We start from the raw sequence: 72089 nt of genomic DNA, 5'->3' as shown, positions 1-72089 counted from the left end.
AGGTAACCCATAACCCTAACCCTAACACTAAACCTAACCCTAACTTTAACCATAAACCTAACACAACCCCTAACCCTAACTTCTAATCCCAACCATAAATCTAAACCTAACCAAACCCTAACCATAAACATAACACTATACATAACATTAATTCCTAACCTTATCCCTAACCCTAACCTTACCCCTTAAACTAACCCTAAAACTGACTGTAATACCTAAGCATAACCCTAACACTAACCCTAACCTCAGCATTACCTTAACCCTACCCAAACCTAACCATAACCATAACCCTAACCCATACCTCTAACACAAACCCTAACACTAACGTTAAAACTGACCCTAAAGCTAACCCTAACCCTAATGGTAACTGTAACCTTAACCTGAAACCTAACCTGAACCCTAAATCGTAATCCTAACCCTAACCTTAACCCTAACCCTAACGCTAAACCTAACACTAAACCTAAACTCTAACCCTAAACCAAACCCTAAACTTAACCCTAACCCTAAACCCTAACATAAACCCTAACCCTAACTACAAACTTATCCCTAACATCTAACTCCTAAACATAACCCTAACCCTAACCCTAACCCTAAAACTAACCATAAATCTAACGCAAATGGTAACCCTAACCCTAACACTTACCTTATCTTAATGCTAACCCTAATCGTAACCTTAACACTAATCGTAACCCAAAGCCTCACCCTAACACTATCCCTACACGTGACCACTAAACCTAACCCTAACCCTAATCCTAATCCAAACCCTATCCCTAACCCTAACCGTAACCCTAAACCTGACCCTAAATATAGCCATAACCTCTAAGCCTAACCCTAACCCTAAAACTAACACTAACCATAACCATAACACTAACCTAAGCTCTAATCCTAACCCTAATACTACACGTAACTCTAACCCTAACCGTACACAGAACCCTAACCCTAACCATAACCATAACACTATCACTAACACCTAAACCCCAACCCTAACCCTATCCCTAACCGTAACTCTAACTCTAACCCTAACCCTAAACCAAACACTAAATCATCTTCTAAACATAACAGCAACCCTAAACCTAAACCTAAACCTAAACCTAACCCTAACCCTAAAACTAACCCTAACACTAACCCTAACCCTAACCTAAACCTCAGTTTTAACCCTAACACTAACCTTAAGCTTAACCATAACCTCTAAGCCTAACCCAAACCCTAACCCTAAACTCAAACTCTAACACTAAACCTAATGCAAACCTCTAACAATAATCCTAAACCCAACCTTAACCCTGACTCTAACCCTAACACTATCCCTAAACTCTAACCGTAACACTAACCCTAACCCTAACCCAAACCCTAACATCTAACCTTAACCCTAACCCAAACCCTAAGCCTAACCAACTTCTAAACCTTACACTAATCCTAAACCTAAATCTAAACCTAACACTATTCTTAACCCTAACCCTAACTGCAAAACCTAACTCTTACCCTAAACCTAACCCTAATCCTAACCCTAACACTATGCCTAACACCTAACCCCAACCCTAGCCCTAAAAGAGACAATGTTGATAACCATTGTTGATGACCTTGTACTCTGTTCTACATCATGTGCTATGTCTATCCTTGGTTTTGACTTACAGCTTTGTTTTGCCATATTTGACTTTATTCTCTCCCCCCCAAAAAAGTAATAAGAACTAAGGAGTAATAAAATCCAAAATGTGTAAATTTTGTTATAAAAAAGAGAGGGAGGGGAAAAAAAAGAGCTCTAACGGATATAACAACAAGTGTGTTTAGGGATGTTAAATAGCTGACTATATTAATGTTTTTGGATCATTGAACACAGCTGTTTGCAGTCTCTCCGTTTGAATGTCTACTTTGTATTCTTTGATACTGTGATTGGAGCAACTATTTCCAAGATGATATTATGTAATCTATTAACAGGTGATTTCTTACTGTTATGTTTTTTTTTTGTAGTTCTGTATTATGTGTAACCTTACACTGCTTTGTTTTGTTTTGTGTTTTTCTCTTTTTCCTCTTAAATAAAAAAAAAAAGTAAAAAAAAAAAAAAACTAACACTAAAAGTAACACTAAACCGAACCCAAACACTAACCCTTAGCCTAACTCTAAACCTAATCATAACCTTAACGCTAAGCGCAACCCGAAACTAATCTTAACCCTCTCTCTAACAGGTAACCCCTAACCCTAACACTAACACAATATCTAACCCTAACTGTAACCATAAACCTAACCCTACCCCTAACCCTAAATTCTAATCCCAACCCTAAACCTAACCCTAACCAAACCCTAACCATAAACATAACACTATACGTAACATTAATTCCTAACCTTAACCCTAACCCTAACCTTACCCCTTAAACTAACCCTAAAACTGACTGTAATACCTAAGGATAACCCTAACACTAACCCTAACCTCAGCATAACCTTAACCCTAGCCCAAACCTAACTATAACCCTAACCCAAACATAACCATAACCCTAACCCATACCTCTAACCCTAACCCTAACACTAACGTTAACAATGACCCTAATCCTAACCCTAACCCCAACACTAACCAAAAAAATAACCTTTAACGCTAACCCTAACACTAGCCCTAACAATAAAATCTAAGCCTAACACTAACCCTAACCCTAACACCAAACTCTAACACTAAATTTAACACTAACCTCTAACCATAAAACTAATCCTAATCCTCACCCTAACCATAACCCAAACACTAACCCAAACCCTAAAGCCTAACCCTAACTCTAACACTAACCGTAACCCAAAACCTAACCGTCAACCTAAACTTTACCCTAACCATAACCCTATCCCTAACCATAACCCTAATCCTATCCCTAACTCTTAACCCCTAATCCTAACACTAACCCTAAACCTAAAACTAACTGTGAACCTATCCCTAACCCTAACTCTAAACCTAACTCTAAGCCTAAACCTTACACTAAACCTAATCCAAACCCTATAACTAAACATAACCTGAAGCCTAACCCTAACCCTCTTCCTAACAACTAACCCCTAACCCTAACCCTAACACTAACCATAACCATAACCCTAATCCTACCCCCAAACACTAAATTCTAATCCTAACTCAAACCATGACCCTAAAATGAACCCTAACCCTAAACTCTAACCCTACACCTAACCCTAACACTAACCCTAACCCTCACCCTAGCACTCACCCTAAAGTCTAACCCTACACTAACCCTAACACTAACTCTAACCTTTAACTCTAACACTAACCCTAACAGTAACCATAACCCTAACCCTACCACTAAACCTAACTTCTAATCCAAATCCTAACCCTAACCCTAACCATAATCATAACCCTAACCTTAACACTAACCCTAACCCTTAATCTAACCCTAACACTCAATTTAATCCTAAACCTATCTCTAACCCTAACCTGAACCCTAATACTAACTTAAACCCTGACCATAATACCTAACTCTAACCCTAACCCTAACCTTACCATAAGCCTAACCCTAATCCTAAACCTAATCCTAATTCTAACAAAAAATTCTAACCCTAAACCTAACCCTAACCCTAACCCTCACAATAGCCCAAACCCAAAACCTAAACTTCATCCCAAACCCTAACCCGAACACTAAAACTAACCCTAACTCTGACCATAAAACCTAACCGTAACCCTAACCCTAATCGTAACCCTAAAATAAGCCTAACCCAAACCTTTAACTGTAAACCTAATGCTAACTCAAACCCTAAAGTTAACCCTAACCCCAAACCTAACACTAACCTCTAACCCTAAACCTAACCCTGAACCTAACACTAACACTAGCACTAAACCTAACTTCTAACCCTAAACCTAAACCTAAACCTCAAACGAACCATAATACTTAACCTAACCGTAACCCAACCCTAACCCTAAACCAAACCCTAACTCTAACCCTAAAACTAATTGAAAACCTAACACTGAACCTAACCCTTACCCTAAACAGTACCCCTAAACTTAACACTAACCATAACCGTAACCCTAAACCTAAATCTAATCCTAAACATAACCAAAACATTAAGCCTAAACCTAATCATAATCCTAAATCTAACCATAACCGAAATCCTAACCCTAACCCTCTCCATAACACCCTACCCCTAACGCTAGCCCTATAGCTAGCCCTAACCCTAACCCTAACAGTAAACCTAACCCTAATCCTAACCCTAACCCTAACCCTAAATTATAATCATAAACCGAACCTTAATGCTAATCCTAAACATAATCCTAACCCTAATATCTAACCCTAAACCTAGCACTAATCCTAACCCTAACACTAACTCTAAACCTAACCCTAATCCTAAACTCTAATACTAACCCTAACCCTAACCTCTAGGCCTAATCCTAAACCTAATCATAACACTAACCCTAAACCTAACCCTAACCTAAACCCTAACCTTAGCCCTAATACTATCCCTAACACTAACCCTAACCGTAAACCTAACCCTAACCCTTACCCTAACCCTAAAACTAACACTATCACTAACACTTATCCCCTAACACTAACCCTAAACCTAACCTTAAACCTCAAGCTAAACCTAACTCTAAACCTAAACCTAAACCTAATCGTAAACTAACACAAACCATAACCCGAAGCATAACCCAAACCCATTCTCTAAAAACTAACACCTAACCATAACCCTAATACTAACCCTAACACTATCCCTAAGCCTAACCCTAACCCTAACACTAAACCTAAGTTTTAACCCCAAACCTAAAACTAATCTAACCATAACCTCTGAGCCTAAACCTAACCCTAATGCTAAACCCAAACTCTAACCCTAAACTTAACGCTAACTTCTAACCATAACCCTAACCCTAACATTAACCCTAAAGTCTAACTGTAACACTAACCCTAAACCTAACACTCACTCTAACCCTAACATCTAAACGTAAACCTAACTCTAATTCTAACCCTAACCATAACCCTAAAACTAAAACCACTTCTAACCTTAACAGTAACCCTAACCCTAAACCTAAACCTAACCCTAGCCCGAACCCTAAACCTAAGTTTTAAACGTAACCCTAACCCCAACCATAAGCATAACCTCTAAACCTACCCTTAACACTAAAACTAAACCCAAACTCTAACCATAAAACAAACGCTATCCTTTAACCATAACCCTAACCCTAACCTTAATGCTAACTCTAACCGTAACCTTAACCCTAAACTCTAACCAGGACACTAAACCTATCACTAACCTAAAGCCTAATCCTAACCCTAACTCTAATTCTAACCCTAAACCTAACCCTAACACTAAACCAAGTTCTAACCCTAACACTAACCCTAACCCTAAACCTAAACCTAACCCTAACCCTAAAGGTAAACCGAAAACTAACCCTGACTTTATCCCTAACACCTATACCCAAACCTAACCCTAAACCTAACAATAAAATTAACACTAAACGTAACCCTAACCCTAACCCTAACCCTAACCCTAAACCTAATTGTAACCCTAACGCTAAACGTAACCCGAAGTTGAATCTTAACACTCTCCCTAACACCTAACTGCTAATTCTAACCCTAACACTAACACTAACCCTAAGTGTAACCATAAACCTAATCCTACACCTAACACTTACTTCTAATACTAATCCAAACCCTAACCCTAACCATAACCATAACCCTAAACCTAACATTAATCCCTAACCCTAAACCTCAAACTAACCCTAAACCTCATTGTAATACCTAACCCTAACCCAAACCATAAACCTAACCCATACCTCTAACTGGAACCGTAACATTAACCCTAGTACTAACCCTAATCCTAAACCTAACTCTAAGCCTAACCCAAAACCTAAGCTTTAACGCTAACCCTAACACAAAAACTAAACATAAACTCTAAACCTCACCCTAACACTAACAGCAAACTCTAACACTAAACATAATGCTAAACTCTAACCATAACCATAACCATAACCATAATCCTAACCCTAACCTTAACCCTAACCCTAACCCTAAAGCCTAACCCTAGCCCTAAAACTAACCGTGACCCTAAACCTAACTGTAAACATAACCATAACCCTAACCGTATGTTTAACCCTAACACCATCCATAACACCAATCCTATCCCTAACACTTAACCCATAACCCTAAACATAAAACTAACCGTAAGCCTTAACCCTAACCTTAACCCTAACCCTAACACTAAGCCTAACACTAATCCTATCCCTAACACTTAACCCCTAACCTCAACTCTAAATGTAAACCTAAAACTAACCATAAACCTAACCCTAAGCCTAAACATAACCATAACACTAACCCTAAACCTAACCCTAAACCTAATTGTAACCCTAACACTAACCATAACCCAAAGCCTTATCCTAACCCTCTCCCTAATTCCTAACCTATAACCCTAACCCTAAACGTAACCATAACCCAACCATACCTCTACAACTAACTTCTTTTCCTAACACTAATCCTAACACTAAACCTAACACTAACCCTAAACTCGATCCCTAAACCTAAACCTAACGCTAACCCTAACCCTAACACTAAGCCTAAACCTAACAATAAACCTAATCGTTACCCTAAAACAAATCGTAACCTGAAGCCTAACCCTAACCCCCTCCCTAACACCTAACCCCTAACCCTAACCCTAACACTAACCCTAACTGTAACCGTAACCATAACCCTAACCCTACCCCTAACACTAATTCTAATCCTAACACTAAACTTAATGCTAAACTTATCACTAACCGTAAACTCTAAACCTAAACCTAACCCTGACACTAACACTAACACTCAACCTAAACTCTAACCCTAACCCTAACCCTAAATCTAACACTAAACTTTAACTCTAACCCTAACCCTAACTCTAAAACTAACCCTAACCTAACCATAACCTTAAACTCTAACCCTAACCCCAACCCTAACACTAACATATTCCTAACCCTAACCCTAAACCTAACACTACACCTAACTTCTAAGCATAACCCTAACCTGAAATCTAATCATAACCAAAAGCCTAACCGTAAACCTAACCCTAAGCATAACCCTAACACTATCTGTAATGCTAAATCTAACTATACACCTAACCCTAACACTAACCCTAACCCTAACCCTAAACTTATCCCTAACATTTGACCCCTAACCCTAACCCTAAACCTAACCCTGAAACTAACCGTAAACCTAACCCTAACCCTAACCGTAACCCTAAACCTAATTGTAACCCTAACACTAACTGCAACCCAAAGCCAACCCTAACCCTCTCCCTAACAACTAACAGCTAACCCTAACCCTAACACCAATCCTAACCCTAACACTAACCATAACAGTAACCATAACCCTAACCCTACCCCTAACCCAACTTCTAATGAAAACCATAACCCTAACACTAACCCAAAACAAACATTTTTTTTTTTTGCCTTTTTTGTTTTTTACCGGTACCAGGGATCGAACTCATGACTGCCTGCTTGCAAGGCAGATGCTTATGCCGCTGAGCTAAATCCCCAGCCCCTCCAAAACAAACCTTAACACTCAACTCTAATCCTAAACCTAACTCTAACCCTAACACTAAACATAAAACTAACTTTAAAACTGACAGTAATACCTAACCATAACCCTAACCCTAACCCTAACCCTACCATAAGCCTAACCCTAATGTTAAGTCTAATCCTAAATCTAACCCTAAATTCTAACCCAAAACCTAACACTAACCCTAACACTAACCCTAACCTTAACAACAATAACCCTAACCCTAACCCAAACCCGAAACCTAACCCTAAAACTAAGCCTCACCATAACCCTAACCCAAAACCTAAACTTAATGTCTAACCCTAAAACTAACCCTAACACTAACCCTAACCCTGACCGTAGTACCTCACCCTAACCCTAACCCTAATCTTAACACTAACATAAGAGTAACATATACCTCTAACCCTAAACCTAACGCTAACTCAAACTCTAAAACTAACCCTAATCCTAAATCTAACACTAACTTCTAACCCTAACCCTAACTCTAATCCTAAACCTAACCCTAACACTAAACCTAACTTCTAACCCTAACCCTAACCTTAAATCTAAACCTCAACCTAACACTAACCCTTAAACTAACCCTAACCAAACCCTAACCCTAAACCTAACCTCAACCCTAACCCTAAAACTAACCATAAACCTAACACTGAACCTAAAACTTACCCAAAACAATACCCCTAAATCTCACACAAAACATAACCCTTACTCTAAACCTAACTGTAAACTTAAGCCTAAACCTAATCATAACCCTAAGCCTAAACGTAACCCAAAGCCTAACCCTAACCCTCTCTCTAACACCTAACCTGTAACACTAGCCCTAAATGTAGCCTTACCCTAACCCTAACCGTAACCCTAACCCTAACTCTAACCCTAAATTCTAATCATAAACCTAAACTTAACCCTAAAACTAACCTTAACTCTAAACCCTAAACCTAAGCCTAACACGAACCCTATCCCTAACCCTAACCCTAACCCTAAGCATAACACTATCCCAAACCCTAAACCTAACCAAAAAAACTATCCCTAACACTAAACCTAAGCCTTACCCTAATGCTAACTCTAGCCTAACCCCTAATCCCTAACCCTAACCCTAATCCTAACTCTAACCGTAAAACAAACCCTAACCATAACCCTAAATTTAACCCTAAACATAATCGTAACCCTAAACCTAACCATAAACCGAAGACTAACCATAACACTCTCCCTAACACGTAACCACTAACCCTAAACCTAAACCTAACCCTAAACCTAAATTCTTATCCTAAACCTAACCCTAACACTAAACCTAACCCTAAAACTAGACTCTAACCCTAAACCTAAATATAACCCAAACCCTAAACCTAACATAACCCTAAACTCTAACCCTAACCCTAACCCAAACCCTAACCTTAACACTAACTACACACTTATTCCTAAAGCCTAATTCCTAAACCTAACCCTAAACCAAACCGCAAAACTAACCGTATATCTAAAGCAAACATTAACCCTAACCCTAACTCTAAGCTAAACCTAATCATAACCCTAACCCTAACAGTAATCTGAAGCGTAATGCTACCCCTATCCCTAACACCTGACACCTAAACATAACCCTCAACCTAACACGAATACTAATCCAAACCCTAAACCTAACCCTAACCCTAACACTAACACTAACACTAATGTAATCTTAACAGTAACACTAACCATAACCCGAAGCCTAAGCATAACCCTATCCCTAACACTAACCCTAACCCTAACACCAACCCTTAAACTAACCCTAAACCTGAAGGTAATACCCAAACCTAACCCTACCCTAACACTAGCATAACACTAACCCTAACCCTAACCCTAACCCTAACCCTAACCCATAGCTCTAACACTAACACTAACAATAACCCTAACACTAACCCTAACCCTAACCCAAAACCAAAGCTTTAACGCTACCCCTAACATTAACCCTAACCATAAACACTAAGCATAAGCCTAACCTGAACCCTAACATCAAACTCTATCACTAAACCTAACGCTAACCTCTAAACATAACCCTAACAGTAATCCTAAACCTAACCCTAAACCTAACCCTAAAGATAAAACTAGCCAAAACCCTAAAACTAACCATAAACCTAACACTAACCCTAAGCGTAACCCTTACACTAACCATAACCATAACACTAATCCTATCCCTAACACTTAACCCCTAACCCTAACACTAACCTTAAGCATAAAATTAACCATAAACCTAACCCTAACCATAAACCTTACCATACCCTAAGCCTAACCCTAATCCTATCTCTAACATGTAATCCCTAACCTTAACCCTAAACCTAACCATCAACTAACTGCAAACCTAAACCTAACCATAACCCTAACCCTAACCGTAACACAAACCCTAAACCTAACCCTAAACCTAATCATAACCCTTACACTAACTGTAACCTGCAGCCTAAACACAACCCTCTCCCTAACACCTAACCCCTAAACCTAACCCTAACAATAACCCTAACCCTAACTGTTACCATAACCCTAACCCTACACCTAACAATAACTTCTTATCCTAACACTAACACTAATCCTAAACCTAACACTAACCCTAACCCTAAACACTAACCATAATCCTAACCCTAACACTAACCCTAACCTCACCCTAGCACTAACCATAAACTCTAACCGTAACACTAACCCTAACAATAACCTTTAACTCTAACCCTAAACATAACCCTAACGCTAACCTTAACCCTAAACCTAACCTTAACCTCTAGCCCTAACCCTAACCATAACACTAACCTATCCGTAACTCTTACCCTAAACCTAACACTAAAATTAACTTCAAACAAAACCCTAACACTAACCTTAAACGTCAACCTAAACCTAACCCTAATCATAACCCTAACCCTAACTAAAACCATAACCCAAAGCCTAACTGTAACCCTATCCCTAACCCTAACCATAACACTAAAATGAACACTAAACCTAACCCTAACCCTAACCCTAAAGCTAAACCTAATCCTAAACCTAACCATAACCTGACCCAAACACTAATCTCTAACGCTAACCCTAACCCTAACACTAACACTAAAATTAATGCTACCTCTAACCATAACCTTAACTCTAATCCTAACCCTAACTGAAACCCTAACCCTAACCCTAACACTAACCCTAACCCTAAGCATACCCCTAACAATATCTGTAACACTAAACGTAACCGTAAACCTAAACCTAACATTAACCCTAACCCTAACCCTACCAGTAATCATAAACCTAACCCTACCCCTAAGACTAACTTCTAATCCTAATCCTAACACTAATCGGAACCCTAAACCTAATACTAACCCTAACATCTAACCCTAAACCTAACCCTGACCCTAACCATAACCCTAAAAATAACTTTAACACTGACCTTAATACCCAACCCTAACCCTAACCCTACCATAAGCCTAAGCCTAATCCTACCCTTAAACGTAATTCTAACCATAAATTATAACAAAAAATCTAAACCTAACCCTAACACTAACACTAACATTAACACTAACACTAACCCCAAACTCTAACCCTAACCCTAACCCAAAACCTAACCCTAACTCTCACCATAAGCCTAACCTAAAACATAACCTTAATCCCTAACACTAAACCTAAACCTAACCCTAAAACTAACCCTAACCCTGACTGTAATACCTAACAGTAACATAACACTAACCCTAAATTTTAATCATAAAACTAACCCTGACCCTATCTCTAAACCTAAACCTAACCCTAACCCTAATATCTAAACTTAAACCTAACCCTAACACTAACCCTAACCCTAAACCTAATCCTAAACTCTAAGCCTAACCCTAACCCTGACCTGAAACCTAACCCTAAACCTAACCCTAAACCTAAACCTCAACCTAACCCTAACCCTAACAATAACCCTAACCCTAAACCTAAACCTAAACCTAACACTAATCGTAACCCTAACCCTAACGCTAAATCAATCCCTAACAACTAACTCCTAACCCTAGAACTAAACATAACCCTAACCCTAACCATAAAACAAACCATAAGGATAAGCCTAAACCTAATCCTAACCCTAAAATTAACCATAACCCGAAGCCTAACCATAAAATTCTCCCTAACAACAAACCCCTAGCCCCAACTCTAAACTTAACCCTAACACTAAAACTAACACTAACCTCTAACCTTAACACTAACCCTAACCCTAACCCTATCCCTAACACTAACCTTAAACCTAACTTCTAACCCTAACCCTAAACCTAAACCTCAACCTAACCCTAACTCTTAAACTAACCCTAACCCAAACCCAACCCAAAACCTAAAATTAACTATAATCCTAAACCTAAACCTAACCCTTACCCTAAACAGTACCCCAAACCTAACACTAAACATAAGCCTAACTCTAAACCTAAACCTAACCATAAACCTAACTGTAACTTTAAGTCTAAACCTAATCGTAACCTTAAACATAACCATAAAAAAGCCTAACCCTAACCATCTGCCTAACAGCTAACACGTAACCTGAAACCTAACACTAACACTAACACTAAATCTAACCGTAACCCTAACCCTACCCCTAACCCTAAACCTAAGTTTTAAGCCTAACCATAACCCTAACCCTAACCCTAGCCCTAACCTTAACCCTAACTCTAACTTTAACACTAACCCTAAACTCTAACCATATCACAAACCCTAACACTAACCCTAACTTTAATATCTAACCCTAACTCTAACTCTAACTCTAACCCTAACCTTAACCCTAAGACTAAACCAACTTCTAACCCTAAAACTAACCCTATACCAAAACCTAACCCTAACCCTAACGCTAACCCTAACCCTAAACCCTAACCCTAAAGCTAACACTATTCCTAATCATAAAACTAAAGGAAAACCTAACACTAACCCTAAACCTATCCCTAACACCTAAACTCTAGCCTAACCCTAAACCTAATCCTAAAACTAACAATAAACATAACCTTAACTCTAACCCTAAAACTAATGCTAAGTCAAACACTAAACCTAACCCTAACTCTAAAACTAACACTCACCTCTAACCCTAACCCTAAGCCTCATCCTAACCATAAACATAACATTAAACCTAACATTAATGCCTAAACCTAACACTAAACCTTAAACTATCACTTGACCTGATTGTAATACCTAACACTAAACCTAACCCTAACCCCAACCCTAGCATAACCCTAAACTAACCATAACCCTAACACTAAACCTAACCCTAACCCTAACCCATACCTCTAACCAGAACCCTAACACTAACCCTAACACTAACCCTAATCCGAACCTTAACCCTAAACCTAACCCAAAACCTAAGCTTTAGCCCTAACACTAACACTAAAACTAACCATAAACTCTAAGCCTAATCCTAACTCTAACCCTAACAGCAAACTCTAACACTAAAGCTGATGCTAACCTCCAACTCTAACCATAATCATAACCCTAATGCTAACCCTAACCCTAAACGTAAAGCCTAACCCTAAACCTAAACCTAACCGTAAACCTAAACTTAACCGTAAAGCTATCCCTAACCCTAATTGTAACTCTAACCCTAAATTTAACCATGACACTAATCCTATCCCTAACACTTAACCCTTAACCCTAACAATAAAACTAACCATAAACCTAACCATAACCATAACCCTACCCCTAACATTAATCTTAACCCTAATCCTATCCCTAACACTTAACTGAAAACCCTAACACTAACCATAACCCTAAAACTAACCGTAAACCTAACCCTAACCCTCACCATAACCCTAACGCTAAACCTAATCGTAACACTAAAACTAACCATAACCCAAATCCTAACGCTAACCCTTTCAATAATATCTAACCCCGAAAACTAACCCTAAAACTAACCCTAAATCTAACCGTAACCATAACCCTAACGCTACATCTAACACTAAGTTTTTATACTAAAATTAATCCTAACCCTAAACCTAACCCTAATCCTAAACTCTAATCCTAAACCTAACCCTAACCCTAACCCTAACACTAACACCTAACCCTAGCCCTAAGTGTAAACCTAACCCTAAAACTAATCGTAACCCTAAAACAAACTGTAACCTGAACCCCAACCATAACCCTCTCCCTAACACCTAACACCTAAACCTAACCCTAACTGTAAACATAACCCTAACCCTACCACTATCACTAAATTCTAATCCTAACCCTAACCCTAATGGTAAATCTAACACTAACCCTAAACTCTAACCCTAAAACTAACCTTAACACTAACCATAACACTCACCCTAAACTCTAACACTGACACCAATCTTTAACTCTAACCCTAACACTAACTCTAACCCTAACCCTAACCCTAGCCTTAACCTCTAACCCTAACCCTAACCCTAACCCTAACCTTAACTTAGCCCTAATCCTAACCATAAACCTAACATTAAACCTAACTTTTAACCATAACCCTAGCCCTAACCCTAAACCTCAACCTAACCCTAACCATAACCATAACCCTAACCTGAACTCTAACTATAACCCAAAGCCTAACTGTAACCCTATCCCTAAACCTAACACTAAACCTAATCATAACCCTAACCCTAAACCTAAACCTAACTCTAAACATAGCCCTAACACTAACACAAACACTAACCCTAAACCTAATCCTAACACTAATGTCTAAACATAACCCTAACGCTAAATGTAACACTAATCCTAAACCTAAGCTTTAAACCTAACCCTAACACTAACTCTAGCCATAACCACTAAGCCTAACCCTAACCCTAACGCTAACCCCAAAATTTAACACTAAACCTAATGCTAACCTCTAAACTTAACCCTAACCCTAACCCTAACCTTAAGCATAACCCTAACACTATCCGTAGCCCTAAACCTAACCATAAACCTAACCCTAACACTAACCCTAACCCTAACACTAACACTAAACCTCTCCCTAACAACTAACGCCTAACGCTAACCCTAAATCTAACCATGAAACTAACCGTAAAACTAACCATAACCCTAACGCTAACAGAAACCCTAAACCTAATCATAACACTAACACTACCCATAACCCGAAGCCTAACCCTAACCCTCTCCCTAACACCTAACATCTAACCCTAACCCTAACACTAACCCTAACCCTAACATAACCATAACCATAACCATACCCCTAACATTAACTTCTAATACAAACCATAACTCTAACCCTACCCCTAAACCTAACACTCAACTTTAATTCTAAACCTAACTTTAACCCTAACCCTAAGCCTAAAACTAACTTTAATCCTGACTGTAATAACTAACCATAACCCTAACCCTAACCCTAACATAAGCCTAAGCCTAATGCTAAGTCTAACCCTAAATCTAGGCCTAAATTCTAACCCTAAACCTAACCCTAACACTAACACTAACCTTAACCTTAACAACTCTAACCCTAACCTGAACCCTAACACTAACCCTAACCTGAAACCTAAACCTAACACTAACCCTCACCATAACCCTAACCTAAAACCTAACCTTAATCTCTAACCCTAACCCTAACCCTAAAATTAACCTGAACCTGACCATAATACCTAACCTTAAGCCTAACCCTAATCTTAACCATAACATAAGCCTAACCCATACCTCTAACCCTAAATATAATGCTAACTCACACCCTAAATCTAACTGCAATTCTAAGCCTAACAATAACATCTAACCCTAACCCTAAACTTAACCCTAACACTAATATTAAACCTAACTTCTAACCCAAACCCTAACCCAAAACCTAAACCTCAAACTAACCCTAACCCTTAACCTAACCCTAACCCAAACCTAACCCTAAACCTAACCCTAATGCTAACCCTAAAACTAACTGTAAACTTAACACTGAACCTAAACCTTACCCTAAGCAGTACCCCTAAACGTCACACTAACCATAACCCTAACCCTAAACCTAAACCTAACCCTAAACCTAACCATAAACATAAGCCTAAAACTAATCATAACCCTAAACCTAACCGTAACACAAAGCCTAACCCTAACGTTCTTGCTGACACGTAATCTGTAATGCTAGCCCTAAACCTAGCCCTAAACCTAACCCCAACCGTAACCCTAACCCTAACTCTAACCCTAACACTAACCCTAAATTCTAATCATAAACCTGACCTTAATACTAACCCTAACCCTAACATCTAACCCAAAACCTAACCCTAACCTTAATCCTAACACTAACGCTAACCCAAACCCTAAACTCTAATCCTTACCCTAACTCAAACCCAAAACCTAACCCTAACACTAACCCTAACCAAACCCTAAACCTCAACCTAACCCTAACACGAACCCTATCCCTAACCCTAACCCTGAACCTAAACCTAACACTATTCTTAATCCTTAACCTAACCATAAAACAAACCGTAACACTAAACCTAACCGTAACCATAATGCTAACTCTATCCCTAACACCTAACCCCTAACCTTAACCGTAACCGTAAATCAAAAACTAACCATAACCCTAAACCTTACCCTAAACCTAATAGTAAACCTAAACATAACCATAGCCCTAAGCCTAACCATAACCCTCTCCCTGACACATAAACCCTAACCCCTAACACTAAACTGAAACCTAACCCTAACACAAAACTCAAATCCTAAATCTAACCCTAACGCTAACGCTAAACCTAACTCTAAACCTAAACTCTAACCCTAAAACTAACGCTAACCCTAACCCTAAACTCTAACCCTAACCCTAAATCTAACCCTAACCCTATCACTAACACTAACACTAACCCTAAACTCTAACCTAACCCTCACACGAAACCTAACCCTAACTCTAACCTTCACCATAAACCTAACCTAACCTAACCTTAATCCCAAACCATAACTCTAAACCTAATACTAAAATTAACCTTAACCCTGACCGTAATACATAACCCTAACGCTAACTGTAATCCTAAGACTAACATAAGCCTAAGCCATACCTCTAACCCTAAAACTAATGCTAACTCAAACGCTAAACCCAACCCTAACCCTAAATCTAACACTAACCATTAACCCAAACACTAACTCTAACCCTAATATTAACACTAAGATTAAACCTAAATTCTAACCCTAACCCTAACCCTAAACCTGAAACTCAACCTAACCCTAAACATTAACCTAAATCTAACCCTAACCCTAACCCTAAAACTAACTGTAAACCTAAGACTGAACCTAACCCTTACCTTAAACAGTACCCCTAATCCTAACACTAACCATAACCATAACGCTAAACCTAAACCTAATCCTAAATCTAACTGTAAACTTAAGCCTAAACTTAATCATAACCCTAAACCTAACCATAACCCAAAGCCTAACCCTAACCCTAACAACTAACCCAGAAGGCTAGCCCTAAACCTAGCCCTAACCCTAACCATAACCCTAACCATAAACCTAACACTAACAATAAATTCCAATCATAAACCAAACACTAATCATAATTCTAACCCTCAACCTAACCCTAACATTAATATCTAAATCTAACACTAACTCTAACCTTAACACTAAACTCTAACTCTAACCCTAACCCTAACGCGAAACCTAATGCTAACACTAACACTAACCCTAACCCTAACCCTAACCCTAACCCAAACCCTAAACGTCAACCTAACCCTAACCCTAACAATAACCCTATACTAACCCTAAATCCTAACCCTAATGCTAACCTGAACCCTATTCCTAACCCTAACACTAACCCTAAACCTAACATTACCCCTAACCCTAAACCTAAACCTAACAATAACCCTAATGCTAACCCTAAATTCTAATCCTAAATATAAACCTAACCCTAATGCTAAACCTAACCCTAAACCTAATATCTAACCCTAAACCTAACCTTAACCCTAATCATAACCCTAAACTTAACCCTAACACTAACCCTAACCCTAAACCTAAACCTAACCCTGAATACAACCTTATCCTGAACACCTAAATCCTAAACCTAACCCTATCTCTAAACATAAAACTAACCATAAATCTAAAGCAAACACTAAACCTAACTCTAACCCTAACCCTAACCTAATCATAACCCTAAACCTAACCATAACCTGAAGCCTAACACTACCCCTATCCCTATCACCTGAACCCTATACCTAATCCTAACACTAACACGAAGCCTAATCCAAACACTAACCCTAACTCTAACTGTAACTGTAACCCTAACCTTAATGGTAACCCTAACCGTAACCCAAACCCTAAGTGTAACACTATCCCTAACACTAACCCTAACCCTAAACCTAAACCTAACCCTAAACCTAAGCTTTAACCCTAACCTTAACCCAAGCACTAACCATAACCTCTAAGACTAACCCTAAACCTAACCCTAACACTAAACCTAACCCTAACCCTAAACCTAAGCTTTAACACTAACCTAAACCCTAACGCTAACCATAACCTCTAAGACTAACCCTTAAAACTAACCCTAACACTAAACCTAACCCTAACCCTAACCCTAATACTATCCCTAACACTAGCCCTAACCGTAATGCTAACCCTAACCCTAGCAATAACACTATCACTAACACCTACCCGCTAACCCTAACTCTAAATATAACCCTAAAACTAACCATAAACCTAACCCTAACTGTAAACCTAAACCTAATCGTAAACTAACACAAACTATAACGTGAAGCCTAACCCTAACCCTTTCCCTAACACCTAACCCCTAACCCTAAACCTAATACTAACCCTAACACTAACCCTAACCCTAACACTAACACTAAACCTAAGTTTTATCCATAACCATAACCCTAAACATAACCATATCATTTAAGCCTAACCCCAATCCTAACCTTAAACCCAAACTGTAACACTAAACCTAACGCTAACCTCTAAACATAACCGTAACCCTAACCTTAACCCTAAGGCCTAACTGTAACACTAACCCTAACCATATCACTAACCCTAACCCTAACATCCAACCATCACCCTAAATCTGACACTAACACTAACACTACCCTAACACTAAAACAACTTCTAACCCTAACATTAACCCTAACCCTAAATCTAAACCTAACCCTAACCCTAACCCTAACACTAAACCTAAGATTTAACCCTAGCCCTAGCCCTAACCTTAAGCATAACCTCTAACCCTAATCCCTAACCCTAACCCTAAACCCAAACTCTAACCATAAACCTAACGCTATCCTCTAATCATAAGCGTAACCCTAACCTTAACCCTAAATCTAAACCTAACCCTAAAACTAAACTCTAAACATTACACTAACCCTAACCCTAAATTTTACATCTAACCCTAACACTAACACTAAACCAAAGCCTAACACTAAACCTAAGCCTAACCATAAACCTAAGCATAACCCTAATGATAACCATAACCCAAAGTTAATGTTAAACCTCTCCCTAACACCTAATCCTGAATCCAAAATCTAACACTAACCTTAACCCTAACTGTAACCATAAAACTAACCCTACCACTAACAATAACTTTTAATCCGAACCCTGAGCCTAACCCTAACCCTAACCATAACTATAAGCATAACCATAAACCTAACATTAATCCCTAACCATAACCCTAACACTAACCCTAACCCTAACCCTTAAATTAACATTAAAACTGACTGTAATACCTAACCCTAACCCTAGCATAAAGCTAACCCTAACCATAACCATAACCCTAGCCATTACCCTAACCCATACCTCTAACACTAACCCTAACACTAACCATAACACCAACCCTAATCCTAACCCTAACACTGACCCAAAACCTAAGCATTAACGCTAACCCTAACACTAACTCTAACCATAAACTCTAAGGCTAGCCCTAACCTTAACCCTAACATCAAAATCTAACACTTAACCTAACGCTAACATCTAAACATAACCCTAACACTAATCCTAACCCTAACAGTAACCCTAATGCCTAATTCGAATGCTAAAACTAACCATAACCCTAAACCTAACTGTAAACCTAAACCTAACCCTAATCGTAACCCTAACCTTAACACTAACCATAAAACTAATCCTATCCTTAACACTTAAACCCTAAACCTAACCCTATCCCTAACCATAAAATTAACCGTAAACTTAACCCTAACCATAACCCTTACCCTAACCCTAAGCCTAACCCGAATCCTATCTGTTACACTTAAACCCTAAACCTAACACTAAACCTAACCCTACAACTAACGGTAAAACTAACCCTAACCCTAAACCTAACCATAACCATAACCCTAAACCTTAAAACTGAACCCTAATCCTAACACTAACCCTAACTCTAAACCTAACCATAACTTAATCCTAACCCAAACGCTAACCGTTACCTTGAAACTAACACTTAACCTAAGCCTAACTATAACCATAACCACTAACCCTAACACCTAAACATAAGCCTAACAACTAACCATAATCTCCTACCCTAATCCTAAAGCTAACCCTAAACCTAACCTCTAACCCTAACCGTAAAGCTAACCCTAACCCTAACGCTAACCTCTAAACTGAACACTATCCCTAACCCTAACCCTAACCCTAAACCTAACCACAACCGTAACACTAACTGTAACCTTAATCCTAAACCTAACACTAACCCTAAACCTGATCCCCAACCCTAAACCTAACCAAAACACTAAGGCTAACCCTAAATCTAAACTGAACCTCTAATCTTAACCTTAACCCAAACCTACCATAACCCTAAAGGTAACCATAACCCTAAAGCTAAAAAAAATCCCTCACACTAACCCTAACCCTACCCCTCAAACTAACCCTAACCCTGATTGTAATAACAAAAAGTAACCCAAAACGTAATACTAAACATTAATCCTAACCATAACCTAACCCTAAACCTAACCCTAACCCTAACCATAACTATAATCATAACCATAACCCTATCCATAACACCTAACCCCTAAACCTAACGCTAACCCTAACCCTAAAATTTACCCTAAATCTAACGCAATCACTCTCACTAACACTAACCCTATCCCTAACTATAACCCCAACCTAATTGTAACACTAACCCTAACCGTAACTCAAAGCCTAAAACTAACCCTATCCCTCACACCTAACCCTAAACCTAACCATAACCCTAACCTTAATCCTAATCCAATCCCTAACCCTAACCGCAAACCAAGCCCTAATCCAAACCCAAACCCTAACATTAACCTAATTGTAACCCTAACCATACCATAACCCAAAGCCTAACCGTAACCCTATCCCTAAACGTAAACTTAACTCTAAACATAACACTAACCTAACACTAACCCTAACCCTAACCCTAACCCTAACCCTAACCCTAACCCTAACACTAACACTAAGCTCTAAACCTAATCGTAACTCTAACCATAACAATAACAATAAATCTAAGGACTAACATTAATCCTAAACCATACCCTATCCCGAACCTTAAGCCTAACACTAACCTTAACCCTAACGCTAACCCTATACCTAAGCTTTAACACTAACACTAACCCTAACCCCAAAATCTAACAGCAAAGCTAAAACTAACCTCTAAACATGACCCTAACACTAACCTTGAAACTAACCCTAATACTAACCTTAACACTAACCCTAACCGTAAACCAAACCCTAAAGCTAACCCTAACCCAAACACCTAACCCCTATCCCTAAACCTAAAACTAAACCTAACTCTAAAGCTAACCCTAACAAATAACCCTAAACCTAAACCTAACCCTAACCCTAACTGTAAACCAGACCCTAATCCTAACCCTAATGTCTAATCCTAACCCTAACACTAACACTAACCCTAACCCTAAACCTAAACCTAAACCTAAGTTTAACCCTAATCCTAAACAAAACCTAATGCTAACTGCTAATCCTAAACCTAACCCTAAACTAAACTATAACCTAACACTAACCCTAAACAGAAACCTATCACTAACATGTAACCCTAACCCTAAACCTAATCCTAACCCCAACCCTAAGCTAAACGTAACTCTAACACTAACCATATCCCAAAGCCTAACCGTAACCCTAACACTAACCCTAACCCTAACACTAGCACTAACTTTAAACCTAAAGTTGACCTAACACTGTCCCTAACCCTAACCCTAACGATAAACCTAACCCTAACATTAACCCTAAACCTATCCCTAACACCTAACCCCTAACCCTAACGCTAAGCCTAAACCTAAAACTAACACTAAATGTAACCCTAACCCTACACCTAACCCTAAGCCTAAACCTAAACCTAATCATAAAATTACCTCTAACCATAAACTGAAGCCTAACTTTACACTATCCCTAACACCTACCACCTAACCCTAAACCTAACACTAACCCTAAAACTAACCATTTCCCTAAACCTACAACTAACCCTAACTTCTAATCCTAACCCTAATTGTGAACTAATATTAATCTCTTAACATAACCCTAACCCTAACACTTAAAATAACCCTAAGCATGACTGTAATACCTAACACTAAACATAACCTTAACCCTAGCATAACCCTAACCCTAACTCTAACCCTAACCATAACCCTAAATCTAACCCATACATCTAACCCTAACCCTAACACTAACACTAACACTAACCCAAACCCTAAACCTATCCCTAACCCTAACCCTAAACCGAACACTAAACCTAACTTCTAACTCTAAACCTCACCCTAAACCTCAACCTAATCCTAACCCTAACCCTAACACTAACACAAAACCTAACCCTAACCCTAAACTCTATCCCTAACCCAAAGCCTAACCATAACCCTAACACTAACCCGAACACTAACACTAACCATAACCCATAACACTATCCCTAACACCTAACACCTAAACCTTACGGTAACCCTAAACCTAACAGTAAATCTAACGCACACCCTAACCTTAACCCTACCCCTAACCCTAATGCTAACCTAATTGTAACCCTCAATCAAACCATTACACTAAGCCTAACTCTAACCCTAACACCTAACCCCTAAACTGAACGCTAACTCTTACCCTAAACCTAACACTAAATTTAAGGCAAAACCTAACCCTAACCCTAATGCTAACCTAATCATATCCCTAACACAAACCATAACGCTAAGTCTAAACCTAACTCTAACTCTAAACGTAACCCTAACCCTCACACTAACCCTAACCCTAACAATAACATCTAAACCTTACCCTAACCATAATCGTAACCCTAACCCTAAAACTAACGACTAACCCTAATCCTAATCCTAACCCTAATCCTAACGCTAACCCTGAACCTAAGCTTTAACCCTAACTATAAACCTAACCCTAACCATAACCTCTAAGCCTAACACTAATCCTAACACTAACCCTAACTCTAACCCTAAACCAAAAGCTAACCTTTTAAGCATAACCCTAACCCTAAACATAACATTAAACATAATTCTAAACTCTAACAGTAACCCTAACCGTAAAGCTAAATGTAAACCTGAATGAAAGCTTTAACACAAACCCTAACACTATCACTAACCATAACCCTAACCCTAACCATAACCCTAAACGTAACACTAACTTGAACCCTAAATCAAACGCTAACCTCCAACCGTAACACTAAAACTAAGCTAAGCTTAACACTAAACCTAACTTCTAAACCTAACACTCACCCTAACTCTAAACCTAAACCAAGCACTAACCTTAACCCTAAATCCTAACACTAACTCTAACACTATCCCTACACCTAACCCTAACCCTAAACCAAACCTTAACCTAATGCTAACACTAACCCTATCGCTAACAAATAACCCCTAACCCTAACTCTAAAACTAAGCCTAAACCTAACCATAACCCTAACCATAACACTAAACCCTACCCTAAACCCTAACCCTAAGCCTAACACTATCGCTAACCCTAAACCTAACCCTAAACTGAACGATAATCCTAACCCTAAGCATATTGCTAACACCTAACACCTAACATTAACCATAACTTTAACTCTAAAACTAACACTAAACCTAACACTAACCCTAACCCTAAAGCTAATCGTAACCCTAACCCTAACACTAACCCACAGCCTAAACCTAACCCAATTCCTACAACATAAGTCCTAACCCTACCCTTAATCATAACCCTAACACAAAGCGTAACCCTAACTCTAAACCTAATCCTTACACTAACACTAAAACTTACTCTATGTGTAACACTAAAGCTAACCATAACCTTTAATAATAACCCAAACACTAACACTAAACCTAACGCTAACCTCTAACCATAACTGTAACCCTAACTCTAACTGTAACCCTAAACCTAACACTAACCCTAATCCATAACACTATCCCTAACACCTAACCCCTAACCCTAACCCTAACCCTAACCATAACCATAACCCCAACCCTAACCCTAAATCTAACCCTAACACTAAATCTAATGCAAAACCTAACCCTTAACCTAACCCTAACGGTAACCTAATTGTAACCATAACCATAACTATAACCATAACCATAAGACTAATCCTAACCATAAACCTAACTCTAACACTAACCCTGAACCTAACACACTAAACCTAACCCTAACACTAACTCTAATCCTAACTGTAACACTAACCTCTAAACCTAACCCTAACCTTAACTGTAACCCTAACCATAAAACTAACCACTAAACTTAATCCGAACCCTTAGCATATCCCTAACTTAATCCTACCCCTAACCCTAACCCACAACTAAGCTTTAACCATAACCGTAACCCTAACCATAACCATAAACTCTAAGCCTAACACTAACCCTAAAATTTACCCTAAATCTAACCCTAAACCAAAAGCTAACCTCTAACCATAACCCTAACCCTACCCCTAAGCTTAATCATAACCCTAAACTCTAACTGTAACCCTAACCTTAACCATAACCGTAAGCCTGAACTTAAGCTTTAACCCTAAACCTAAAACTAACCCTAACCCTAACCATAACCTCTAAGGCTAACCCTAACTCTAACCCTAACTCTAAATATAAACCAAATGCTAACCTCTAAACATAACCCTAACCCTAACCCTAATCCTAACATTAAATGAACTTCTAACCTGAATACTAAGAATAACCCTAAATCTAAACATAATCCTAACCCTAACACTAACACTAACCCTAAACTCTAACCGTAACGCTAAACCTAACCCTAACTTTTAACTCTAACCCAAACCCTAACCCTAACCCTAACCCTAAAGTTAACGCTAACGTCTAACCATAAGCGTAATCATAACTCTAACCGTAACCCTAACCCTAACCCTAACACTAACCCAAACCTATAACCCTATCCCTAACACCTAACCCCTAAACCTAACCCTAACAATAATCCTAACCCTAACACTAAATCTAACGCAAACCCTAACCCTGACCTAACGCTAATGTAATTGTCATTCTAAAACAAAACATAACCCTAAGTCTAAATCTAACCATAACCCTAACTCTAACCCTAACTATAACCCTCACACTAACCCTAACCGTAACACTAACACTAACACTAACACTAACACTAACACTAACACTAACACTAACCTCTAAACCTAACCCTAAGCTTAAGGGTAACCCTAACCCTTAAACTAATCACTAACCCTAATACTAACCCTTGTCATATCCCTAACAGATCACTATCCCTAACCCTAACACTGAACCTAAGCTTTAACCATAACCCTAACCATAACCTCTAAACCTAACACTAACCCTAACACTAACTCTAACTCTAACCCTAAACCAAAGTTAACCTGTAACCGTAACCCTAACACTAACCCTAACCTTAAAATTAACCCTAAACTCTAACCATAACCCTAACCTTAAACCTAACCCTAAACCTGAACCTAAGATTTAACCCAAACCCTAACCATAACCATAACCTGTAAGCCTAATCCCAACCCTAACCATAACCCGAAACCTAACCCTAATCTTAATCGTAACACAAACCCTAACCATAACCAAAAGACTAACCTTTATCCTCTCCCTAACACCTAACCCCTAAACCTAAATTAATCATAACCTTGACACTAAGAGTAAACCTAAACCTATCCCTAACAATATTCCTAAACCTAAACCGAACCATAACCCTAAAATATAACCCTGAACCCAATCCTATCACTAAAACTAACACTAACCCTAAACTCTAACCGTAACCCTAACCCTAAACTTCAACTTTAACCCAAACCCTAACCCAAACCTAAACTTAACACTCATCTCAGACCATAACCATAACCCTTACCCTAGCACGGAGACCTAAGCCTAACCACAAATTCTAATTCTAACCATAACCCCAACCCTAAGCATAACCCTAACCCTAAACCTAACCTAACCTTAATCCTAACCATAAGCATTTCCCTATACCTAACACCTAACACCTAAACCTAACGCTAACCATAACACTAAGCTAAAATTCTAATCCTAACCCTAACCCTAACCCTAACCCTAAACCTAACCCTAACGCTAACCCTAACTTCTAACACTAACCCTAGCCCTAAACCTATCCCTAACCCTAATCCTAAACCTAACACTAACCCTAAATTCTAACCCTAACCCTAACCCTAACCTAAATGTAATCCTAACTCTAAACATAACCCTACGCCTAGCCCTATTCCAAACACTAAACCTATCCTTAACCCTAACGCTAACCCTAACCCTAAACCTAAGCTTTAAACCTAAACCTAACCATAACCATAAAAATAACATCTAAGTCTCACCCTAATGCTAACCCTAACCACAAACTCTATGAATAACACTAACTCCTCACAGTAAGCCCTAACACTAATCCCAACCATAACCCTAACTGTAAACCTAAACCTAACCCTACCCTAATTCTTACCCTATCACTAACACCTAACCCATAACCCTAACGCTAAACCTATCCCTAACACTAACACTAAAGTTACCAGTAACCCTAACCCTACCCTAAGCCTAACCCTACACCTAACTGTAACCGTAAGCTTACACTAACCCGGAGCCTAGCCATTACCCTTTACCTAACTCTAACTCTAACCATAAACCTAAACCTAACTCGAAACCTAAACCTAAACTAAACACTAACCCAAACCCTAACACTAACCCTAACACTAACAATAACCTCTAAGCCTAAACCTATCCCTAATAGCAAACCTAACCCTAAAACTAATGACTAAACCAAATTCTAACCCTTAACCCATCCCTTACCAAAATGCTAACCCTAGCCCTAAACCTAAGCTTTAACCCTAAGCATAACCCTAACGCTAACACTAACCCTAACCCTAAACCTAAAACTAAACCTAAGTTTTAACCCTAATCCTAAACAAAACCTAACGCTAACTGCTAACCCTAACCCTAACACTAACCCTAAACTCTAACCGTAACACTAACCCTAAACCGAAACCTATCACTAACATGTAACCCTAACCCTAAACCTAACCCTAACCCCAACACTAAGCTAAACGTAACTCTAACACTAACCATATCCCAAAGCCTAACTGTAAACCTAACACTAACCCTAACCCTAACTCTAACACTAGCACTAACTTTAAACCTAAAGTTGACCTAACACTGTCCCTAACCCTAACCCTAACCATAAACCTAACTCTAACACTAACCCTAAACCTATCCCTAACACCTAAACCCTAACCCTAACGCTAAGCCAAAACCTAAAACTAACACTAAATGTAACCCTAACCCTACACCTAACCCTAAGCCTAAACCTAAACCTAATCATAAAATTAACCCTAACCATAAACCGAAGCCTAACCTTTTCACTCTCCCTAACTCCTATCAGCTATCCCTAACCCTAACACTAACCCTGAAACTAACCATTTCCCTAACCCTACAACTAAACCTAACTTCTAATCCTAACCCTAATCGTGAACTAATATTAATCTCTTACCCTAACCCTAACACTAACCCTTAAACTAACCCTTAGCATGACTGTAATACCTAACACTAAACATAACCTTAACCCTAGCATAACCCTAACCCTAACTCTAACACTAAGTCTAACCCTAAATCTAACCCATACATCTAACCCTAACCCTAACACTAACACTAACCCAAACACTAAACCTATACCTAACCCTAACCCTAAACCGAACACTAAACCTAACTTCTAACTCTAACCCTCATCCTAAACCTGAACCTAATCCTAACCCTAACCATAACACTAACACAAACCCTAACCCTAACCCTAAACTCTATCCCTAACCCAAAGCCTAACCATAACCCTAACCCTAACCCGAACACTATCCCTAACACCTAACACCTAAACCTTACGGTAACCCTAAACCTAACACTAAATCTAATGCAAACCCTAACCTTAACCCTACCCCTAACCCTAACGCTAACCTAATTGTAACCCTAACACAAACCATTACGCTAAGCCTAATCCTATCCCTAACCCTAACACCTAGCCCCTAAATTGAACACTAACTCTAACCCTAAACCTAACACTAAATTTAATGCAAAACCTAACCCTAACCCTAACGCTAACCTAAATTTAACCCTAACACAAACCATAATGCTAAGCCTAAACCTAACCCTAACTCTAAACATAACCCTAACCCTCACACTAAACCTAACCCTAACAATAACATCTAAACCTTACCCTTACCCTAATCGTAACCCTAACCTTAACCCTAACACTAAGCCTGAATCTAAGTTTTAACCCAAACCCTAACCATAACCATAACCTGTAAGCCTAACCCTAACCCTAACCATAACCCTAATCTTAATCGTAACACAAACCATAACTGTAACCCAAAGCCTAACCTTTACACTCTCCATATCACCTAACCCCTAAACCTAAATTAATCATAACCCTAACACTAAGCATAAACCTAAACCTATCCCTAACAGTATTCCTAATGCTAAACCGAACCATAACCCTAAAATATAACCCTGAACCGAATCCTATCACTAAACCTAACACTAACCCTAAACTCTAACCATAACTCTAACCCTAACCCTAAACTTTAACTCTAACCCAAACCCTAACCCTAACCCTAAATTTAACGTTCATCTCAGACCATAAGCATAACCCTAACACTAGCCCGTAAACCTAACACTAACGACAAATTCTAATTCTAAACATAAACATAACCATAACCCTAACCCTAACCATAACCCTAACCCTAAACCTAACCTAACTTTAACCCTACCCATAACCCTTTCCCTATCCCTAACACCTAACACCTAAACTTAATGATAACCATAACCCTAAGCCAAAATTCTAATCTTAACCCTAACCCTAACCCTAAAGCTAACCCGAAAGCTAACCCTAACCTCAAACACTAACCCTAGCCCTAAACCTATAGCTAACCCTAAACCTATCCCTAACCCTAACCCTAAACCTAACACTAACCCTAAATTCTAACCCTAACCCTAACCCTAACCTAAATGTAATCCTAATTCTAAACATAACCCTACGCCTAGCCCTATTCCAAACACTAAACCTATCCTTAACCCTAACGCTAACCCTAACCCTAAACCTAAGCTTTAACCCTAACCCTAACCATAACCATAAAAATAACATCTAAGTCTCACCCTAACGCTAACCCCTACCACAAACTCTAACAATAACTCTAACCCCTCACAGTAAGCCCTAACACTAATCCTAACCATAACCCTAACTGTAAACCTAAACCTAACTCCACCCTAATCTTAACACTTTCACTAACACCTAACCCATAACTCTAACGCTAAACCTACCCCTAACACTAACACTAAAGATACCACTAACCGTAACTCTACCCAAAGCCTAACCCTACACCTAACTGTAACCCTAAGGTTACACTAACCTGAAGCCTAGCCGATATCGTATAACTAACTCTAACTCTAACCCTAAACGTAAACCTAACTCGAAACCTAAACCTAAGCCTAACAATAACCCAAACCCTAACACTAACCCTAACACTAACAATAACCTCTAAGCCTAAACCTAACCCTAACCGTAAACCTAATCCTAAAACTAATGACTAAACCTAATTCTAAACCTTAACCTATCCCTTACTTAAATGCTAACCTTAGCCCTAAACATAAGCTTTAATCCTATGCATAACCCTAACGCTAACCCTAACCCTAAACCTAAACCTAAGCTTTAACCTTAATCCTAAACAAACCTAATGCTAACTGCTAACCCTAAACCTAACCCTAACCCTAACCCTAAACTCAAACCATAACACTAACCCTAAACCGAAACCTATCACTAACATGTAACCCTAACCCTAACTCCAAGCTAAATGTAACTCTAACACTAACCATATCCCAAAGCCTAACCGTAACCCTAACACTAACCCTAACCCTAACCCTAAAACTAACACTAACTTTAAACCTAAACCTCAACGTAACACTGTCCCTAACCATAACCCTAACGATAAACCTAACCCTAACACTAACCCTAAACCTATCCCTAACAACTAACCCCTAACCCTAACGCTAAGCCTAAAACTAACACTAAATGTAACCCTAACAATACAACTTACCCTAAGCCTCAACCTAAAACTAATTATAAAATTAACCCTAACCATAAACCGAAGCCTAACTTTCACACTCTCCCTAACACCTATCACCTAACCCAAACCCTAACACTAACCCTAACCCTAAACATAACCATTTCCCTAACCCTACAACTATCCCTAACTTCTAATCCTAACCCTAAACTTGAACTAATATTAATCTCTTATCCTAAACCTAACCCTAACCCTAACCCTTAAACTAACCCTACGCATGACTGTAATACATAACACTAAACATAACCTTATCCCTAGCATAACCCTAACCCTAACCCTAAACCTAACCCGTACATCTAACCCTAACACTAACACTAACCCTAACCCCTAACACTAACCCAAACCTTAAACCTATCCCTAACCCTAAACCTAAACCGAACACTAAACCTGACTTCTAACTCTAACCCTCATCCTAAACCTCAGCCTAATCCTAACCCTAACCATAACACTAACACAAACCCTAACCCTAACCCTAAACTCTATCCCTAACCCAAAGCCTAACCATAACCCTAACCCTAACCCGAACACTAACACTAACCATAACCCATAACACTATCCCTAACACTTAACACCTAAGCCTTACGCTAACCCTAACATTAAACCTAACACTAAATCTAACGCAAACCCTAACCTTAACCCTACCCCTAACCCTAACGCTAACCTAATTGTAACCCTAACACAAACCATAACGGTAAGCCTAACCCTAACCCTATCACCTAACCCCTAAACCGAACGCTAACTTTAACCCTAAACTTAACACTAAATTTAACGCAAAACCTAACCCTAACCCTAACGCTAACCTAATTGTAACCCTAACACAAACCATAACGCTAAGCCTAAATCTAAGCCTAACTCTAAATATAACCCTAACCCTCACACTTTCCCTAACCCTAACAATAACATCTAAACCTTACCCTAACCCTAATTGTAACACTAACCCTAAAACTAACGACTAACCCTAATCCTAACCCTTACCATATCCCTAATCCTAACCCTAATCCTAACGCTAACCCTGAACCTAAGCTTTAACCCTAACCATAAACCTAACCCTAACCATAACCTCTAAGCCTAACACTAATCCTAACACTAACCCTAACTCTAACCCTAAACCAAAAGCTAACCTTTTAAGCATAACCTTAACCCTAACCATAACCTTAAACATAATTCTAAACTCTATCCGTAACCCTAACCGCAAACCTAAATGCAAACCTCAACCTAAGCTTTAACACAAACCCTAACACTATCACTAACCATAACCCTCACCCTAACCCTAACCCTAATTCTAAACGTAACCCTAACTTGCACCCTAAATCAAATGCTAACCTCCAACCATAACCCTAAACCTAAGCAAAGCCTAACACTAAACCTAACTTCTAAACCTAACACTCACCCTAACTCTAAACCTAACCCTAACCCTAATCTTAACCCATAAATCCTAACCCTAAACCTAACACTATCTCTACCCCTAACCCTAACACTAAGCTAAACCCTAAACCTAACACTAACACTAACCCTATCGCTAACAAATATCCCGTAACCCTAACTCTAAATCTAAACCTAAACCTAACCCTAACACTAACCCTAACCCTAAACCTAAACCCTAAACCTAAACCCTAACCCTAAGCCTAACACTATTCCTAACCCTAACCCTAATCCTAAACTGAACCATAATCCTAACCCTTAGCATATTGCTAACACCTAACACCTAACATTAACCCTAACTTTAACTCTAAAACTAACCCTAAACCTAACCGTAAACCTAATCGTAACCCTAACCCTAACACTAACCCACAGCCAAAACCTAACACAATCCCTAAAACATAAATCCTGACCCTAACCTTAATCATAAGCCTAACACAAAGCATAACCCTAACTCTAAACCTAATCATTACCCTAAAACGAAAACTTACTCTAACTGTAACGCTAAAGCTAACCAAACCTTTAATAATAACCCAAACCCTAACCCTAACCCTAAACCTAATGCTAACCTCTAACCATAACCGTAACCCTAATTCTAACCATAACCCTAACCCTAGCCCTAACACTAACACTAACACTAACACTAACCCTTAACCCTATCCCTAACACCTAACCCCTAAACCTAACACTAACCCTAACCCTAACCATAACCCTAAAACTCAATCAAACGCGAACCCTAACCGTAACCTTAACCCTAACCCTAAAATAATTAACCCTAAAACTAACAATAACCCTAAGCTTAACCCTAAGCATAACCCTAACTACATCCCTAAACCTAACCCTCACACTAACCCTAACCCTAACATTAACCCTAACACTAACCTCGAAACCTAACCCTAACACTAACCGTAACCCTAAACCTAAAACTAACCACTGACCTAATTCTAACCCTTACCATATCACTAACCGAACCATAACCCTAAATCTAAGCTTCAACCTAAGCTTTAACTCTAACCATAACCATAACCTTTAAGCCTAAAACTAACCCTAACACTATCCCTAACTCTAACCCTAAACCTAAAGCTAACCTATAACCATAACCATAACCCTAACCCTAACCGTAAAACTAACCCTAAACTCTAACCATAACCCTAACCTTAACCCTAACCATAAACGTGAACTTAAGCTTTAAACCTAACCCTAACCCTAACCCTAACCGTAACCATAACCATAACCATAACTCTAAGCATAACCCTAACCCTAACCCTAACTCTAACCCTAAAACAAAGGCTAACATAAAACCATGAACCAAGCCCTAACACTAAAACTAACTTCTAACCATGACACTAACCCTAACCCTAAACCTAAACCTAACACTAACCCTAACCCTAAACCATAACCCTAACCCTAACACTATCCCTAAAGATAACCCTAATCCTAAACCGAACCATCAACCTAACACTTTCCCTAACCCTATCGCTAAAACTAACCCCTAACCCTAACAAAAACCCTAAACCTAAAACTAACCCTAAACCTAACCCTAACACTAACCTATCCCTAACCCTAAAATTAATCGTAACCCTAACCCTAACCGTAACCCAAAGCCAAACCCTAACCCACTCCCTAACACCTAACTCCTAACACTAACTTTAACAATAACCCTTACATTAAGCGTAACCCTAATCCTAACACTAACCTAACCCTAAACCAAAATAAAACCCTATACTCTAACCCTAAAACTAACCCTAACTGTAAACCTAACCCTTACCCTAAAACTAACCCTAAACTCTAACCATAAGTCTAAACCTAAACGAAACTTTAACTCTAACAAAAACCATAACCATAACCCTAACCCTAAACCTAATGCTAACCTCTAAACATAACCGTAACCCTAACTCTAACCGTAACCCTAACCCTAAACCTAACACGAACCCTAAACCATAACCCTATCCCTAACACCTAATCCCTAAACGTAACCCTAAACCTAACCCTAACCATAACCATAAACCTAAACTCTAACCCCAAACCTAATGCTAACACTTACCCTAACACTAACCCTAAACTCTACCCGTAATACCAACCCTCACCTTTAACTCTAACCCAAACCATAACCCTAGCCCAAACCCTAACACTAAACATAACGCTAAACTCTATCAATAACCGTAAACCTAACCCTAACCTGTAAACCTAACCCTAACTCTAACACTAAATTTTAATCCTAACCCTAACCATAAACCTAAACATAACTCTAAAACTAACCATAACCATAACCTAACCCTATACCTAACCATAACCTTAACCCTCTTCCTAACACCTAAGCACAAACACTAACCTTAATCATAAGCCTAAAACTAAGCGTAAACCTAACCCTAATCCTAACAATAACCCTAAACCTAAACTGAACCATAACCCTAACCTCTAACCCAAAACATAACCATAACCCTAAACCTAACACTTACCCTAACACTAACCCAAAACTCTAACCATAACCCTAACCCTAACCCTAATTTTAACTCTAACCCAAACCCTAACCCTAACCCTAAACCTAATGCTAACCTCTAACCATAACCGTAACCCCAAACATAACCCTAATTTTAACTCTAACCCAAACCCTAACCCTAACTCTAACACTAAACCTAACGCTAACCTCTAAACATAATGGTAACCCTAACCATAACCAGTAAAACTAACCCTAACACTAAACTCTAATGCTAACCCTAACCATAACCCCAAACCTCATCCTAACCCTAACCTAACCATAACTTAAACATAACAATTACCCTATCCGTAACACCTAACCCCTAAAACTAACCCTAACCCTAACCCAAACCCAAATTTGTAATCCTAACCCTAAACCTAACCCTAACCCTAAGACTAACCCTAACCTCTAACACTAAACCTAACGCTAAACCTTTCCCTAACCCTAACCCTAAACCTTAAACTAACACTAAATTCTAATGCTAACCCTAACCCTAACCCAACTCCTAACCTAAATGTATTTGTAACCCTAACAATAATCCTAAGTGTAGCCCTAACCCTAACACTAACCCTATCCCTAACCCTAACTCTAACCCTAACCCTAAACGTAAGCTTTAACCCTAACCCTAACCATGACGCTAAAAATTACATCTAAGCCTCATCCTAACCCTAACCCTAACCCTAACGCTAACCACAAATTCTATCACTAAACATAACGCTAACCTCTAAACATAACCCTAAGCCTAACCCAAGCACTAATGCTAACCCTAAGCTTAACCCCTCACATTACGCCCTAACACTAATCCAACCCTAACCCTAACTGTAAACCTAACCCTAATCCTACCCTAACGCAAACCCTATCCCTAACACCTAACCCTAACCCTAACGCTAAACCTAACCCTAAAACTAACACTAAAACTAGTGCTAATTCTAACCCTACCCTAAGACTAACCCTAAACCTAATTGTAAAGCTAACCCTAACCGTAACCCGAAGCCTAACCATAACCCTAACCCTAACATTAACACTAAATCCTAAACCTAAACCTAACACTAATGCTAACACTAACCCTAACCCTAAACCTAAACCTATTTGAAAACCTAAACCAAACCCTAACATTAAGCCTAAACCTAACCCTAACACTAACACTAAATTCTAAACCTAAACCTAACCCTAACCATAAACCTAACCCTAAACCTAAACACTAAGCCTAATCTTAACCCTTAACCTATCCCTAACCCTAACGCTAACCCTAACCCTAAACCTAAGCTTTAACCTTAACCCTAATCCAAACCCTAATGATAACTTCTAAGCCTCACGCTAAACCTCACCCTAACACCAATCTCTATCATTAAAGCTAACGCTAACTTCTAATCCTAACCTAACCCTAACCCTAAACCTAACCCTAACCGTAAACCTAACACTAACCCTAACCCTAACCTTAACACTAACCCTAAACCTAACCCTAATCTTAAACATAAGCTTTAAACCTAACCCAAACCCAAATTAATGCTAACCGCTAACCCTAACCCTAAGACTATCACTAACATGTAACCCTAACCCTAAACTAAACCTGAACCCTAACACTAACCTAAATGTAACTCTAAACCTAACCGTAAACCGAAGCCTAACTATAACCCTAAACCTCACCCTAACACTATCCCTAACACTAACCCTAAACCTAAATCTAACGCTTACCTCTAACCATAACTGTAACCCTAACCCTAACCCTTACCCTGACACTAACCCTAACCCATAAGCCTATCCCTAACACCTCACCCCTAACCCTAACACTAACCTTAACCCTAACGCTAACCCTAACACCAAACCGAATGCAAACCCTAAACCTAACCCTAACCCTAACTATAACGCCAACCTTATTGTAACTCTAACTCTAACAATAACACTTGGGCTAACCCTAACCATAACCCTAACTCTAACCCAAACCCTCACACTAACCCTAACACTTATCCTAACACTAAACTTCAAACCTAACCCTAACACTATCCGAAAACCTAACCCTAAAACTAACCACTAACCCTAATCCTAAAACTTAGCATATACCTAACCGAACACTACCACCAACCATAACTCTCAACCTAAGCTTTAACCTTAACCATAACCATAACCATAACCATAACATGTAAGCCTAACCCTAGGCCTAACAGTAACCCTAACTCTAACACTAAGCCAAAAGCTAATTTCTAACAATAACCCTAACAATAATCCTAACCTTAATCCTATCCCTAAACTCTAACCATAACCCTAACCTTAACCCTAACTGTAAACCTGAACTTAAGCTTTAACCCTAACCCTAACCCTAACCAAAACCATAACTTATAAGCCTAACACTAACCCTAACTCTAACCCTAAACCAAATGCTAAACTCTAACCATAACCCTAACCCTAAGCCCTACCCTAACACTAACACTAAAACTAACTCTAACCCTAACCCTAACCCTAAACCTAAACATAACACTAACCCTAACCCTAACCCGAACGCTAACCCTATCACTAACATAAACCCCTAAACCTAAACCTAAATCTAAAACTAACCCTAAACCTAACCCTAACCCTAACCCTAAGCCTAACCATAAACCTAATCATAACACTGACCCTTACTGTAAACCGAAGTCTGACTTTACACTCTCCCTAAAATCTAACCCCTAAACCTAACCATAACACTAACTCTAAACCTAAACGTAACCATATCCCTAACCCTCCCCGTAACCCTAACCTTTAATCCTAACCCGAACCCTAACCATAACCATAACCCTAACCCAGACCTACCATTAATCCCTTACCCTAAATCTAACACTAACACTTAAACAAACCTTAAGCCTGACTGTAATACTTAACCCTATTCCTAACCCTAACCGGGCATAAACCTAACCCTAACTCTAACCCTAACCCTAACACTAAACCTAACCCATACATCTAACCCTAACCCTAAACCTAACCCTAACACCAAACCTAACCTCTAACACTAACGCTAAACCTAAACCTATTCCTAAGCCTAACACTAAACCTAACTTATAACACTAACCTTCACCCTAAACATCAACCTAACCCTAACCCTAACCATAACAATAAGCAAAACCATAGCCCTATCCCTAAAGTCTAAACCTAACTATAACCCTAACACTAAGCCTAGCAATAACACTAACTTTAAACCCATCACACTATCCCAAACACCTAACCCCTAAACCTAACCCTAACCCTAACCTAAATCTAACCCTAACCGTAACGCTAACCTAATTGTAAACCTAACACTAACCATAACACTAAGGCTAACCCAAACCCTAACACTAACTCTAAATCTAACCGTAACCCTCACACTAACCCTAACCCTAACAATAACACTAACCCTAACATCGAAACCTAACCCTAAACCTAACAGTAACCATAAAATTAACCACTAACCCTAATGCTAACCCTTACCATATCCCTAACCCTAACCCTAATCCTAACTCTAACCCTGATCATGAGCTTTAACCCTGCCCCTAACCGTAAACCTAACACTAACCATAAAATCTAAGCATAACACTAACCCTAACACTAACCCTAACTCTAACCCTAAAATAAAAGCTAACCTCTAACCCTAACCCTAAACCTAACCCAAACCATAACTTTAAACCTAACCGTAAACCGAAACCTAAACCTAACACTAACCCTAACCCAATTGCTAACACCTAACCCCTAACACTAACCCTAACTCTAACTCTAAAACTAACCCGAAACCTAACCTTAACCCTAACTCTAACCCCAACCCTAATACTATCCCTAACTCTAACCCTAAACCTAAACATAACTCTAAATTTAAGCGAAACCCAAAGCCTAACCCTAGCCCTCTCCCTAACACCTAACTGCTAAACCTAACCTTAATCATAGACCTAACACTAAGCATAACCCTAACCCTAACCCTAACCCTAACCCTAACACTAACACTAATCCTAACCCTAAACCGAACGATAACCCTAAATTTTAACCCTAAATCTAACCCTAACCTAAACCTAAACCTAACCCTAACCCTAACCCTAACTCGAACAAAAACCTAACCCTAACCCTAACGCTAATTTCTAATCCTAACCCTAACAATAACTCTATCCCTATCCAGAACCCTAACCCTATCCCTAACACCTAACTCCTAAACATAAAGCTAACCCTAACCCTAACCCTAACCCTAAATCTAACGCAAAACCTAAACATAACCGTAAACCTAACCCTAACCCTAACATAATTGTAACCCTAACCATAACTCTAAGCCTAACCTTAAACCTAACCCTAACTCTAAGCCTAATCCTAACCCTAAGACTAACCCTAACCCTTACCATAACCATAACACTAACACTAACCTTTAAATCAAACCCTAACATTAACCGTAATCCTAACCCTAAACCTAACCAATAACCCTAATCCTAAACTTTACCCTATCCTTAACCAAAACCCTAACCCTACCTTAAACTTAAACCTCACCCTAAGCTTTAACCCTTACCCTAACCCTAACATAATTGTACCCTAAAACTAACCCTAACCATAACTATCACCTCGCAGCCTCACCCTAAACTTAACCCTTACTCTAACCCTAAACCGAATGCTAACCTCCAACGATAACCTTAACCCAACCCTATCCCTAATCCTAACATTAAACCTAACCATAAACTCAAACCACAACACTAACTGTAACCCTAACCCTAAACCTAACACTAAACTCTAACCCTAGCACTAACCCTAAAACTAACCATAACCGTAAAACTAAACTTAACTTCTAACCCTAACACTAACCCTAACCCCAAACCTAAACCTAATACTAAACCTAACCTTAACCCTAACCCTAATCCTAAACTATTACCCTAACCCTAACACTATCCCTAAACCTAACCCTTACACTAAAACTAACCCTAACTCTAACCCTAATCCTATCCCAATCACCTAAACCATAAACCTAACCCTAACCCTAACATTAAAACTAACTCTAAACCTAACCCTAATTGTAACGCAAAGCCTAACCCTAATCCACTCCCTAACACTTAAACCCTAACCCTAAACCTAACCCTGACATTAAACCTAACCCAATTCCTAACCCTAACCACAAGGCTAACCACTAAACCTAAAACCTAATGCTAAGCCATAACCCTAATCCTAACCCCTAACCTTAAGCCCTAACACTAATCCTAACCCTAACCATAACCCTACCCTAAACGTCAACCTAACCCTAACCCTAAACACAACACTAACCCTAACCCTAAACCCTAACTCTAATCATATGGTTGACTCTAAACCTAACCCTAACCGTAATGGTAACCCTAAACCAATCCCTAACCCTAACCTAACCTAACATTAAACCTAACTTGTAACCCACCCTGACCCTAAAGCTAAAGCTCAACCTAACCTTAACTCTAACCATAACCCTAACCCTAAACCTAAGCTTTAAACTTAACCCTATTCCAAACCCTAATGATAAGTTCTAAGCCTCACGCTAAACGTCACCCTAAACCCAAACTCTATTAAACCTAACGCTAACTTCTAATCCTAACCCTAACACTAACCCTAACCCTAAACCTAACCCTAACCGTAACCCTAACACTAACCCTAACCCTAACCATAAAACTAACCTTAACCCTAACCCTAAACCTAAGCTTTAAGCATAACCCTAACCCAAACTTAATGCTAACCACTAGCCCTAACCCTAAAACTCTCACTAACATGTAACCCTAACCCTAAACCTAACAGTAAACCTAACTCTAACCCTAAACTAAATGTAACTCTAAACCTAACCGTAACCTGAAGCCTAACTGTAACCCTAACCCGCACCCTAACACTATCCATAACACTAACCCTAACCCTAAATCTAACGCTTACCTCTAACCATAACCTTAACCCTAACTCAAACTGTAACCCTAACCCTAACCCTAACCCTGACACTAACCCTAACCCATAACCCTATCCCTAACACCTAACCCCTAACCCTAAACCTAACCCTAGCACCAAACCGAATGCAAACCCTAAACCTAACCCTAACCCTAACTATAACGCCAACCTTATTGTAACTCCAACAATAACACTTGGGCTAACCCTAACCATAAGCCTAACTCTAACCCTAACCCTCACACTAATCCTAACAGTAATCCTAACACTAAACTCCAAACCTAACCCTAACCCTATCCGTAACCCTAACCCTAAAACTAACCACTAACCCTAATCCTAAACCTTAGCATATACCTAACCGAAACCTACTACCAACCCTAAACCTCAACCTAAACTTTAACCTTAACTGTAACCCTAACCATAACCATAACATCTAAGCCTAACCCTAGGCCTAACAGCAACCATAACTCTAACACTAAGCCAAAAGCTAACTTCTAACCATAACCCTAACACTAATCCTAACCTTAACCATACCCCTAAACTCTAACTGTAACCCTAACCTTAACCCTAATTTTAAACCTGAACTTAAGCTTTAACCCTAACCCTAACCAAAACCATAACCTCTAAGCCTAACCCTAACCCTAACCCTATCTCTAATCCTAAACCAAACGCTAACTTCTAACCATAACCCTAACCCTAAACCTAACCCTAAAACTAACACTAAACTTAACCGAATACCTAACCCGAAACATAACCCTAAACCTAACCCTAAACCTAATCATAACCCGAACAAAAACCATAACCTGAAGCCTAACCCTAACACTCTCCCTAACAGCTAACCCCCAAACCTAACCCTAATTCTAATCCTAACCCTAAGCCTAACCCTAAACATAAACGGAAATTTTAACCCTAACCCTAAACCTAACCATAACTTCGAACCTAACCCTAACACTAACCCTAACATCTAAGCCCTAACACTAACGCTAAATGTAACCCTAAAACTAACACTAAAACTAACCTTAACCCTAAACTTAACCATGAGGCTAACCCTAAACCTAATCGTAACCCTAAACCTAACCATAACCAGAAACCTTAACTTAACCCTACCCAAACCCTATCATTAACGCTAAAACCTATGCCTAAACGTAACACTAAACCTAAGCCTAACTCTAACCCTAACCCTAAACCTAACCATAACCTTACCTTATAACCCTAACCATAACCCTAAAACATAACACTAACACTAACACTAACCCTAAATCCTTACCCTAAATATTACACTATCCCTAACCCTAACCCTAAACGTAAACCTAACTTTAACCCTACAGTACCCCTAACCCTATCCATAACAGCTAACCGCTAAGCCTAACGCTAAACCTACCCTAAAACTAACACTAAACCTAGTCCTAACCCTAAGGCTAACCCTAAACCTAATCGTAAGCCTAACCCTAACCGTAATGCGAAGTCTAACCATGACTCTAATGCTAACCCTAACACTAACACTAACCCTAAACCCTAACCCTAAACCTAACACTAACCCTAAGCCTTACCCTAACTCTAACCCTATCCCTAACCCTAACTTCTAACCATAACCGTAACCCTAAACCTAAAACTAAACACCACCCTAACCCTAACCCTGACCCTAACCTCTAAACCTCACCAGAACACTAACCCTAAACATAACCCTAACCATAACCATAATCTCTAACCCTAATCGTAATCCTAACCCTAACCCTAACCCTACCCCTCACAATAACCATAAGGCTAACCCCTAAATCTAACACCTAACCTAAGCCATAACCTTAAGCCTAACCCCTAACCTTAAGCCATAACACAAATCCTAACCCTAACCCTAGCAATAAACCTCAACCTAACCTTAACACTAACCATAACACTAACCCTAACCATAACCCAAACCCTAAATGCTAACACTAAACATAACTTTAACCCTAACTCTAAACCTAACCCTAAACCAAACCCTAACAAAAACCCTATCAATAACACCTAACCCCTAAACCTAACCCTAACTCTAACCATAAAACTAACATTAAATCTAACGCAAACGCTACCCCTAACCCTAACCCTAAACCTAACACTAACCCTAACCTCATTATAACCCTAAACCTAACCGTAACCCGAAACCTAAACCTAACCCTAACCGTAACCCTAACACTAACCCTAACAGTAATCCTAATCCCAATCCTAACACTCACAGTAATCCTAAACCTAACCCTAACTCTAACCCAACCCTAATCATAACCCTAACCCTTACCTTAACCCAAAACCTAGCCACAACCCTATCCCTAACCCAAAGTTAACCCTTAACCTAACACTAACCCTAACCCTAAACTTAAACCTAAACCTAACTCTAAACCTAACCCTATCTGTAACACTAACACCAACCTAAACACTAACACTAACCTCTAAACCTAACCATAAAACTAACCGTAAACCTAACTGTAAATGTAAGGACTAAACGTAATCCTAACCCTTACCCTATCACTAACCCTAACGCTAACCCTAACCCTAAACTTAACCTTTAACCTTAACCCTAACCTTAACACTAACCATAACTTCTAAGCATGACCCTAACCCTAAACCTAACCCTAAACTCTATCACTACACCAAACACTAATCTCTAAAGATAATCCTACCCTAAACCTAACCCTACCCCTAACGCCAACCATAAGTCTAACACTAAAAATAACCCTAACCCTAATCATTAACCTAAGCTTTAACCATAACCCTAACTGAAACCGAATGCTAACTGCTAACCCTAACCCTACACCTCACCCTAACTCTAACCCTAACCATAGCACTAAACTAATGGTAACCCTACCCCTAACCATAACCCTAAGACTAACTCTAAAACAAACGGTAACCTTCACACTCCCTAACCCTAACTGTAACCCTACATCTAACACAAACCTCTAAATCTAACCCTAAACATAACCTTAAAACTAACCACTAATCCTAAACCTAAGCCTTACCCTATCCCTAACCATAAACCTAACCCTAACACTAACCCTAACCCTAAGCTTTAACCCTAACCCTAACCCTAAAACAAATCATAACCTCTAAACTTAACACTAACCCTAACCCTAACCATAACTCTAACCCTAAACCAAACAGTAACCACTAAACATAACCCTAGCCCTCACACAAACCTTAAACCTAACCCTAAACTCTAACCATAACCCTAACACTAACCCTAAACATAACCCTGAACCTAAGCTTTAACACTAACCCAAACCATAACCATAACCTCTAAGCCTAACCTTAAGCCTAACCCTAACCCTAACTCTAACCCTAAACCAAAGGCTAACCTCTAACCATAAACCTAACCCTAAAGCTAACCCTAACCCTAACACTAAAGCAAACTTCTAACCCTAACACTAACCCTAAATCTAAAACAAAAGCTAACCCTAACCATAAACCTACTCATAACCCTAACAACTAAGCCTAACCCTAAAACTAAGCCTAATCCTAAATGTAACCATAACACTACCCATACCCCTAATGCTAACTTCTAAACCTAAATCTAACCCTAACCCTAACTATAACCATAAACCAAAACCTAAACCTAACATTAATCCCTTACCTGAAACCTAACACTACCCCTTAAACTAACATTAATCCTGACTGTAATACGTAACCCTAACCCGCACCCTAACATAACTCTAACCCTAACCCTAACACTAACCCTAACCCTAACCCATACCTCTAATACTAACCCTAAACCTAACCCTAACACTAACCCTAACCTCTAAAACTAACCCTAACTTTAAACCTATCCCTAACACTAACCATAATCCTAACACTAAACCTAACTTCTAACCATAAACCTAACCATAAACCTCAACCTAACCATAACACTAACCCTAACCCTAATCCTAAAATCTAACACTAACCCTAACCCTAACCCTAAAACATAACACTATCATTAACACCTAACCCCTAAACCTAACCCTAACCATAACCCTAACACTACATCAAACGCAAACCCTAACCCTAACCATAACCCAACCCTAAACGTAACTCTAACCTAATTGTAATCCTAAACCTAACTGTACCCCTAACCCTAAACATAACCCTAACCCTAATTCTTACGTTAAGACGAACCTTCACACTTTAGCTAACACTAACCCTAACCCTAAAACTAACCTCTAAACCTAACCATAACCATACCACTAACAATAAAACTAATCACTAAATCTAATTCTAACGCTTACCCTATACCTGACCCTAACACAAACACTAACCCTAACCCTGAACCTAAGCTTTCATCCTATTCCTAACAATAACCCTAAACATAAACTCTAAGCCTAAGCTTACTCTAACCCTAATCCTAACCCTAACACATTATCCCTATCCATAAACCTAACTGTAAACCTAACAGTAACATTACGCTAACACTAACCCTATCACTAATACCTAACCCCTAACCCTAACGCTAACCCTAAAAGTAACCCTAAAAGTAACCCTAAACCTAACCCTAAACCTAACCCTAAACTTAATCATAACCCTAACCCTAACCGTAACCCTAAGCCTAACCCTAACCATAACACTAACCCTAAAACCTAACCCTAAACCTAACCCTAACACTAAGCCTAACCCTAACCTTAACCATACCCCTAAACCTAAAATTAACTACTAAACCACCCTTAACACTTACCCTATCCGTAACCCTAACGCTAACACTAAACCCTAACCCTGAACCTAAGCTTTCAACCTATCCCTAACCCTAACACTAACCATAACCTCTAAGGCTAACCCTAACCCTAAACCTAACCCTAACCCTAACACTAACCCACTATCCCTAACCCAAACCTTAACCATAAACCTGACCATAACACTACGTTAAAACTAACCATATCCCTAACACTTAACCTCTAACCCTAATGCTAACCCTAACCCTAAAACTAACCTTAACTGAAACACTAACCATGACCCTAAACCTAATCCTAACACTAACCCTAAACATAACCCTAAGCATAACCATAACCCTAACCCTAACCCTAAACTTAACCCTAACCCTAATGCTAAACCTAACACTAACACTAACACTAAAACCTAACCATAAACATAACACTCACCCTAAGCCTAGCCCTAATCCTAACCCTAACTTCTAACCCTAACCCTAACCCTAACACTAACCCTAACCCTAAACCTAAACCTAAACCTAAACTTAAACCTAACCCTATCCCTGAACCTAACCTCGAAACTTAAATGGAAAACTAACCCTAACCATAAACCTAACCATAACCATAATCTCTAACACTAATCGTAACCCTAACCCTAACCCTAAATGTAACCATAACGATAACCCCTAAACCTAACACTTAACCCTCAGCCATAACCCTAAGCCTAACCCCTGAACTTAAGCCCTGAAACTAATCCTAACTCTAACCCTAACCCTAAATGTCAATCTAACCCTAACATTAACCATAACACTAACCCTAACTATAACCCTAATCCTAAATGCTAACACTAACCATAATCTTAACCCTAAACCTAAACCTAACTCTAACTATAACCCTATCACTAACACATAACCCCTAAATCTAACCCTAACTGGAACCCTAAAACTAACACTAAATCTAATGCAAACGCTACCCCTAACCCTAACCCTAACCCTAACCTCATCGTAACCCTAAAGCTAACCGTAACCCGAAGCCAAACCCTAAAACTCTCCCTAACACCTAACCCCTAACCCTAACATTAACCCTAATCAAATACAACTCCTACCACTAAAAGTAACCCTTAACCTAACTCTAACTCTAACTCTAACCCTAACCTAATGGTAACCCTAAAGCTTAAGGTAACCCAAAGCCTAGCCAAAACCTTATCCCTAACCCTAAACCTAACCCTAAACATAACCCTAACGCTAAACCTAACCCTAAACCTAAACCTAACTCCAAACCTAATCCTAACCCAAATACTAAACCTAACCATAAACCTGACACTAACCTATAAACCTAACCTTAAACCTAACCATAAACTTAACCCTAAACCTAACGACTAACCCTAATCCTAACCCTTACCCTATCCCTAACCCTAACGCTAATGCTAACCCTCCACCTAAGCTTTAACACTAACCCTAACCATAACTTCTAAGCCTAAGCCTCACCCTAAATCTAAACCCATGCTCTATCACTAAACTTAACGTTAACCTCTAAAGATAAACCTAACTCGATCCCTAACCTTAACACTAACCTTAACACTAACCCTAAAACTTACCCTAACCATAACCCTAACCCTAACCGTAAACCTAAGCTTAAAGCATAACCTAACCCAAAATTAACTCTAACCGCTAACCCTAAACCTAACCCTAACCCTAACCCTAACCCTAAGGCTAACCTAATTGTAACACTAACCCTAACCATAACCCTAAGCCTAAACCTAACCTTAATTCTAACCGTAACCCTAATCCTCACACTAAAACTAACCCTAAAACTAATCCTAACACTAATCTCTAAATCTAACCATAACCCTAATCATAACCCTAAACCTAAAACTAACCACTAACCCTAATCCTAACCCTGGCTGTATCCCTAAGGCTAACCCTAACACTAACCCTAATACTGAACCTAAGCTTTAACCCTAAACCTAACCCTAACCCTAAGCTCTAAGCCTAACACTAACTCTAACCCTAACATTAACACTAAAGCAAACCTAACCTGTAACCATAACACCAACCCTAACCCTAACCCTAAACTTAAACCTAACCCTAAACTCTAACCGTAACCCTAATCCTAACCCTAACTGTAACCCTGAACCTAATTATAACCCTAACCCTAACCATAACAATAACCATAACCTCTAAGCCTAACCCTTACACTAAGCCTAACCCTAAATCTAACCCTAAATCAAATGCTAACCTCTAAACAGAACCCTAGCACTTACTCTAACCCTAACCCTAATGCTAACCCTAACACTATACCTAACTTCTAACCCTAAAACTAACCCTAATCCTAAAACTAAAGCTAACCCGAACCCTAAACCTAACCCTAAACGTAAACAGTAACCCTAACCCTAACACTAAAACTAACCATAACCCTAACCCTAAACCGAACACTAAACCTAACCCTAACATTAACCCTATGGCTAACACTTAACCTCTAACCCTAACCCTAAACCTAACTCAAAAACTAATCCTAAACCTAACCCTACCACTAACTCTAACCCTAACCCTAACCATAAACCTAATGCTAAACCTAACCCTAAGCCTAACCCTGACCCTAACCTCTAAACCTAAGTGGAACAACAACCCTAACCATAAGCTTAACCATACCCCTAATCTCTAACCGTAATCATAACCCTTACCCTAACCCTAAACCTAACAGCACAACTAACAATAACCATAACACTAACCCCTATACCTAACACCAAACACTAAGCCATAACCCTAAGCCTATCCCCTAACAATAAGCCCTAACACTAATCCTAACCCTAACAATAAACCTCAATCTAACCATAACTCTAACCATAACACTAACCCTAACCATAACCAAACCCTAAATGCTAACACAAAACATAACCTTAACCCTAACTCTAAACCTAGCCCTAACTATAGGCCTATCACTGACACCTAACTCCTAAACCTAACCCTAACCCTCACCGTAAAATTAACCTTAAATCTAACACAAACACTACCCTTAACCCTAATCGTAAACCTAACACTAACCCTAACCTCATCATAAGCCTAAACCTAACCGTAACCCAAAGCCTAACCCTAACCCTAACCCCAACCCTAATCCTAACCCAAATCCTAACACTAACTGTAATCCTGTGCCTAACCCTAACTCTAACCCTACCCTAGTCATAACTCAAACCCTTACCTTGAACCAAAGACTAGCCATAACCCTATCCCTAACCCTAAAGTTAACCCTAAACCTAACACCAACCCTAACACTAACCTTAAACCTAAACTTAACTCTAAACCTAACCCTATACCTAACACTAACCCCAACACATACCATAACTATAACCTCTAAACTTAACACTAAACCTAACCGTAAACCTAACCATAAACATAAGGACTAAATCTAATCCTAACACTTACAATATCCCTAAACCTAACGCTAACATTAACCCTAAACCTAAGCTTTAACCCTAACACTATCCTTAACCCTAACATAACTTCGAAGCCTGACCCTAACACTAACCCTAACCCCAAATTCTATCACTACACCCAACGCTAACCTCTAATGATAATATTAACCTAACCTTAACTCTATCAGTAACACTAACCCTAAAACTAAACCTAACCCTAACCCTAACCCAAAACCTAAGTTTTAACCATAACCCTAACAAAAACCAAATGCTAACCGCTAACCATAACCCTACACCTAATCCTAACCATAAGCCTAACCCTAAATCAAACCCTAATGCTAACCCTAACGCTAACGCATACCTCTAACACTAACCCTAAACCTAAACCTAACACTAAACCTAAACTTTAACACTAACCCTAACTTTGAACCTATCCCTAACCCTAACCCTAAACCTAAGACTAAACCTAAATTCTAACCCTAACCCTAAACCTCAACCTAACCCTAACCATAACCATAACACTAACCCTAACCCTAACCCTAACCATAAAGTCTAACCCTAACCCTAACCCTAATGCTAACCCTAAGCCATACCTCTAACACTAACCCTAAACCTAACCCAAACACTAACCCTAAAATCTAAAACTAACCCTAACTTTAAAGTTATCCCTAACCCTAACCCTAAACCTAACACAACCTAGTTTCTAATCCTAAACCTAAACCTCAATCTAACCCTAACCCTAACCATAACACTAACCCTAACCCTAACCCTGAAGTCTAACCCTAACCCTAAACTTAACCATAAATCTGACCCTAACCCTAACCCTAACCGTACCCCTAACTCATAACCCTATCCCTAACACCTAAACCCTAAACCTAACCCTAAAATTAACCCTAACACTACATCAAATGCAAACCTTAACCCTAACCGTAACTCTAACCTAATTCTAATCCTAACCCTAACCCTAACCTTAACTCTAACCCTAACCATAACCCTCACAGTAAACCTAACCCAAAACCTAACGCTAAAACTAACCTCTAACCCTAACCGGAACCCTCATCATACCCCTAACCCTAAAACTAACCACTAAACCTAATCCTAAACATTACCCTATCGCTAACCCTAACCCTAACCCTGAACCTAAGCTTGCACACTATCCCTAACCCAACACTAACCATAGCCTCTAAGCCTAGCCTTAACCCTAACCCTAACACTAAGTCTAATCCTAAAACAAATCCTAACCTCTAACCATAAACCTAACCCTAACCCTAACACTAAACGTAATTTCTAACCCTAACACTAAACCTAAACCTAAAATTTAAGCTAACCCTAACCCTAAGCCTACCTGTAACCTAACACCTAACCCCAACACTAAAAATGACCCTAACCCTAAACGTAACCATAACACTAACCATACCCCTAACGCTAACTTCTAACCCTAACTCTAAACCTAACCCTAACTATAACCATAATGCTAACCCTAGACCTAGCATTAATCCCTTCCCTGAAGCCTAACCCTGCCCCTTAAAGTTACCCTAACACTTACTGTAATAGGTTACCCTAAGCCTAACCCTAGCATAACCTTAACCCTAACCCTAACAATAACTCTAAACCTAACCCTAACCCATACCTCTAACAATATCCATAAATCTAAACCTAACACTAACCCTAAACTCTAACACGAACCCTAACCTTGATCCTATCCTTAACCCTAACAATAAACCTAACACTAAACCTAACTTCTAACACTAACCCTACACCTCAACTTAACCCTAAACCTAACCATAACACTAACACTAAGACTAACCCTAACCCTAAAGTCTAACCCTAACCCTAACGCTAACCATAACCCTAACTCATAACCCTATCCCTAACACCTAACCCCTAACCCTAACCCTAACCCTAAACCTAACACTACATCAAACACAAACCCTAACCCTAATCATAACCATAACCGTAACCGTAAATCTACCCTAATAGTAATCCTAACACTAACCATAATCCCAAGCCTAACCCTAACCTAATCCTACCTCTAACCCTAACCCTAACCCTCACACTAAACCTAACACTAACACTAACCCTAAAACTAACCTCTAACCCTAACCCCAACCCTAAACATACCCATAACCCTAAAACTAACCACTAAACCTATTCCTAACCCTTACCCTATTCCTAAACCTAATGCTAAAATTAACCCTAACACTGAACCTAAGATTTCACACTATCCCTAAGCCTAATCCTAACCATAACCTTTAAGGCTAACCCTAACACTAACACTAACCCACTATCCCTAACCCAAACCCTAATCATAAACCTTACCATAACACTACGCTAACCCTAACCCTATTCCTAACACCTAACCCCTAACCCTAATGCTAACCCTAATCCTAAAACTAACCCTAAACCTAGCACTAGCCCTAACCCTAACCTTAAACCTAATCCTAACCCTAACCCTAAACGTAACCCTAAACATAACCGTAACCCTAACCCTAACAGGAAACCTAACCCTAACACTAACACTAAAACCTAACTATAAACCTAAAACTCACCCTAAGCCTAGCCCTAACCCTAACCCTAACTTGTAACCCTAACCCTAACTTCTAACCATAACCCTAACCGTAAACCTAACCTTAAACCTAAACCTAAACCTAACCCTAACCTTATCCCTGAACCTAACCTCTAATCTTAAACGGAAAACTAACCCTAACCATAAGCCTAAGCATAACCATAATCTCTAACACTAATCGTAAACCTAACCCTAACTCTAACCCTAACCCTTAACCATAGTGCTAACCCCTAAACCTAACACCTAACCTTCAGCCATAACCCTAAGCCTAAGCCCTGAACTTAAGCCCTGACACTAATCCTAACTCTAACTCTAACCCTAAACCTCAAACTAACCCTAACGTTAACCATAAAACTAACCCTAACTATAACCCTAACCCTAAATGCTAACACTAACCATAACTTTAACCCTAAACCTAAACCTAACTCTAACTATAACCCTATCACTAACACATAACCCCTAAACCTAACCCTAAACCCAACCCTAAAACTAACACTAAATCTAACGCAAACGCTACCCCTAACCCTAACCCTAACCCTAACCTCATCGTAACCCTAAAGCTAACCATAACCCGAAGCCAAACCGTAAAACTATCCCTAACACCTAAACACTAACCCAAAACCTAATATAACTCCTAACACTAAAAGTAACCCTAAACCTAACCCTAACCCTAAACCTAATCCTAAACCTAATCGTAACCCTAAACCTTACGGTATCTGGAAGCCTAGCCGCAAACCTATCCCTAACCCTAAAACTAACCCTAACCCTAACCCTAACGCTAACCCTAACCCTAAACCTAAACCTAAATCCAAAACCTAATCCTAAGCCTAATACTAACCCTAACCTTAAACCTGACACTAACCCTAACACTAACCTCTAAACCTAACCCTAAACCTAACTGTAAAGCTAACAGTAAACCTATCGACTAACCCTAATCCTAACCTTTACCCTATCCTTAAGCTTAATCCAATCCCTAGCCCTCAACCTAAGCTTTAACCCGAACCCTAACCATAATTTCTTAGCCTAACCCTAACACTAAATTTAACCCCATGCTCTATCCCTAAACCTAACGTTAACCTCTAAAGATGAACCTAACCCAATCCCTAAACTTAACACTAAATTTAAGACTAACCCTTAATCTTACCCTAACCATAAACCTAAACCTAAGTTTTAACCATAACCCTAAACCAAACCTAACGCTAACCGCTAACCCTAACCCTAACCCTAACCTAACCTTAACCCTAAGCCTAACCCTAACCCTCAGGCTAACCTAATTGTAACATTAACCCTAACCATATAAACTAAGCCTAAACCTAACCCTAATTCTAGCCATAACCCTAATCCTCACACTAAACCTAACCCTAACACTAATCTCTAAATCTAACGCTAACCCTAATCAAAACCCTAAACCTAAAACTAAACACTAACCCTAATCCTAACCCTGGCCGTATACATAAGCCTAACCCTAACCCTGAACCTAAGCATTAACCCTAAACCTAACCCTAACCCTAACCCTAAGCTCTAAGCCTAACAGTAACCCTAACCCTAACACTAACCTTAAACCAAACGCTAACCTGTAACCATAACCCCAACCCTAACCCTAACCCTAAACTTAAATCTAATCCTAAACTCTAACCGTAACACTAACCCTAACCGTAACTCTGAACCTAAGCTTAACCCTAATCCTAACCCTAACCATAACCTCAAAGCCTAAGCCTAACACTAAGCCTAACCCTAACTCTAACCCTAAATCAAACGCTAACCTCTAACCAGAACCCTAACACTTACTCTAACCCTAACCCTAAGGCTAATCCTACAACTATACCTAATTTCTAACCCTAAAACTAACCGTAACCCTAAAACTAAAGTTAACCCGAACCCTAAACCTAACCCTAAACATAAACCCTAACCCTAACCCTAATACTATCACTAACCCTAACCCTAACCCTAAACTGAACACTAAACCTAACCCTAACACTAAACCTATGGCTAACATCTAAACTCTAAACCTAACCCTAAACGTAAATCAAAATCTAATCCTAAACCTAACCCTACCACTAACTCTAACCCTAACCCTAACCATAAACCTAATACTAAACCTAACCCTAACCCTGACCCTAACCTCTAAACCTAACCAAAACACCAACCCTAACCATAAGCTTAACCGTAAACATAATCTGATCCATAAACATAACCCTAACCCTAACCCTAAACCTAACAGTACCACTAACAATAACCATAACACTAACACCTAAACCTAACCCTAAACTTAAAATTTAACCCTAACACTATCCTTAACCCTAACCATAACTTCTAAGCCTGACCCTAACACTAACCCTAACCCCAAACTCTATCACTACACCAAACGCTAACCTCTAATGATAATATTAACCTAACCCTAACTCTATCAGTAACATTAACCCTAAAACTAAACCTAAACCTAACCCTAACCCAAAACCTAAGTTTTAACCATAACGGTAACCAAAACCGAACACTAAACGCTTACCTTAACCCTACACATAATCCTAACCATAACCCTAATCCTAAACCTATCCCTAACACTAACCCTAACACTAAGCCATACCTCTAACACTAACCCTAAACCTAACCGTAAACCTAACCCTAACACTAACCCTAAATTGTAACACAAACCCTAAATTTAAACCTATACCTAACCCTAACCCTAAACCTAACACTAAACCTAACTTGTAACCCTAACCCTAAACCTCAACCTAAACATAACACTAACCCTAAACATAACACTAACCCTAAACCTAAAGTCTAACCTTAACCCTAACCCTAACCCTAACCGTAACCCTAAGTCATAACCCTATCCCTAACACCTAATCATTAAACCTAACCATAACCCTAACCTAACCATAACCCTAACCCTAACTCTGACACTACATCAAATACAATCCCTAACCCTAACCATAATCCTAACCCTAACCGTAACCCTAACCCTAAACGTAACCATAACACTATCCATAACCCTAATGCTAATTTCTAATCCTACCCCTAACCCTAACCCTAACTATAATCATAACGCTAAACCTAAATCTAGCATTAATCCCTTCCCTGAAACCTAACACTGCCCCTTAAACTAAACCTCTTACTGTAATCCGTAACCCTAAGCCTAACCCAAGCATAACCCTAACCCTAACACCAACCCTAACCCTAATGCTAACTCTAACCCTAACCCATACCTCTAGCAATATCCGTAAACATAAACCTAACACTAACCCTAACCTCTAACACTAACCCTAACTTTAATCCTATCCCTAACCCTAACCCTAAACCTAACACTAAACCTAACTTCTAACCCTAACCCTAAACCTCAACCTAACCCTAACCCTAACCATAACACTAACACTAACACTAACCCTAACCCTAAAGTCTAACCATAACCCTAACACTAAATGTAACCCTAACTCATAACCCTATCCCTAACACCTAAACCCTAACCCTAACCCTACCCCTAAGCCTAACCCTAACATTACATCAAATGCAAACCCTAACCCTAATCATAACCATAACCGTAACTGTAACTCTACCCTAATTGTAATCCTAACCCTAACGATAACCCGAAGCCCTAACCATAAACCTACCTCTATCCCTAACCCTAACCCTCACACTAAGCGTAACACTAACACTAACTCTAAAACTAACCTGTAACCTTAACCTGAACCCTAACCATACCCCTAACCCTAAAACTAACCACTAAACCTATTCATAAGCCTTACCAGATCTCTAACCCTAACGCTAACACTAACCCTAACCCTGAACCAAAGCTTTCACCCTATCCCTAACACTAACCCTAACCATAATCTCTAAGGCTAACCCTAACCCTAAACCTAACCGTAACCCTAACACTAACCCACTATCCCTAACCCAAACCCTAACCGTAAACGTAACCATAACACTACTCTAACCCTAACCTTATCCCTAACACCTAAACCCTAACCCTAACACAAACCCTAACCCTAAAACTAACCCTAACCCTAACAATAACCCTAACCCCAAACCTAATCCTAACTGTAACCCTAAACGTAACCCGAAGCATAACCGTAACCCTAACCCTAACCCTAAACCTAACCCTAACACTAACACTAAAACCTAACCATAAACCTAACACTCACCCTAAGCCTGGCACTAACCATAAACCTAACTTCTAACCCTAACCCTAACCCTAACCCTAACCCTAACCCTAACCCTAAACCTAAACCTAAACCTAAACCTAAATCTAAACCTAACCCTAACCTTATCCTTGAACCTAACCTCTAAACTTAAAAGGAACACTAACCCAAACCATAACCTTAACCATAACCATAATCTCTAACACTAATCGTAACCCTAACCCTAACCCTAAACCTAACCTTAACCATAGTGCTAACCCCTAAACCTCACACTTAACCCTCAGCCATATCCCTAAGCCTAACCCCTTAACTTAAGGCCTGACTCTAATCCTAACTCTAAACTTAACTCTCAACCTCAACGTAACCCTAACATTAACCATAACACTAACCCTAACCATAACCTTAACTCTAAACGCTAACACTAACCATAACCTTAACCCTAAACCTAAACCTAACTCTACTACCCTATCACTAACACATAACCCCTAAACCTAACCCTAATGCCAACCCTAAAACTAACAATAAAGCTAACACCAACGCTACCCCTAACCCTAACCCTAATCTTAACACTAACCCTAACCTCTTTGTAACCCTAAAGCTAACCGTAACCCGAAGGCAAACCCTAAAACATTCCTTAACACCTAACCCCTAACACTAATACTAATCCTAATACAACTCCTAACACTAAAAGTAACTCTAAACCTAACCCTAACTCTAACTCTAACCTAACCTAATCGTAACCCTAAACCTTACAGTAACCCGAAGCCTAGCCGCAACCATATCCCTAACCCTAAACCTAACCCTAACGCTAACCCTAATCCTAAACCTAAACCTAACTTCAAACATAATCCGAACCATAATACTAACCCTAACCCTAAACCTGACACTAACCCTAACACTAACCTCTAAACCTAACCCTAAAAGTAACCATAAAGCTAACCCTAAATCTAATGAATACCCCTAATCCTAACCTTTACTCTATCCCTAACACTAACAGTAACACTAAACCTCAACCTAAGCTTTCACCCTAACCCTAACTTCAAAGCCTAATCCTAACCCTAATTCTAACCCCATGCTCTATCACTAACCCTAACGTTATCCTCTAAAGATAAACCTAAGACGACTTCTAACCCTAACACTAACCTTAACACTAACCCTAACTCTTACCTTAACCATAAACCTAACCCTAACTCTAACCCTAACCCTAACCCTAACCCTAACCCTAAGGGTAACCTAAATGTAAAACTAACCTAACCATAACCCTAAGTCTAAACCTAACCTTAATTCTAACCATAATCCTAATCCTCACACTGAACCTAACCCTAAAACTAACACTAACACTAATCTCTAAATCTAACCCTAACCCTAATCATAACTCTAAACCTAAAACTAACCACTAACACTAATCCTAAACCTGGCCGTATCCCTAAGCCTAAGCCTAACCCATAACCTAACCTGGAACTTAAGCTTTAACCCTAAAGCTAACCCTAACCCTAAGATCTAAGCCTAACACTAACCCTAACACTAACACTAACCCAGAAACAAAAGCTAACCTGTAACCATAACCCCAACCCTAACCCCAAACCCTAAACTTAAACCTAACCCTAAACTCTAACCGTAACCATAACCCTAACCCTAACCGTAACCATGAACCTAAGATTAACCCTAACCCTAACCCTAATCATAACCTCTAAGCCTAACCCTAACACTAAGCCTAACCCTAACTCTAACCCTAAAACAAACGCTAACCTCTAAACAGAACCCTAACACTTACTCTAACCCTAACCCTAACACTAACCCTAACACTATACCTAACTTCTAACCCTAAAACTACCCCAACCCTAAAACTAAAGCTAACCCGAACCCTAAACCTAACCCTAAACATAAACGCTAACCCTAACCGTAACACTATCACTAACCCTTACCCTAACCCTAAACCGAACACTAAACCTAACCCTAACACTAACCCTATCAGTAACACATAACCTCTAACCCTAACCCTAATCCAAACTGGAAAACTAATCCTAAACCTAACCCTACCACTAACCCTAACCATAACCCTAAACATAAACATAGTACTAAACCTAACCCTAACCCTAACCCTGACACTAATCTCTAAACCTAACTGGAACACCAACCCTAACCATAACCTTAACCGTAACCATAATTTCTAACCCGAATCGTAACCCTAACCCTAACCCAAACCCTAACAGTACCACTAACAATAACCATAACGCTAACCCCTAAACCTAACACCGAACACTAAGCTAAAACCCTAAACTTAACTCCTAACAATAAGCCCTAACACTAATCCTAACCCTAACAATAAATCTCAACCTAACACTAACACTAACCATAACACTAACCCTAACAATAACCCAAACCCTAAATCCTAACAATAAACATAACCTTAACCCTAAATCTAAACCTAACCCTAAACTTAACCCTAACTATAACCCTATCACTACCACCTAACTCCTAAACCTAACCCTAACCCTCACCATAAAACTAACCTTAAATCTAACGCAAACACTACCCCTAACCCTAACCCTAAATCTAACACTAATCCTAACCTCATCATAAGCCTAAACCTAACTGTAACCTGTAGCCTAATCCTAAACCTAACATCAACCTTAATCCTAATCCAAATCCTAACACTAACCGTAATCCTAAACCTAACCCTAACTCTAACCCTACCCTAATCATAACCTTAACCCTTACCTTAACCCGAAAACTAGCCGTAATCCTATCCCTAACCCTAAAGTTAAACCTAAACCTAACACTAACCCCAACCCTAAACTTAAACATAAACTTAATTCTAAACCTAACCCTGTACCTAACACTAACCCCAACACTAACCATAACTATAACATCTAAACCTAACCCTAAACCTAACCGTAAAACTAACTATAAAATAAGGACTAAATCTAATCCTAACACTTACAATATCCCTAACTCTAATGCTAAAACTAACCCTAAACCAAAGCTTTAACACTAACACTATCCTTAACGCTAACCATAACTTCAAAGCCTGACCCTAACACTAACCCTAACCCCAAACTCTATCACTACACCCAGCACTAAACTCTAATTATAATTCTACCTTAACCCTAACCCTATCCATAAAACTAACCCTAACCCTAAACCAAAACGTAAGCTTTAACCATACTCCTAACCAAAACCGAATGCTAACCGCAAACCTTAACCCTACACCTAACCCTAAACCTAAACCTAACCTTAACGCTAACAATAACCCTAACCCATACCACTAACACTAACCCTAAATCTAACCCTAAACCTAACCTTAACACTAACCCTAAAATCTAATACTAAACCTAACTTCTAACCCTAACCCTAAACCTCAACCTAACCCTAACACTAAACATAACACTAACCCTAAGCCTAACGGTAACCCTAAGTCATAACCCTATCACTAACACCTAAACCCTAAACCTAACCCTAACCCTAACACTACATAGAAGGCAAAACCTAACCCTAATCATAACCCTAACCATAACTCTAACCAAATTCTTATCCCAACCCTAACCATAACTCTAAGCTTAACCCTAACTCTAACCCTAACCCTAACTCTCACACTAAACATAACCCTAACCATAACCATAAAACTAACCTCGAACCCTAAGCCGAACCCTAACCATACCTCTAACCCTAAAACTAACCACTAAACGTATTCCTAAACCTTACCCAATCCCTAACCCTAACTCTAACACTAACCCCAACCCTGAATCTAAGCTTTCACCCTATCACTAATCCTAGCCCGAACCATAACATGTAAGCCTAACCCCAACCCTAACCATTTCCAGAACACGTAACACCTGAACCTTACACTAACCCTAACCCTAAAATTAAAACAAAATCTAACCCTAACAGTAACCCTAACCCGAAGCCTAACCTTGCCCCTCTTCCTAACTCCTAAACCCTAACGCTAATGCTAACACTAACCCTAAATTTAAACATAACCATAAAACTAAACATACCCCTAACACTAATTTCTAATCCTATCTCTAACCCGAACCCTAACTATAACCATAACCCAAACCCTAAACCTAACATTAATCCCTTAACTGAACCCTAACCCTACCCCTTAAACTAACCCTAACCCTGACTGTAATATGTAACCCTATCCCTAACACTAGCATAAACCTACCATATCCCTAACCCTAACCCTAACCCTAACCCTAACCCTAACCCTAACCGTAATCTAACCCCTGAACTTAAGTCCTGACACTAATCCTAACTCTAACCCTAACCATAAAACTCAAGTTACCCTAACACTGACCATAACACTAATCCTAACAGTAAGCCTAACCCTAAACGCTAACACTAACCATAATATTAAGCCTAAAACTAAACCTAACTCTAACTATAATCCTAACACTAACACATAACCCCTAAACCTAACCCTAAACCTAACCCTAAAACTAACCCTAAATCTAACACAAACGCTACACCTAACCCTAACCCTAACACGAACACTAACCCTAACCTCTTCTTAATTTTAAAGCTAACTGTAACACAGAGCCTAAGCCTAAAACTATCCCTAACACCAAACCGCTAAACCTAAACCGAACCCTAAGCCTAATCCTAATACAAATCCTAACACTAACCATAATTCTAACCCTAACCCTAACCTAAGTGTAACCCTAACACTAACTGTTAACCGAAGCCTAGCCGTAAACATATCCCTAACACTAAACCTAACCCTAAACCTAACCCTAACGCTAAGCCTAATCCTAAACCTAAACCTAATTCCAAACCTAATCCTAACCATAATACTAAAACTAACCCGAGAACTAACACTAACCTCTAAACCTAACCCTAATCTAACTGTAAAGCTAACCCTAAACCTAACGAATAACCCTAATCCTAACCCTATCCCTAACATGCTAACCCTAAACCTCAACCTAAGCTTTAACACTAACCCTAAACCTAACCCTAACGCTAAGCTCTAACCATAACCCTAACCAAAACCCCAACCGTAACCCTAACCCTAGCACTAACCCTAACACTAACCCTAAGCCTAAAACCTAAACTTAAGCCCTAACACTAATCCTAACACTAACCCTAGCCTGAAACCTCAACCTAAACCTAAAGCTAACCATAACACTAACCCTAACCGTAACCCTAACCCTAAATGCTAACACTTACAATAATCTTAACCTTAAACCTAAACCTAACCCTAAAGCTGACCCTAAACATAACACTAACTATAACATTATCACTAACACCTAACCCCTAAACCTAAAACTAAGCCTAAATCTAACGCAAAACCTACACCTAACTCTAACCCTAAGGCAAACACTAAACCTAAACTCATCATAGACCTAAAAATAACCATAACTCAAAGCCTAACCCTAACCCTATCCCAAACACCTAACTCCTAAACCTAACCCTAACACTAATTCTAATCAAAATCCTAACAGTAACCATAATTCTAACCCTAAACCTAACCCTACCCTAAGAGTAACCCTAACACTAACTGTTACCCAAAGCCTAGCCATAACCATATCTCTAACACTAAACCAAACCCTAACCCTAAAACTAACCCTAACCCTAAACCTAAACCAAACTCGAAACCTAAACCTAACCCTAACACTAAACCTATCCTAAGCCTAACCCTAAACCTAACACTAACCCTAGAACTTACACTATCGCTAACCCTTACCCTAACAGTAAACCTAACCTTAACCCTACAGTAACACTATCCCTATCCCTAACACCTAACCCCTAATGCTAATGCTAAACCTAACCCTAAAACCAACACTAAACCTAGCCCTAAACCTAACCCTAACCCGAACCCTAACCCTAAAGATAACCCTAAACCTAATTGTAACCCTAACCCTAAAGGTAATGCGAAGTCTAACCGGGACCCTAACCCTAACCCTAACCTCTAAACCTAACCCTAAACCTAACCGTAAACCTAACCATAAACCTAACTACTAACCCTAATCCTAAACCTTACCCTATACCTAACCCTAATGCTAAACCTAATCCTAAACCTAAGCTTTAACCCTAACCATAACCATAACGATAAACATAACTTCTATGCCTCACCCTAACCCTAACCCTAACCACATACTCTATTACTAAACCTAATGCTAACCTCTAATGATAAACCTAACCCTATCCCTATCCCTAACACTAACCCTAACACTAACCCTAACTCTTACCCTAACACTAAACCTAAACCTATGCTTTATCCATAAACATAAACCAAACCTAATGCTAACCACTAACCCTAACCCTAAACCTAAACCTAACCCTAACCCTAACCCTAACGCTAACTTAATTGTAACACTAACCCTAACCATAACCCTAAGGCTAACCCTAACCCTAATTCTAACCCTAACCATAACCTTCACACTAACCCTAACCTTAAACCTAAACCTATAACTAACCTCTAAATCTAACCCTAACTCTAAAAGTAATGCTAACCCTAAAACTAACCACTAACCCTAATCCTAACTCTTACACTATCCGTAATTCTAACCCTAACCCTAACCCTGAACCTAAGGTTTAAAACTAACACTAACCCTCACCATAACCATAACCTCTAAGCCTAACACTAACCTTAAGCCTAACCCTAACTCTAACACTAAAACAAATGCAAACCTCTAAACATAACACTAACCCTAACCCTAACCCTAACCTTAAACCATACCCTAAACTCTAACTGTAACCCTGAAACTAAGCTTTAACCCTAACCCTAACACTAACTCTAACCCTAACCCTAACCCATAACCTCTAAGGCTAACCCTAAAAGTTACCCTAACCCTAACTCTAACACTAAACCGAAGGATAACCTTTAACCCTAACCATAACCCTAACCCTAACCCTAATTCTAACCCTAAACCTAACTCATATCCCTATTCCTAACACCTAACCCCTAAACCTAACCCTAACCCTAACACTAACATTAAACCTAACACAAAACCTAAATCTAACCCTAACCTAATTGGAATCCAAAATCTAACCATAACCCTAAGCCTAACGCTAAGCCTAACCCTAACTCTAACCTGAAACATAACACTAACACTAACATTAACACTAACACTAACACAAACCCTAAACCTAACCCTACCACTAACACTAACACTAACCTCTAAACCTAACGCTAACCCTTACTATAACCCTACGCCTAAAGCTAACCACTAATGCTAACCCTAAACCTTATCTTAACCCTAAACCTAATCCTAACCCTAACCCTAACCCTTAACGTAAGCTTTAACCCTAACCCTAAACATTACTTCTAAGCCTAAACCGACCCCTAACACTAGCCCTAACTCTAAACCTAAACCAAATGCTAACTTCTAACCATAACCGTATTCCTAACCATAACGCTTAACCTAACACTAACCCTAACTCTAACACTAAGCCTAACATTAAACCTCAGCTTTAATATTAACCCTAATCCAAACCTAATGCTAACCTCTAACCAAAACTCTAACCCTAACCCTAAACCTAACCGTAACCCTGAACTCTAACTGTAACACTAACCCTAACCGTAAAACTATCCCTAACATCTAATCCTAATCCAAAACTTAGGCCTAACCTAATCGTAACCCTAACCATAACCATAATCCGAAGCCTAAACGAAACCCCAACCCTAATCATAACACTAACACTAAACCATAACCCTAAACCTAATATTATCCCTAAACCTAAACCTAACCATAAAACTAACAATAACCCTAACCCTAACCATTTCCAGAACACGTAACCCGTGAACATTACGCTAAACCTAACCATAAAATTAAAACAAAATCTAACCCTAACACTAACCCTAAACCTAATCGTAACCCTAACACTAACCCTAACCCGAAGCCTAACCTTGCCCCTCTTCCTATCTCCTAAAACCTAACCCTAACTCTAACACTAACCCTAACCTTAAACATAACCATAAAACTAACCATACCCCTAACACTAATTTCTAATCCTATCTCTAACCCTAACCCTGAATATAACCATAACCCTAACCCTAAACCTAACATTAATCCCTTAACTGAACCCTAACCCTACTCCTTAAACTAACTCTAACCCTGAATGTAATGTGTAACCCTAACCCTAAAACTAGCATAACCCTACCATATTCCTAACCCTAACCTAACCCTAACCCTAAACCTAACCCTAATCTAACCCCTGAACTTAAGTCCTGACACTAATACTAACTCTAAACCTAACCATAAAACTCAACCTTACCCTAACACTGACCATAACACTAATCCTAACCGTAAGCCTAACCCTAAACGCTAACACTAACCATAATATTAAGCCTAAAACTAAACCTATCTCTAACTATAATCCTACCACTAACACATAACCCCTAAACCTAACTCTAAACCTAACCCTAAAACTAAACCTAAATCTAACACAAACGCTACACCTAACCCTAACCCTAACACTAACACTAACACTAACCCTAAGCTTTTCTTAATTTTAAAACTAATCTTACCCCGAAGCCTAACCCTAATACTATCACTAACACCTAACCCCTAAACCTAACCCTAACCCTAAGCCTAATCCTAATACAAATCGTAACACTTATCATAATTCTAACCCTAATCCTAACCTAAGTGTAACGCTAACACTGTTACCCAAAGCCCAGCCATAACCATATCCCTAACACTAAACCTAACCCTAAACCTAACCCTAATGCTAAGCCTAATCCTAAACCTAAACCTAATTCCAAACCTAATCCTAACCCTAATACTAAAACTAACCCGAAAACTAACACTAATCCTAAAACTAACCTCTAAACCTAACCCTAATCTAACTGTAAAGCTAACCCTAAACCTAACGAATAACCCTAATACTAACCCTATAACTAACATGCTAACCCTAAACCTCAACCTAAGCTTTAACACTAACCCTAACCCTAACCCTAACCCTAACCCTAAGCTCTAACCATAACCCTAACCGAAACCCCAAACCTAACATTAACCCTAATCCTAACCCTAAGACTAACCCTAAGCCTAATCCCTAACCTTAAGCCCTAACACTAATGCTAAAATTAACCCTAGCCTGAAACCTCAACCTAACCCTAACACTAACCATAACACTAACCCTAACTGTAACCCTAACCCTAAATGCTAACACTTACAATAATCTTAACCTTAAACCTAAACCTAATCCTAAAGCTGACCCTAAACATAACACTAACTATAACCTTATCACTAACACCTAACCCATAAACCTAACCCTAAACCTAAAACTAAGCCCAAATCTAATGCAAACTCTACACCTAACTCTAACCCTAAGGTAAACACTAAACCTAAACTCATCGTAAACCTAAAAATAACCATAACTCGAAGCCTAACCCTAACGCTATCCCAAACACCTAACCCCTAAATCTAACCCTAACACTAATTCTAATCAAAATCCTAACACTAACCATAATTCTAACCCTAACCCTAACCTAAGCGTAACCCTAACACTAACTATTACCCGAAGCCTAGCCATAACCATATCTCTAACACTAAACCAAACCCTAACCCTAAAACTAACCCTAACCCTAAACCTAAACCGAACTCTAAACCTAAACCTAACCCTAACACTAAACCTATCCTAAGCCTAACCCTAACCCTAACACTAAACCTAAAACTTACACTATCGCTAACCCTTACCCTAACAGTAAACCTAATCTTAACCCTACAGTAAAACTATCCCTATCCCTAACACCTAACCCCTAATGCTAATGCTAAACCTAACCCTAAAACCAACACTAAACCTAGCCTTAAACCTAACCCTAACCCGAACCCTAACCCTAAAAATAACCCTAAACCTAAGTGTAACCCTAACCCTAAAGGTAACGCGAAGTCTAACCGGGACCCTAACCCTAACCCTAACCCTAACCCTAACCCTAACCCTAAACCTAACCCTAAACCTAAAACTAAACCTAACCCTCACCCTAAACGTGACCCTAACTTCTAAACCTAACCGGAACACTAACCCTAAACATAACCCTAACTGTAACCATAATCTCTAACCCTAATCGTAACCCTAACCCTATGCCTAACAATAAACCTAACGCTAACCACTAAACCTAACACCTAAACCTAAGCCATAACCCTAAGCCTAACCCCTAATCTCACGCCCTAACACTAATCCAAACCCTAACTCTAACCCTAAACCTCAACCTAACCATAACACTCAGAATAACACTAACTCTAAACGTAACCCCAAACCTAAACGCTAACACTAACCATAACTTTAAACCTAACCTTAAACCTAAGCTTAAACCTAACCCTAACTATAACACTATCACTAACACCTAACCCGCAAACATAACTCTAACCCTCACCTTAAAACTATCCGTAAATCTAACGCAAACGTTACACATAACCCTAACCCTAAAACTAACACTAACCCTAACTTCATCATAACTCTAAACCTAACCGTAATCAGAAGCCAAACCCTAACACTAACCCTAACCTTAACCCTATTCCTAACCGTAACCATAATCTCTCACCCTAACCCTAACCCTAACCCTAACCCTAACTCTAACCCTAACTCTAACCGTAACCTCTAACACTAATCCTAACCTTAAACCTAGACCTAACCCTAACACTAAACCTAACCTCTAAAAATAAGCCTAACTTTAAACCTATCCCTAACCCTAAACCTAAAGCTAACACTAAACCTAACTTCCAACCCTAAACCTAACCCTAAACCTCAACCAAACCCTAACCCTAACCCTAACCCTAAAACTAACCCTTATTCTAATGCAAACACTACCCCTAACAGTAACCCTCACCCTAACAATAACTCTAACCCTAACCTCATCATAACCCTAAAGCTAACCGTAACCCGAAGCCTAACCCTAAAATTATCCTTAACAACTAACCCCTAAACCTAACACTAACACTAACCCTAATTCTAACACAAACCCTAACACTAGCACTAACTCTATCTCTAACCCTAACTTAATTGTAACCCTAACCCTTGCCGTAACCCAAAGCTTGACTGTCACCCTATCCCTAACCCTAAACCTAACCCTAAACCTAACCCTAATGCTAACCCAACCCTAAACCTAACTTCAAAACTAACCCTAACCCTAACACTAACACTTACCCTAGCCCTAACCCTAACCCTAACCTTTAAACCTAACCCTAAACCTAACTGTAAACCTAACCATAAACTTAACTACTAACCCTAATCCTAAACCTTATGCTATACCTAACCCTAACGCTAAACCTAATCCTAAACCTAAACTTTAACACTAACCCTAACCATAACCATAAACATAACTTCTAAGCCTCACCCTAAACCTAACCCTAACCACATACTCTATTACTAAACCTAATGCTAACCTCTAAAGATAACCCTAACCCTATCCCTAGCACTAACGCTAACCCTAACACTAACCCTAACTCTTACCCTAACACTAAACCTAAACCTATGCTAACCCTAATCATAATCCTAAACTCTAACCCTAACCCTGAAACTAAGCTTTAACCCTAACCCTAACCCATAATCTCTAAGGCTAACCCTAACACTAACCCTAACTCTAACACTAAACAAAAGGATAACCTCTAACCCTAACCATAACCCTAACCCTAACCCTAATTCTAACCCTAAACCTAACGCATATCCCTATTCCTAACACCTAACCCCTAACCCTAACCCTAACCCTAACCCTAACACTAACACTAAATCTAACACAAAACCTAAATCTAACCCTAACCCTAAACCTAACCCTAACGTTAACCCTAACCGTAACCCTAACCGTAACCTAAACATAAACCTAACAATAACCCTAACGCTAACCCTCAGACTAACTCTAACCCTAACCTTCTAACACTAACACTAACCCTAATTCTAATCCTAACCCTAATCCTCACCCTAACACCTAACCCTAACCCTAACTCTAACACTAACCCCTCACCCTAACCCTAACACTATAACTAACTATAAACCTAACCCTAACCCTAACACTAACCCTAACAATAATCCTAACCCTCACCCTAACACGAACCCTCAACCTAATCCCTAACCGTAACCCTAACCCTAACCTGAACACTAACACTAATATGAAAGCCTAAACCTAATGCTTACCATAACCCTAACCCTAAGCGTAACACTAATCTGTAAACCTAACCCTAACCCGAACACAAACCCTAACCCTAATCCCTAACCCTATGCTAACGCTAATACTAACCCATCCGTAAACCTAAACGAAACCCTCAACCTAACCCTAATGCTACCCATAACACTAACCATATCCTTAACCCCTAAGCCCTAACCCCAAACCTAATGCTAAACCTATTCTAAACCCTAACCCTAACGGTAACGCAAAGCCTAACACTAACACTATCCCTAAATCCTAACCCCTAACCCTAAACTCCACTTAACACTAATACTAACCTAACCCTAACACTAACCCTAACCCTAACCCTAATGCTAACACTAAGCGTAACCCTAACCCTAAACCTTAACATATACCTAACAATAACCCTCACCCTAACCCTCACACTAACTGTAACCCTAACCTTTTAACACTAACACTAACCCTAATCCTAATCATAACCCTAACCCTCACCATAACCCCTAACCCTAACACTAGCTCTAACACTAACCCCTCACCCTAACACTAACACTATACCTAAACCTAAACCTAACCCTAAACTTAACACTAACCCTAACAATAATCGTAACCCTCACCCTAACACTAACCCTAAACCTAATCCCTAACCGTAACCCTAACCTGAACACTAACACTAATATGAAAGCCTAACCCTAACGCTTACCATAACCCTAAACCTAATCTCTAACCCTAAACCTAACTCTAATACTAACCAATCCATAAACCTAAATGAAACCCTCAACCTAACCCTAATGCTACCTATAACACTAAAGATATCCTTAACACCTAACCCCTAACCCTAATTGAAAATCTAACCATAACTCTAACTTTAACCCTAACCCTAACCTTAACTCTAACCCTAACACCAAACCTAAACCTAATCGTAACCCTAAACCTAACCATAATCCAAAGACTAACACTGACCCTATACCTAAAAACTAACACCTAATCCTAAATCTAACATAAACCTAACACTAACCCTAACCCTAAATGCTAACCGTAACCATACTCAAACACTAAACATAACCCTAACTCTAACACTAACCTCTAACCCTAAACCGATGCCTAACCCTAACCATAAAGCTAAACCTAATGGTAAAACTATTCATAACGATAAACCGTAACCGTAATCCTAAAATTAACACTAACACTAACATTAAACTTAACCCTAACTATAACCCTATCCCTAACACCTAAACCCTAAGCCTGCCCCTAAACCTAGCACTAATGCTAACCCTAATGCGAAAACTAACGCTAACACTAACCCAAACCCAAACCTAACCCTGACTTACCATAACCTCTAACCCTAACTCTAACCATAACCCTAAACCTAAACCTAAACGTAACCCTAACCATAACACTAAACGCTAGCCCTAATGCCTAAACCTAATGCTAAACCTATTCAAAACCCTAACCGTAAACGTAACGCAAAGCCTGACACTAAAACTATCCCTTAAACCTAACCACTAACCCTAAACTCAACTTAACACTAATACTAACCTAACCCTAACACTAACCCTAACCTAACCCTAACCCTAACCCTAAACCTAAGCATAAACCTAGCAATAACCCTCACCCCAACCCTCATGCTAACTCTAACCCTAACCTTCTAACACTAACACTAACCCTAATCCTAATCCTAACCCTAACCCTCACACTAACCCATAACCCTAACACTAACCCCTCACCCTAACCCTAAAACTATCCCTAATCCTAAACCTAACCCTAACCCTGACACTAACCCTAACAATAATCCTAACCCTCACCCTAACACTAACCCTAAACCTAATCCCTAACCGTAACCCTAACCCTAACCTGAACACTAACACTAATATGAAAGCCTAACCCTAACGCCTACCATAACCCTAACCCTAAGCGTAACACTAACCCGTAAACCTAACCCTAACCCGAACACTAACCATAACCCCAATCCCTAACGCTAATACTAACCCATCAGTAAACCTAAACGAAACCCTCAACCTAACCCTAATGCTACCTATAACACAAACCATATCCTTAACACCTAGCTCCTAAACCTAACTGAAAATCTAACCCTAACTCTAACTTTAACCCTAACCCTAACCTTAACTCTAACCCTAACACCAAACCTAAACCTAATCGTAACCCTAAACCTAACCGTAATCCGAAGACTAACACTAAAACCTAATCCTAACCCTAACAACTAACACCTAACAACTAATACCTAACAACTAACACCTAATCCAAACCCTAACATAAACCTAACCCTAACCATAACCCTAACCTCTAAACCTAACCCTAACTGTTAGAGCTATATATAAACCAAACCCTAACCTTAACCCTAAGCCCTAACCTTAACCCAAAGGGTAACCCTAATGCTAAACTCTAACCCTAAACCAAACCCTAAAAATAACGTTAACTTCTACCCATAAGCTTAACCGGAAACCTAACGCTAACACTAACCCTAACCCTAAACGCTAACAATAACCATACCAAAACACTAAACCTAACCCTAACTCTAACACTAACCTCTAACCCTAACCCTACGCCTAACCCTAACCATAAAGCTAAACCTAACGGTAAACCTATTCATAACCCTAAACCCTAACCCTAATCCTAAAATTAACCCTAACACTAACATTAAACTTAACCCTAACTATAATCCTATCTCTAACACCTAACCAATAAGCCTGTCCCTAAACCTAGCACTAACGCTAACACTAACTCGAAAACTAACCCTAACACTAAACCTAACCCCAAACCTAACCCTGAATAACCATAACCTCTAACCCTAACTCTAACCCTAACACTAAACCTAAACCTAAATGTAACTCTAACCCTAACACTAAATGCAAACCCTAATGCCTAAACCTAACGCTAAACCTATTCAAAACCCTAACCCTAACCATAGCGCGAAGCCTAACACTAACACTATCCCTGAAACCGAACCCCTAACCATAAACTCAACACTAATACTAACCTAACCCTAACACTAACCCTAACCCTAACCCTAATCCTAACCCTAACCCTAACCCTAACACTAACCATAACCCTAATCCTAAACCAAAATATAAACCTAACAATAACCCTAAGACTAACCTTCACGCTAACTCTAACACTAACCTTCTAACACTAACACTAACCCTAATCCTAAACCTAACCCTAACCCTGACCCTAACGCCTAACCCTAACCCTAACTCTAACACTAACACCTCACCCTAACCCTAACACTATCCCTAACCCTAACCCTAACCCTAATCCGAACACTAATGCTTACCATAACCCTAACCCTAAGTGTAACACTAACCCGTAAACCTAACCCTATCCCGAACACTAACCCTTACCCTAATCCCTAACCCTAGCCCTAACGCTAATACTAACCTATCCGCAAACATAAACGACACCCTCAACCAAACCCTAATGTTACCCATAACACTAACCATATCCTTAACACCTAACCCCTACCCCCTAACTGAAAATCTAACCCTAACTCTAACTTTAACTCTAACCATAACTCTAACCCTAACCCTAACCTTAACTCTAACCCTAACACAAAACCTAAACCTAATCGTAACCCTAAACCTAACCGTAATCTGAAGCCTAACACTGACCCTATACCTAACAACTAAAACCTAATCCTAACCCTAACATAAACCTAACCCTAACCATAACCCTAACCTGTAAACCTAACCCCAACCGTTAGAGCTATACATAAACCAAACCCTAACCCTAACCCTAAGCCCTAACCCTAATGCAAAGGGTAACCCTAAAGCTAAACTCTAACCCTAAACCTAATCCTAAAAATAACGTTAACTTCTACCCATAACCTTAACCGGAAACATAACGCTAACACTAACCCTAACCCTAAAGGCTAACCGTAACCATACCCAAACACTAAACCTAACGTTAACTCTAAAACTAACATCTAACCCTAACCCGACGCCTAACCCTAACCATAAAGCTAAACCTAATGGTAACTCTATCCATAACCCTAAAACCTAACCCTAATCCTAAAATTAACCCTAACACTAACATTAAACTTAACCTTTACTATAACCCTATCCCTAACACCTAAACCCTAAGCCTGCCCCTAAACCTAGCACTAACACTAACCTTAACCCAAAAACTAACGCTAACACTAACTCTAACCCCAAACCTAACCATGATTAACTATAACCTCTAACCCTAACCCTAACCCTAACCCTAAACGTACACCTAAAACAAACCTTAAACCTTACCCTAACCCTACAACTAACGGTAAGCCTAACCCTATACCTAACCTTCACCCTAACTCTAACCCTAACCATCTAAACCTAACCCTAACACTAACCCTAACCCTAACCCTAACCCTAACCCTAAACCTAACCCAAATCCTAACACTAACCTATGCTAACCTTAACCCTAACCCTCTAACAATAACCCCTAACCCTAATCCAAACTCTAACCATAACACAAACCCTAAACCAAAACCTAACCCTAACCCTAACCCTAACCATAACACTAAACCTAAACCTGACCCTAACCGTAACCCTAACACTAACCTGAACCCTAACACAAACCTAACCCTAACCCTAACCCTAACCCTAACCCTAACCCTAACCCTAACCGTAACACTAAACCCTTAACCTAACATTAACCCGAATCCTAAGCCTAACCCTAATCCCTAACCCTAACCATAACAGTAACCCTAACCCAGCCATAAACCTAAATGTAACCCTAACACTAACCGTAACCATAACCATAACTCTAACCATATCTTTAACACCTAAGCCCTAACATTAACCAAAAATCTAACCCTAACTCTAAGCCTAAACCTAAACCTAACAATAACCCTAAACCTAATTGTAACCCTATCCCTAACAGTAATCCAAAGCCTAACAATGAACCTATCGCTAACACGTAAACCCTAAACCTAACCCTAACCATAACCCTAACCCCTAACACTAACAATTACCTTTAGCCCTAACCTAACACTAACACTAACCCTAACCCTAGCACTAAGCCCTAACCTTATCCCTAAGCACTAACCCTAACCCTAACACTAACACTAACCTCTAAACCAAACCCAATGCCTAACCCTAAAACTAAAACTAACTGTAACATTATCCCTAACACTAAACCCTAACTCTAAACCTAACCCTATCCCTAAAATTAACCCCAAACCAAACCTTAAACTTAACACTAACCCTAACCCAAACCTTAAATTTCACCCTAACCCTAACACTATCCCTAACACCTAATGCCTAACCCTGACCCTAAACCTAACACTAAACCTAACCCTAAACATAAACCTAACACTAACACTAACCCAAAACTAATCGTAATCCTAACCCTAACCGTTACCTGAAGTCTAACCTAAAACCTATCCCTAACACCTAACCCCTACATCTAACCCTAACCCTAACCCTAACCCAAACCCTAACCCTAACCGGGACCCTAAGCCATAACCCCAAAGCCTAAACCTAACCTTAAAGCTAAACACAACCATAACCCTAACTATAAACCCAGCTCTAAGCTTGTTGAACCCTAAAAATAACACTAACCCGAACCTTAACTACAACACTAACCCTAATGCTAATCTCTAATCCTAAACCTAACCATAAAATTAACCTTAAACATAATGCTAACGCTAACCCTAACACTAACCCTAAAACTAACCCTATTCCTAACATTAAACCT

Source organism: Cavia porcellus, unplaced genomic scaffold (genome assembly GCF_034190915.1).
Source record: "Cavia porcellus strain 051 isolate PalLab524CR breed Dunkin Hartley unplaced genomic scaffold, mCavPor4.1 scaffold_41, whole genome shotgun sequence".
Taxonomy (NCBI): domain Eukaryota; kingdom Metazoa; phylum Chordata; class Mammalia; order Rodentia; family Caviidae; genus Cavia; species Cavia porcellus.
Note: the sequence above shows the minus strand (reverse complement) of the source record.